This window comes from Lactuca serriola, chromosome 1, assembly GCF_051521515.1.
Source record: "Lactuca serriola cultivar US96UC23 chromosome 1, Lser_US96UC23_V15, whole genome shotgun sequence".
Classification (NCBI taxonomy): domain Eukaryota; kingdom Viridiplantae; phylum Streptophyta; class Magnoliopsida; order Asterales; family Asteraceae; genus Lactuca; species Lactuca serriola.
Window position 1 is genome coordinate 143,315,636 of NC_136408.1, and position 72,089 is coordinate 143,387,724.

General features: G+C 41.0%; 1 protein-coding gene and 1 non-coding gene across 2 annotated transcripts; both read right to left on the reverse strand.

Annotated features, from left to right (window-relative positions):
* Positions 1–29,820: 29,820 nt before the first annotated feature.
* Positions 29,821–31,800, reverse strand: LOC145099520 (Cytochrome b561/ferric reductase transmembrane protein family). Its single transcript, XM_079037089.1, has 4 exons — positions 31,489–31,800; positions 31,225–31,389; positions 30,441–30,589; positions 29,821–30,351 (listed from the first exon to the last, which is right to left on the reverse strand). The coding sequence occupies exons 1-4, from the start codon at positions 31,633–31,635 to the stop codon at positions 29,976–29,978; spliced, it is 837 nt and encodes a 278-aa protein (XP_078893215.1). The 5' UTR covers positions 31,636–31,800; the 3' UTR covers positions 29,821–29,975.
* Positions 31,801–41,717: 9,917 nt separating this feature from the next.
* Positions 41,718–41,824, reverse strand: LOC145080648 (small nucleolar RNA R71). The gene has a single exon (XR_013695242.1). It is a non-coding gene; the product is annotated as a small nucleolar RNA R71 (small nucleolar RNA).
* Positions 41,825–72,089: the final 30,265 nt, after the last annotated feature.

The window sequence follows — 72,089 nt, forward strand, 5'->3', positions numbered from 1 at the left end:
ATTTAATTACCTGTTTGAGATCTAATCGATCTTCATAGATTAAAGTTTTAATCTCATCAATTGGTATCAGAGCAGGAGGCTGTGTAATCGATACACATCTTTTCTGTGAAAAGATTTCAATTAGGGTTTTTCCGCAACTACCGATATTTATTGAGCCGTCATCTCATTATTGACGTATCTTGATATTTATTGTTTTGCCCTAATCTGCTTTATTACAAGTCTGATCTTTGAACAGGTTTTTCGATCATAATGGATGAGTCGCAATCAAATCCTATCAATATTTCCAACAGCATCGGTTCAACCACGAAGATTCCAATCCTATATACCCATGACTATGAAGTCTGGGCGCATCACTTCGAAGACTACGTGATAGGATCTGAGGATAATGGATACCTCATATGGGAAGCTATCATTAATGGACCTTTTTCTCATTCTGCAACGTCCAGGATTATTAAAACTCAGAAGGAGTACAATGATCTGCTGAAGGATGTTAAAGATATTGCGCAAGATGAAAAGGATAAATTCCAGTGCAATATCAAGGCGTTAAGATTGATAAGATTCGCCCTTCAGTCCGACACCTTCAGGTTGGTCAGCTCATGCACGACGGCAAAGGAAGTTTGGGATAGACTTCGTGAACTGTACTCTACAGACGAGGATCTTGAACATTCTATCCAAACCTTGCTCTTATCTGAGTTTGGAGAATTCAGGCAAGGAGCCGAAGAAACAGTGACCCAAACGTTCGATCGCTTCAATCATCTTCTCAGCAGGATGATCAAACATGACATCGAAAGGAAGCTTATCGAGCAGAAGGTTACGTTCTTAAATGGTCTAAGGTCTGAATGGAGAGCAGTGGTGTCTACAGTCAAAGCCCATGAGCAGTTTAAATCATACTCTTTGGCGAAACTGGTGGGTATTCTCAAGTCCCAGGAGAAGATTGTGCTGCAGGAGAAGAACGTTGTTTCAAGCCTTGGTTCGCTGGCCCTCCTGTCAAAAAGTAAAGCAGTGATGGAGGATGAAGACCTCAACTTGGAGGAGTATGACCTCACGTCTGAGGATTATGCTATGATGGTGTCTAACCCCAAGAGGTTCATAAAGAAGAGATTCCCCAGCAACAAAAACCAAAACTGGCAGGGGAGTTATAGTTCAGAAAAGGTTAACAATGAACCGAAGGCTGAAGAGTCCAAGAAGGAACCGAAGGCGGATGGTGATTCTGGAGTAAGCTGTTACTACTGTGGTGGGAAAAACCACTATGCTAAAGATTGTGTCCTTAAAAAGATGGCTGAAAAGGATGATGAAAAGGATGAGGAAGCTGTGCTGCAGAAAAGGCTCGATGAGATGAGAAAGAAGAAGTCTACCGCTAACCCTTCCATGAATGCTCTTATTGTGCAGGGTTCGGTTGCTGATGACGAGTTCGGTAGCGTGGAAGTTTGGTCTACCGACTCAGAAGACGATGAAGTGAGGAAGCCTACTCATGGAAAGGCTTATGTGGTAAAGGAGGAGAGCAGTGGAGGAAGATGCTTCATGGTGTCTGATGTATCTCAGATGAGGGGATACAACACTGATGGTGGAAGCAATGAACCGAAGGGGCAGGAGGACATGTGCTTTACGGCCAAACCACTCAGCCAGCAGTTCAATGAGCTTGATGAACTGATAAAGAAGGTACAATCGGTTTTCATTTCTTTTAAAGTACCTCAATCCTCATATGAGAAAGAACTAAAAAATGTTAATACAAGAATTTCTCATCTAGATAGTAGCTTAACTCAAACTCGAGTCACCAATTCTAACCTAACTGATCAATTAAGCAGCGTGTCTTCGAAGAGTGAGGAGCGGCGCATGTGGATCGAGTTGAAGGAGTCTGAATTAGTTAAAATTAAAGACGAAAACATTTATTTACAAAGAGACAATTTAAAGTTGTTAAAACAGCGGAATGTTTTTTGTTTAATTGCAAAATGTCTTTATTCTAATATTACTCAGCTTCACTTGGACTGTGAAATAGGCCAAAAGATCCATCGCATGATTTTGCCCTTCCTTGAGTTTAAGGAAGATGAAATTGATGCCGAACCTTATAACTGTGAGAGTGTGATATCATCTGACGATGTCAATCCGACCTACATGTATGGACTGGACAAAATTGAGTCCTTCATTAAATCCAAGGACCACAAGGACATGCTTAAAAACCTTTTGGATGAAAATGATAGACTTAAACTAAGAACCGAAACCATACAAAAATTTGACTCTTTAAATGCCAACGTAAGCTCAGAAAACAAAATTGATGTTGAAAATGCATCTGAGCTTAACGAGGACGACAACATGAGTGAAATTTCTGTAGAGGACACGGTTGACTGCTCAGAATTTGTAAAAAGTGAACCTGAAAACCACAAGAATCTAATTTCTGAAAATTCAGTGGAGTTCGCTCGATTGTCCCAACAAAAGTCCCCGATCTTAGCAGAGAAAGCAGTTGTGTATCAAAAGGTCAGGACCACTCCAAATCAAGTATACAAGGTCACTGGAGTAACCGAACATCAGACGGCTGAACTCACAGCTATTGTAAACAAAGATAATGCTGATGGCTGTGATGAGTACTTCTGGTCAGCTCCAATAGATAATGCAAACGAAATGGTAGGCTTATCAGAAAGAACCTCTTGGATGAGTAAAGGTAGATACATACCTGAACCCTTGAACAAGCCAGATAATTTCGATGAGCCAAGCACCAGTGGTACGCAAGACATTCCTCAGGAGAATGAAAGTTCGGCAAAAGAAGACGTTCCCTCTACTTCCTCAGTTCAAAGTGAAACTCCTACAGTTCAAAATGAACCAGCCAAGGAGAAACCAAAAATGAAAGCTAATATTCATCATCAACCGAAGCAGATGAGGAATAAGAAACGTGAAAGGAACCAAAGATACAGGAAGAATCTCTCTGAAAGGAGGCAATTCTGGCAATCCCAGAATGCATACTTCTCACATCAAGACAAGAATCTGAAGTATGAAAACAATCCTGTCGGAAAGCCTGAGAGCCACAACAACCGAAAGCCAAGGTTCGGTTCACAAGAGAATACCAACCGAAAGCAAAGGTTCGGTTCTGAGAATGACTTCAACCGAAAGCAAAGGTTCGGTTCAAAGAATGATTCCAACCGAAAGCAAATGTTCAGTTCTGAAGTCAAAAGAGATCAAAACTCTAAGGTCAGTCCCTCCAATGATCAAAAGCAAAAGGGTCACCTAGAGTCTCCAGCCAAGAAGTCCTCTCAATCTAAACCCACTCCTTCTAGTTCATCTAATTCTTCTACTTCTACCAATTCATCTCCATCTTGCTCTAAAGCTCATTCTGTTCATTCTCAAAAATCTCATTCATCGACTGAACAAAAGGGCAAACAGAAGGTTTCTACATCCACACCAGAGTCTAAACCGACCGCACCCAATCCTAATAAAATAAAAGTTTTTACCATTAAAAAGAAAGATGAAACAACACTTATAAAACGAACATATCTTGTTGACATCTCTCTTACTGTTCCTGTTCCCATGAAAAGCTCACGAGGACCCAAGAAACTTTGGGTTCCTAAATCTGCTTAATTTTTGCAGGTTATAAGTGACGAATAGTTTGACGAAGAATGGTACATCGATAGTGGCTGCTCGCGTCACATGACAGGAAGGAAAGAAGAGCTCAGGGAATACAGGTCTCTCTCAAATGGTGGCAACGTCAAGTTTGGAAACAATTCTTTCGGCACCATAAAGGGATACGGAATGATAACTAATGGTGATTTCACTATAAGGAAGGTGGCTTATGTGGAAGGACTCCAACACAACCTCATAAGTGTATCTCAGCTTGTTGGAGGTACAGGTCTCAAAGTCTCATTCGATGATGAAGGTTCTAAAATTATTGAGAAAAAGACAAAGAAAGTAATTCTCAAGTCGGAGCGAAAGGGTGAAATGTTTCCTCTAAACATTAAACCCATCAAAGGAAACCCAGCTATATGCTTGTTATCAAAAGCTCAATCTGACGAAAGCTAGTTGTGGCACCGAAGACACTTTTATCTCAACTTTAAAGATATCAACCGACTTGACTCTGGAGGTCATGTTAGGGGTCTTCCATTGCTCAAGTTCGATAGAGATCATTTGTGTGCTGCATGCGAAATGGGGAAGCAGAGTCGTCAAAGTCATCCATCAGTAATTAACACAAAAGTTGTTGAACCACTCGAATTACTTCATATTGATTTGTGTGGTCCTTCATCCATCGAAAGCATCGGTGGTAGCAAGTATATTCTTGTTATTGTTGATGACTTTTCACGATTTACATGGGTGTTCTTTCTAAAGCTCAAATCTGAAGCGACTCATAAGCTGAAAGTGTTCATCAAGCAGATTGAAGTACATCTAAGAAGGTCGTTCGCAACATCAGGAGCGACAATGGTTTGGAATTCAAGAACAGGGAATTTGAAGAATTTCTAGCAGAAAAGGGAATAAGTCACAACTTCTCAGCTCCCTACACACCTCAACAGAACGGAATTGTCAAAAGACAAAACCGATCTTTGTGTGAAGCTGCCCGAACTATGCTAAGTTTCGCTTCCTTACCTCTTTATTTTTGGGCTGATGCTATTTCTGCTGCTTGTTTTACACAGAACAGGTCTTATCTCAACAAACGATTCACGCTCACACCATACGAGATTCTAAACAACAGAAAGCCCAATGTGAAATTTTTCCATGTGTTCGGCTCACGGTGTTTCATCTTTAACTCTAAAGAACACCGCAACAAGTTCGATGCCAAAGCCGATGAGGGAATCTTTCTATGCTACTCTCTCACATCCAAAGCATACAGAGTCCTAAACAAGCGTTCGAGAAAAATTGAAGAGACATATTACGTGACCTTTGGCGATAGCTTTGTCAAAAAGCTACAAGCCAAAGAAGACACCGCTGGGGAAATTTTTCCTCAAACTGGCCAAGTCACAGTCTCGATCGCTAATCTATACGAGAAAATTCTGGAGCTCTTTGACGAACCAGAGAAAGCTTCTCTCTCAGAAGCAGGTGCAGCAGACAACAAGGTAGACCACATGAAGCAAATTGTCGAAGAAGCTGCCAGGAGAATGAATGAAGGAGGATCGACTTCTGATGAACCTCCATCCAACGATGCTTCAGTCGAGGGGGAGCCAAGCTCACAAGTCGAGGGGGAGCCAAGCTCACATGTCGAGGGGGAGCCAAGTTCTACAACTGCAACCGAAAGTGCTTCTCCAGCCGAAAGTGCTTCTCCAACCAAAAGTGCTTCTCCAACCGAAGGTGCATCAACGCCTGCAAGTCCAGCATCACAAGAAACCTCTGAACCTCAAGTTTCTCAAAGCTCATCAATCGAGGGGGAGCATGATGATATGACGCTTGACTACGATAGCCAATCCGAGCCAGAAGAAATGATCAATGCTGAACTAGACCCAACCTTTGATCCAAATTATCCTCCTCTTACCAAATGGACCAGAGATCATCCTATCTCTCAAGTGGTTGGTGATGTCTCTGAAAAGGTTCTGACCCGATCACAACTGAAGGCAAAACAAACATCCTTATTTTCAAAGGTTGAGTTTTGTATGTTTAACTCATTCGTATCAAAAGTTGAACCGAAGACAGTTAACACTGCCCTCGATCACTCTGATTAGGTTCAAGCAATGCAAGACGAACTGAACGAATTTGAAAGGAACAAAGTCTGGCGCCTCATTCCAACTCCTCCAGATGCTTCGGTTGTTGGTCTCAAATGGGTCTTTAGGAACAAAATGGACAAGGAAGGGAATGTTATAAGGAACAAAGCTCGTCTGGTAGTAAAGGGATACTGTCAGGAGGAAGGGATTGATTATGAAGAGACTTTCGCTCCTGTGGCTAGGCTGGAATCTGTAAGAATATTTCTTGCTTATGCTGCCCACAAAAACTTTGAAGTTTTCCAAATGGACGTCAAGTGTGCATTTCTTAATGGAGAACTCGAAGAAACCGTGTATGTGGAGCAACCTCCTGGGTTCGTGAACAAAAAGTATCCAAATCATTGCTATATTCTGGATAAAGCTGTGTATGGCCTCAAACAAGCTCCGAGAGCCTGGTATGAAACGCTAACTAAATTCTTAAAGATGTCTAAATTCAAACAAGGTTCGGTTGACCCAACCTTCTTTCGCAAAAAGGAAGGTAACCACCTTATGATAGTTCAAATTTATGTCGATGACATCATCTTTGGCTCAACGAATCCCAGCCTAACAGCTGAATTCAGAAAGCTGATGGAGACTAAATTTGAAATGAGCTCAATGGGTCCTATTAACTTTTTCCTTGGTTTAAATATTAGACAGGGACCCGAAGGCATCTTTATCAATCAGGAAGCTTACACGAAGACTCTCCTAGCAAAGTTTGGTATGATGGGAGACTCCAAAGTCAAAGTCCCAATGGCATTCGGCACCAAGCTAACTCCATCCCTAGACAAACCGGCTGTCGATATCACGCTCTATCGTCAAATGATAGGCTCACTAATGTATCTTACTGCTAGCAGGCCTGACATCATGTTTTCTGTGTGTTATTGTGCTCGATTTCAGGCAAACCCACGCGAACCTCACATGCTTGCAGTGAAGAACATTTTACGCTATCTCAAGCGAACCACCTCCTTAGGTCTATAGTATCCTTCCAACTCAGGCTTCTTCGTTCAAGCCTATTCTGATGCTGACCTTGGAGGATGTGGACTCGACAGAAAAAGCACCACTGGTGGCTGTCAATTCCTTGACGGGAAGTTGGTCAGCTGGCAATCCAAGAAACAAACGTGCGTGTTGTTGTCTACTGCCGAAGCGGAATACATAGCCGCTGCATCCTGCACCTCTCAAGTGATTTGGATCCAGAGTCAACTTCGAGACTATGGACTCAATATGAAGAAGATCCCACTATATTGTGACTCAAAAAGTGCAACTAGGATCTGTCATAACCCAGTGCAACACTCCAAAACCAAACACATAGCACTGAGGTATCACTTCATCAAAGATCACGTGGAAGATGGAAACGTCGAAGTTCACTTCGTAAGAACCACTGATCAACTGGCTGACGTCTTTACCAAAGCTCTTCCTGAAGCATCATTCAACAGAATACTGCAAGGGCTAGGTATGATGGAATCAGGGTCAGTACCTCACACTACCTCTCAACCTCAAACGTAAGAAGCGAAATTGACCGAACGCTCAGGTTCGGTTAAATAATCTGACTCGCTCATCACCACAAAGGTAGTTTTTCTTGGTTGTATATTTCTTGTACAAAATTGTTTTTCTTAGTGTTGAAAATATTTTCCAATTGCATGTCTAAACTCCTTGGTTTCTTAAAATTTTCCAAAACCGAAACCTACCGAAGGTTCGGGTTCGGTTTCTTAAAATTTTCCAAAACCGAAACCTACCGAAGGTTCGGGTTCGGGTTCGGTTTCTTAAAATTTTCCAAAACTGAAACCTACCGAAGGTTCGGGTTCGGTTTCTCAAAATTTTCCAAAACCGAAACCTACCGAAGGTTCGGGTTCGGTTTTTCAAAATTTTGTTGAACCGAAACCAACCGAACGCTCGGGTTCGGTTTTTCAAAATTTTCAGGAACCGAAACCAACCGAACGCTCGGGTTCGGTTTTTCAAAATTTTCTGGAACCGAAACCAACCGAACGCTCGGGTTCGGTTTTTCAAAATTTTCTGGAACCGAAACCAACCGAACGCTCGGGTTCGGTTTTTCAAAATTTTTCCCAACCGAAACCAACCGAACGTTCGGGTTCGGTTTTTCAAATTTTTTCCAAAGTTTTTTTTTACTCTTTCTTAGTCTTATTTTTTTCTTACATATTTTTTTTATTATTTTTCATTTTTTTTAATATATCAAAAAAAAAAAAAAAAAAAAACCTCCAAAAATATTTTTCTCTTTTATTTTTTTTGTGTGTTCGTTCGTTTATGGGTGTATAATTGTTGGATTACTTAAGTCTCCCTAGAAGCATGTTGTTGTATGTGTCCCAAGCCTCATAAGATTTTGAATAATAGCCTTCATGACTTGGTATAAACAAACCTTGTCTTCCCAATAAGGCTACCACATTTATTCTAATCGTGAGCTACCTCACTCTCTTCTCACATGAGTTAAGAGTTTTCTGCTTGGTCCTTCTTTTCGCAGCAGAGGTACTTTAATTTCTTACACCATCTCCATTACATTTCTCCATTACATTCGTTTCATCAACGTAACCCTTGAGACTCAGAAATTCCCACTGAGGTTTATGGTTACACAACATCTGTGTTTATGATCTTAGTTTCGTGTCACTACGAGCTGAGTGAAACCCAAAATTCAACACCAAATCTGAATTGACGGTGATCAATTAATTTGCTCAAGTTTTCACCAAAGAATTGACGGATGTACCTTCATGCAATCTCAAATTTTATTTTGTGTGATTCCTATGAAATTGTTAAACACCATAACATTTCTTCCCTTGGGATCCAGTTTTTATTTTTTTTGAGATTTTATATTTTCCTAGCCAATTTAATATTAATTCCCACCTACTTGTTCAACAGACTACACTGGTCTCACAAGTACTTTATTCACTTTCTTTCTTATTTCAAGATTAGAATTGTTGAATCAAAGCGAAACCACCCTTAAGTAGCCTAATTAAAAGAAGCCTTTCAACATTTATTAATAAGTGTTTGATCGTTATTCAACGGGAATCCACATTAACACTTTAAGGTCTCTCTTGACCTTGAAGGAAGAGATTCGTGCCCGGGATCATTTGTTTCGTGTCATTATTGACATCACAGTCAATCCTAAAAAGAGTTGCTTTATTTCTTTTCTTTTTACACTCTTTGCACGAAAATCTTTGATTTTCCAAAATTCCATTACTAATTAATTTCAGGCTGATTTATTGCATTGGTGGTTAATAATTAAGACGTGGTCAACAATCCTCCACGTGGGCAGTTTATTCAAAAGATGCGATTCAAAACGATAAGACGAAGGGTTGTTGACTCAGGCGGGAAATTAAAAGGATTGAATTTCAACCGGTAGTAAAAAGGGGCGCATGTGAATTTGAAACGTCCACTCTTTTACTGACAAAGTGGACGCGTGTGTGAAATCCAAGCGACATCCCTCTGGCACTTAAAGGCGCGTGAGGATTTGAAACGGTTTTCTTCTGAAACGGCGCTTGTTGGGCGGCGTGATCCTAGGAATCTGACACTCTCTCTCCTACGTGATCATCGCACGCCTCAACTGTCACGCATCTGTCATTCAGGAAACCTTTTCGTATTTCCATAGAAGATTTGAAACGATTTTTCTCTCTCCTTTCACCCATTATAAAAGGCAGTCTTCACCACGATTTACCTCTTTACTGCTTCAAAATTTACAAGAGAGCAAAAACTCGAAAAAGCTTCACTGTTCATCTTCTTCTTCCTACCTTCAACAATGGCAGAATCATCTTCCGTCCATGCTACCTCACACATCCATCCTATTCGTCCACAACAATGTCTGGTGATCGACCTAAACCCTCTGGCGTACGACTCTTACATGTCGCCGATCATCGAGTGCCTGAAGTACTCCCAAATCGCTCCAGCTCTCTCCAGGATTGAGTCTGTGCCAATGGTGGTTCTCTCGCAGGTGTATGCGACTGCCTATTACGACAAAGCAGTCGAGCGGGTGTTCTTCGAGGTTGCTGATCACAAGACCTCTATTTCTCGACAGCGTTTTGGTACTTTGATTGGTTTGGCTGCTGACCCATCGAGAATTAATCCGGAGACGATTTCGATTGGGCATCTTTACAACATGTTCTATAACATGGGGTACACGGAGGCGCTCGTCTCCGTCGTAAAGTTCAAGAAGTCCTGCTTGCCGCCGCAGTGGAACGGCATGTTCACAGTCCTCTTCAAGGGCTTGTCTGAACGGAGCTCAGGATCTGATGGTGCTAGTCGACTTTTCTTGTCGATTATGTACGCAGTTTACAACGGCGTCAACCTCGACTTTGGGTTGGTCCTCTGGCAACAGCTCATCCAGAGCCTTTCTTCTTCATCACGACATTCTGAGGTGTCGTTTGCCCGGTTCTGGATTCTTATCACCAAATGGGCGATGGATAAGCTGGATATACCTACTGCTGCTGGTGCAGTGATGTCTTCGGTCGGTACTTTTCATACCACCAAGATAATCGTCTCTGATGCATCCAGGTTCTCCTTCATTGGCTCCATTCCGGAGACCATGTATGGCGACGTCCCATCCGACAACAGGATCATCCGGACGATCAAAGAGTTCAAGGCATCTGGTCCTAGGGAACTAACACCGGAAATGCTAAAGTCCATCCATGATGCTGACAAACCGGTGCCCAGGGGCAAAAAGGCGGACAAAGGGAAGCAAGCGACCAAAGCTCCTAAGGGTCCTTCTCCCAAAAAGAGGAAACAGACAAAAGCTGCACAGTCCCCACAGCCGAAAAGGAGGAAGACTCAACCGAAGCGCAAGCTTGTTATTCCCTCTTCTTCGAGTGACTCTGAAGGCGAGAGTTCGGACTCGGACGGCTCTCAAAGAGGCGAAACCCCTCCAAGAGGCAACACCCCACCCCGATCTCCTACCCTAGATATGGAAATCCACAACTCACCCATTCCTTCACCCACTCAAACCATTCCTACTTCCATTCCCACCATAAACCCCACTACCACTATTCCTCCAACCTCTTTCCCTATACCACCACCCATTTTCACAACTGCAACCGAAACACCACCTGTAACCGAAACCCCACCCATAACCAAACCACCTCACACCGAAACCCATACAACCGAACCTACCCAAACTCAACCACCACCCGAAACTACCCCACCCCACACTCAACCTGAATCCACAAAACCCACAACACCCCCAGCTTCACCACCCCAACCATCTCCAGATCACGCCTCTGATGGAGATAACCCGTTCCTTGGCGGTGATAACATGACCTTCGATTCGGTCTATTTTAGTCCGTTTCAGGTTCAGAGTGATGAAGAGGATGATGCTCCAGTGACAAAGAAGCATCTTAAGGAGCTCAACGAAAAGGTTGACTTACTTCTCGCCTCATCTTCCAACCAACAGTCCTCTCTATCTGAAGCTGCACTTCAGAAGATTGTTGATGCCTTCTCCAGGGCTCAGCATGATTCGGTAGCCTCAGCCACTGCCGCCATAGACGCCTCTACCAAAGCCTGTGAGGCTGCGACCGCAAAAGTCGATAAACTATTCTCAGACGCCTCTTCTCTGTTGAAGTCATTACAGGAGAGTGTGGATTCTACCAAGACAACTTTGGAACCGATTGTTCAGCAATTGGCAAAGTTCGTCTCAACGGAGTTGACCTCGTTCGCCAACCTTCGCCAATCAATAAGCGACGACAACTCGGCCCTTCGTGCCTCCATTGATGAGCGCCTCGCTAAGCTTCAGGAGGATCTCGCAGCTGAGAACTCATTGATGGACGTTCTGGCAAGCAAAACCACCGCCCTCAAGGTCAAGAGCACTCAGCTATCAAACTCTCAACAACAGCTTGAAGCTCTTCGATCCGAAAGGGAGGTCATCAAGACATGTGTTTCGGATGTACACGCTGCCTTATCAAACATCCTAGAAGCACACGATCCAATTCTAAACCATTCAGTGAGGCGAACCCTTGCTGAAAAGCTTTCTCCTGCCATGGACCTTCTCAGCAAAATCGAAGGCTTACCTAGTTTCGTGTCCACTCCGAAACAAGGGGGAGAAGAGAAGAAGACCGGATCGAAACCACCTCCTTCCTCCAAAGCTACTCACACAACCGAACCACCTCCGACTGGTCAAGCTTCGGGTTCGGGTGTGAAGGACAAAGGGAAAAACATAGCTGAGGAAGAAGATGAAGATGAAGATAAAGAAACCATTGCTGACATGTTGAAACGAAAGAACAGTCGCAATGCTGATGAAGATGTTAATCGTGTGGCGCGAGAGGCTGAAGAAGCCGAACGCAAGCAGAAGGAAGCCAACGATCTACTCGAGAGCAGGAAGACTCTCTTCCCTGCCTGGACTCGGGAGCGAATGATCAAAGAGGCCATAGATACTCCCAGCATCTTATGGATCGAGCCGGTGATTTCGTTCGACTGCAATAATTCTGTCGATTCGCAGTTCGACATGCCGTTGACTCGAAAGGCGTTTATCTTCCATGCCTTCTCAAATATTTATGAAGTCCCTCATCCGAACCCTGAGGTTGATAGGGAGCTCATCGACTTCTATCTGAAGGCTGCTCGTCCTCAGTATCTAACTTGGAGCGCCCAGAAGATAGTGAACGTCCAGGTACTGAAGCCTTACACTGAAGGTAGATTCATTAATGTTCGGTTCAAGGTGATTCGAGGATCTGCAAGAACTGCACATCATATCTCCCTGGCAGATCTACCGAACTTAAATCCTCATGATTGGATTGTTTTGCATAACATCCTCTTGACAAATGAAGCTGAATATGGTCCGATCATAGACCATCTCAAGAGGATGATTGTCTGTTATATCATGGAGGTAGCCCTTATGGATCAGGAGGTAGCCACTATCTTCAAGAAGAAACCGAAGATAGCTCCTGTGGGATCGGCAAGTGATCTCAATCAGATGAAAATGGGCAAGATCGACCCGAGACGCAATTCGGTTATGTTCACTAGAGCAGAAGGACAGAAATGTCTCTTTGCTTTAGCTGACAAACATCTTTACACCACTACTTGTCTAGAGCACGTGTTGTCGATCGTTCGAAGGTGTAAAGAGAATGCAGCAGATGATGTTAAGTACTTCAATGACATGATCCAGTGGTACATCAGGTTTAGGCAGACGATTCTGGCTCTTATCTCTCGTCTGTTTAACATCGTGAAGAAGAAGGTACCTGCCTCCGCTGCTGGCCCAAGTAACAAGTGAAGATCTCGCTCCAATTGACGCAAAGGGGGAGATTGTTGGGTTGAAGATTCGTTCAAGGGTTGCGTCTTTGGGCTCGGCTATTTGTTTATTTAATTTATATTCCGGTTTGGGCCTGTCCAACCGAGAGCCCATTATGTTTATTATATAAGTATATGCTTGCATGCATATTAGGTTAACGATTGATCTAGAGTATAACGATAGTATTACAGATTTCTTTGATCGTTCTTGTAAACCTACTAATCCTCTACAGTTGATGTTCTTAATCGAGCTCTTCTGAGGGTTTTGTTTTAATCATTCGACACGTTTGATTCACTCTTGCCTTGTTCTTATTTTCGTGTTCTTGCTGTTTTATATTTAATTACCTGTTTGAGATCTAATCGATCTTCATAGATTAAAGTTTTAATCTCATCATAGGGCATTGTGTCAGACTTTTGGGGTTGTTGATGCCTTTGTGCTTTTCCCAGGTTGTATCTGACGTTTTATTGATTAAGGCGTATGCAAACTTGGTTTGTTTTGATATATTGCTTATTATTTCATCTTTACTTCTGTTATTCGTCTTTGATTATTGGTAGATCTATTTTTCGGGTCTTACAATTGGTATCAAAGCTTTAACCAGTGTCAAAGACGTCCTACAGTTGCGTGTATAGCCAAATCGATATTCACAGCGATAAAGAAGGTTTCATTCCAGTCGAATTTGAAGTTTCTCGAAGTTTACGGCCATAGTTTACGGCTGTAAACTCGTATTCACGGCCTCGAGTTCTTTAAGCTTCATTCCCCGCAAACTCGAGCCTTTGATATTAAGTTTTAATTATCACATTTAATTGAGATTATTCTCAAATAAAAATCCAATACCTAAGTTTAATTTTCATTAACCGTAAACTCGTGAGATTGATTTTTTTTGTTAACCGATAATTGCACCGTCGTTTTTCTGAGTAAATATTAAAGATTGTCCTTGGACCGTAAACAAGAGTTTACGGCCTAAAGATTTACGGTGGTTTAAACAATTAATAATCAATAAATTTTTTTTCGAATCGGAATACAAATTTTTCCTTGACCGCAAACTAGTGTTTACGGCCTAAGAATTATCTCTTATCAGTTTACGGAAAATTATGTTTTTAATTTTTCTTTGACCGTAAACTGGAGTTTACAGCCCAAATTTTTGTTTACGACGACTTAAGTTTTTAATTAAAATTTTATTTTAATTAAATTTTATCCTTAAAATGGAAACACAAAATTCAAATCAATACCAAGAACTTGATGCTGTGATAGGAACAACTACGCGCATTCCTCGACTTATGTCTGCTGATGGATTCCCCGAGTGGAAGTACAGAATCGAGAAATATATAAAGATGAAGAACTTCAAGATTTGGAAATGTGTTATAAAGGATCCAGTCAGAATCACCACTACAGTTAGGGGGCAGGTGGTCAACAAGAAAATTGAAAACTACACTGATGAAGATTTTGAGAGTGTAGAAGAACAAGAAAAGGCATTGGCTATTTTGACTATGGACTTATCACTAGACATTGCACAAGGTTTCAGAGAATACACTTCTGCCAAAGCATTATGGGAGGCGCTGATTGAAGTATATGAAGGAAACGAGGATATGCGAGAAAGTCGCCAAGACATGTTAAGGCAATGATTTAACATGTTCAATTATGTGCCCGGCGAGACTCTTGAAGCCCAGTTGCAGCGGTTTACAACTCTTAATACCGAAATGACTGTAGCGGGGATTTTTTATACAAAGTCTGAGATCAACAATAAGCTACTAAATGCTCTTCCAAAATCTTGGGACATGAATGTGGCTGTGATTAAGAAGACCAAAGATCTCAATCGCCTAACCCTAGCTGAAGTGATGGCTATCATCAAAGCATGTGACATTGATGACAAGCAAAGAGAGATAAACCATGTTAACTCATACTCGACTGCAAACCTTGGCATTTCAACTAACAATGCTCTGTCTTCATTTTCCTATTCATCTACAGGCTTGCCTTTCAATGCACCTCCTCAGACTCAGATACTCTCTCATCCATCGGCTCCTATTGTCTCAGCCATGCCCCAGCCACAGAATCAATCTTTCTTGACAGCACCTTCAAATGTGGTTTCCTCTTCATCTTCAAAAGGAAAGGAGCTTGATGAGAACATTGTCTTTGCTGCAGGGCTAATCAATTGCTATAATGCTCTTGTAGCTCGGGAGCTTCCTCCTCAACTGTCGTTTGCAGATCTTGATCAAATCCATCCGGAGGACGTTGAGGAAATGGACATCACATGGCAAATTGCCATGGCTGTCTTTAGGGCAAAGCAATTTGCCAAGAAGACAGGAAAGAATAATTGGGGAATGAGCGCTGACAGGAAGGTTGGATTCAACAAAGGAAAGCTTCGATGTTTCAACTGCCACGAGCCAGGGCATTTTGCTCCTGAATGCCCACACCCTGATAGAAGGGTCAATAATGACAGAACAATGGTTGCAGTTGGGAACAACCGAAGCAGTGGTCAAGCAAATAATGAAAAGGCTATGGTTGCGCAATCTTTCGACTGGGATGATCAAATACAAGCTCTCAATTTATCTGGACCAGAAAATGCTCATCTAGCACAAGCAAGTGATGACACTCCAGCAGGAATTATAGCAGCTGAAGACAATGTGATGAAGCTACAATTTGGCTTGATGGTATCCTCTTCCCATGAACCTAATTTGTCCAAGGTAAGTCTTCCATCATGCTCTAAGGCTTGTATAGATTATGTGAAAACTTTACATGATAAAATTGAGACATTAAGAAATGAAGTAGAAAATATTAGGATTCTTCATGAACTCAATGAAAAATTAATAAGAGACATAGAAGACCTTAGATATGAAGGGTACCAACTTCGAAAAGGATAAAAACCACTTAAAGCTCAACTAGAATCAAAAATTAAAGACTTTAGGAAACTCCAGGAAGACTACAGCAACAAATGTGAAAACTATGATTATGTAGTCAAACAAAATGTTGAGCTAGTGGCTGAAGTTGAATCTTTGAAAGGAAAATTTGAGACCGCCAAACTTGATGTTAGAAAATATGATTTCTCAAGTGAGGTTGTTGCAAATATGATAGACCAAAGTATGTAGTTTAAAAGGAATCAATCAAAAGGTCTAGGGTATAATCATGTACCCCCTCCTTTCAATCATTCATATGTGTCCAAGCCTTTGTCCAAAGAAGAGATTCTCAATGAATCAGTTATGATTTATGGCAAGCCCTCCGGTTTTGTTTCGAGAGGATTTATTAATGTTGAAAATACTAACATTTCTACTTCTCCTGCAGATCAATCCTTGAATCAGTCAAAGCACAAAGTTGAAGGATGTGTTTCTGAAAATAAAATCGACCCCAAACCTGAAGCTTTCATTTTAAATAAAGACAATTCTTTTTCAAATGTTTTAAGTGACAATATTTCTTGTGGTGTTTTTAATTATTCTGATACAGTAGCTGCTACCTCTTATACAGTTTTGAGTGTTTCTAATATGTCTAATAAATTTTTGAACAATGTGATTGACAATTTGAATGCTTGTGATAAAAATGTTGAGACACCACTAGTTTCACAACCCTCAATAAGTATAGCACCCTCACTTGCCTCACAACCTAATAACATTGCATGTTTCTGTGAGACAAGCAAGGGTGTTTGTAGGGAAAACAAATCTGATACATGCAGCACAAGTTCTAACAATGACAAGCAGATTTGTTTTAATTGTGGTACTAGAGGTCATATTGCTAGAAATTGTCTTAATCGAATGTTTGTGAGTTATAATCTTCCAAGAGGGGAGAACGAGTTCAGAGGAAGGTCTTTAAACAGAAATTCCTCTAGAAGTCGCTCTCGAAATGATGATTGGGCAGCTGAACGAAATAGAAAAAGGGGTATTTTTCACAAACATAAAAAGGTTTTTAATCACCTTGTCCCAAGCAGTCTGCCAAAAAGAAGCATAGCCACGCCAAGGTCAAGCTCATCTCAAAGCAGTAGTGGATCTTCAACCAACTCTGGTAGAAGTAACACATGCTTTAAGCAGATTGTTAGACATAAAATGACAAAGTTGACTAAGTTTTTCAGAAAACCTAATTATAAATGGAGGCCCAAACCTGCTCCCAATACACCCAGGAAGATCATGACCTGGGTGCCCAAATCTAATTAAACCCGCACATTTTGTAGGGACAGTTGCAGGGAAATGTCGTCAGACCCTGGTTTGTCGACAGTGGCTGTTCCCGGCATATGACGGGAGATATCACCCAACTGCGCAACATTCAATCATTTAATGGGGGGTATGTCTCTTTTGCGGATGGAGATGGAGGAAAAATTACACAAAAGGGAACGGTGTCAAATGGAGGTCTAAGCTTTGAAAATGTGAATTTCGCTCCCGAGTTAAAACACAGTCTGTTAAGCGTCTCTCAGATCTGTGACAAGGGCTATTCTACGCATTTCACTGACAAGGAATGCATGATCTTGAAGCCAGGCTTTGTCATCCCGGATGAATGGATTCTCGTAAAGTCGAAAAGGAATGGAAATTCCTATATTATCGATATGAATAGCAATCTCCCAGAGCAAGTTACCTGTTTGTTCTCCAAGATCTCCGAGCAAACTGCAATGCTGTGGCACCGAAGATTAGGTCACGCTAACGCCAAGAACCTAAATCGTCTTGCAAAGAATGAGATAGTCCGTGTTTTGCCTGTCAAAGACTTATAACGTTTGAAAAATGTGTGTCATGTGCTCAAGGAAAGCATCATCGAAAGCCACATTTGCCGAAACAAGTTAACTCCATAAGTCAGGTTCTTCAACTACTTCACATGGATTTATTTGGTCCAGTGAACGTGCTAAGTATCAACAGAAGTTCTTACTGTTTAGTTGTGATTGATGATTTCTCTTGATTCACATGGGTTTTCTTTCTATCCAACAAAGTTGGCGTCACTGAATTGATCAAAAAGTTCATCATACTTGTTGAGAATCAGACCAATCAAAGGGTGAAGGTGCTTCGTACCGACAATGGAACAGAGTTTAAGAATTCTGTTCTCAATCACTTCTGTGCCGAAAAGGGTATCCTGCATCAATTTAGCTCAGCTCATACACCTCAACAGAATGGCGTTGCTGAAAGGCGAAACAGAACACTCAAAGACGCTGCAAGAATGATGTTGTGTGACTCCAAGCTACCTGTTTTCTTTTGGACAGAGGCAATAAATACTACTTGTTATATTCAGAATCGAGTGCTCATCAACAAAGCTCAAATGAAAACTCCGTATGAAATTTACTATGGTCACAAGCCATCGATCAGTCATTTTTGAGTATTTGGCTGTCCTTGCACCCTACTTCACCTAGATGCCAATCTGAAGTTCAATGCCAAAGCCGGTGACTGTTATTTTGTTGGGTATGCTGCACGTACCGCTTATAGGGTTTATAACAAGAAAACCAAACAGATTGTGGAATCCTATGACGTACGTTGGTTGGAAGAGAATGAGACAGACGCAAGAGTGGGTCCGGACTGGTTGTTTGATTACACATCACTCTTCAAATCCTTAAACGTGTATTCAAATGATGTATCTAGAACTGATCCGCATTGGAAGATTATCTCTAAAGATGAAGTCGAAGAAGTCGTATACAAGCATGTATCTAAACCTTCTAATTCATCGAAAGGAAAGTCTACAGCTTCACCCGAATGGGAGTCCTCTAACTCGCACAAGGGAGAATCGTCTGCTTCATCTGAGGGGGAGCCTTCTGCTGTGATTGAGGGGGAGTCTTCAAAAAAGTCCTCTGCTACCCCTCAAGGAAGGCCGTTCTTGGAACATGACAGTCCTCAATCAGATCACACTGATTCTTCTAATGCTGAATCGAGACCTCACATATCTTCAGAGAATGAGTTCGTTCCAAATGATGCTTCCGTTGTCTCTTCAACCCTGATGGAATTACTCTTTCCTGACCTTATTGCAGATGAGTACGTTGCAGAACCATCTGGTTCTATTCAACAAGCAAATGAAGGAGGTCTTAACATTCACACTCTACCTGTCTCGATCAATGACATCAGCCAAGAAATACCCTCTAGGGTTCAACGGGATCATCCGATCGAGAACGTTATCGGCCAGCTAGATAGTGGTGTTAAAACTAGAAGTCAAAGTGGAGACGTGAATACATGTCTGTATTCTTGCTTTATCTCCGAAATTGAGCCCAAGAATGTAGAAATGGCTCTAAACGAACCTAGCTGGGTGGATGCAATGCATGAAGAACTGCATCAATTTGAAAAACTCGGTGTTTGGAAATTGGTTGAATTACCGAAGGGAAAGAAGTCTCTTGACACACGATGGGTCTATCGCAACAAACATGACAAATCAAGGGTTATTGTGCGAAACAAAGCCAGACTAGTTGTACGTGGGTTTCGACAAGTCGAGGGTCTTGACTACACCGAGGTTTATGCTCCAGTAGCTCGCTTGGAGGCTCTTCGTATCTTCTTAGCGTATGCTTCGTATATGAACTTTACTGTCTTTCAAATGGATGTCAAGACTGCCTTCTTGTATGGCAAGGTGAAGGAAGAAATCTACGTTGATCAACCTCCAGGGTTCGTCGACTCGAAGTATCCTAATCATGTCTACAAGCTGGACAACGCGTTGTATGGACTGCATCAAGCTCCTAGAGCATGGTATGCAACTTTAACAAAGCATTTGCTCGAACATGGTTACACTCGCGGTACTATCGATCAAACATTGTTCATAAAGCATGTCGACAAGGACCAGATACTTGTTCAAATATACGTCGATGACATAATCTTTGGATCAACCAGCCAACAGCTTTGCAAGAAGTTCGAAAGTGTAATGAAGAAAAGCTTTGAAATGAGTTCGTTGGGAGAAATGACCATGTTTTTGGGGCTTTAGGTTAAACAAAATTCAACCGGAATCTTACTACATCAGGCCAAGTATGTGGAAGATATTCTTGAGAAGTTTGCACTTCACGATGCTAAATCTGCTTCTACACCAATGGCTGAACGACCTCTCCTGAATCCAGATCCAGAAGGCGAACCCGTAGATCAAACTCTCTATCGATCGATGAACGGATCCCTGATGTATCTTACTACAAGTCGATCAGACATTATGTTTGCAGTTTGTCAATGCGCACGTTATCAGGCTAATCCTAAACTCTCTCATCTTATTGTTGTTAAAAGAATTTTTCGGTATATCAAAGGAAGCCCTAAATTGGGTCTTTGGTATCCAAAGAATTCTAAATTTAATCTTTATGCTTTCACTGACAGCAATTATGGAGGTTGTGAGCTTGACAAGAAATCAACTTCAGGAGGATGTCAATACCTGGGTGACAGATTAGTTTCATGGCAATGCAAGAAGCAGCACACTGTCTCGACTTCGACAGCAGAGGCGGAATATGTAGCTAAATCAGCTTGTTGTTCTCAAGTTATCTGGATCCAACATCAGCTGTTGGACTACGGTTTGAATTACTTAGAAACCCCCATCTATTGTGATAATGAAGTTGCCATACAAATTGCTAAGAACCCAGTCCAACATTCTAAAACCAAGCACATCGATATTAAAATTCACTTTATCAGAGATTGTTATGAACGCTCTTTAATTCGAATAGAACAGGTCCACACCGAAAATAATGTGGCGGACTTGTTCACAAAACCTTTTAACAAAGCTCGCTTCGATGTGCTTGTGAGATTTCTGAAAATGATACGTTTTGAGGATTAAGTTTTTATTTTAATTTTTATTTTTATTTTCTCTTTCCTCTATTTTTTTATTTTTTTATTTAATTTTTTTTTTCATTTTTTTAGTTTTAATTAGTCTATACTTTGAATTTTGTTAGCTTTGTTTAAATTTGCGCATTGTTTTGTTTCGTATTCTCACCCATGCACAAATTTAGGGGGAGAAATAAAATCCAAAAATAGTGTCATTTATGTTCAGCATTTTACAATTTATTGTTGACAACCTCGGTTGTAAGTATTGTGATGGGAAAAGAAATTAAAAATGATAAAGGGCAACCTGAATCGGCGTAACGTACCTAAGTTGAATCATCTGTGCTCTGTACTCGATGTGCTGGTAGGCACGAAAATTTTAAAATGGACTTGACTAGGAAAGTTGAACCTAATGAATTTGAGGACTCGACAAACTTTGACCTAGTTAGATCCGTTTAACCTGATGTCACGACGCTCGGATAGGTTGAGCAGGGAGATAAACATGAGAATCTACTCGTCACATTAATTGAACCCGTACTTGGAACCGTGACTAACTTTTCCTCGATGTGCAGATTCTGTCCTTAATTCTGGTTGGATGGGGCGACTGGTAAATTCCGATAAACTAGGTCTGTAGAAAATCATTTTCTTTCTTTCCATCTGTTAGTCATATGTTGCACCCTTTGCGTGATTGGAAGAGATCCGACCTGGATTGCAACATATGCAACTCTATTTCTCTACATGTTATATCTATGAAATTCCTCCTATCTGTTAGCCATATGCTGACTCCTTTGCGTGACCTCAAATCCGACCTGGTACACAGCATATGCAACTTTCTACTTCTCAATCCCTCTAAAGTAATAAGTTAGTGAATTCTGAATCTATCTTATCTTTGAATGATTGTCTGCTCACCTGGTGTAAGGAGTACCCTGGAAGTTCTTGAAGGCTGGAGCATGTCAGGAAGTGGGAAACATGTTCCGGTACACTTAAAATTGAACACATACAGATTGTCTGTAGATCTCGCTGCTCGATTTAGGTGGACAACAATATCCCTGGTTGTAGTCAGTTAAATGGTCATAAGGTGAATTTATTTATGATTTGGAAGTTATCATAATTACAGAAATTTACAATTAGGTATATGTCTGAATCATGTCATTGGTAAAAGGTCCAAAAATGTCACAAATCTTTCGTGCTTAAGTGGACCACAATACTGGCAATCGGTCAGACGAATATGTGAAGATAAGGGTACCGACAAGCGGAATAAGGCCGTCTAATAACTTTGATCCAAGCATCACAAAAGAAGTTAAAGTTTATTTTATTTTATTTTTATTTTATTCTTAATTTTAATTTTATTAGTAATTTTATTTTATTCCAATTTTTGGTGTGCAATTTCATATTTTATTTTATTTTTTTAATTTTTACTGTTTTGTTTTAATTCAATTTTAAAATTTTTATTTTTATTTTTATTTTTATTTTTTATTTTTGTTTTTGTTTTAGTTTAGTTTATTTTCGAAATTAAATTAATCCTCAAAAAGTTTTTTTAATTTAATTGAATTGGTGGAAGTTGATATACTGGGTTGTTATCAGGTAAGAAGGTAAGAGAAGGTAAAAAGGTAAAAAAGGAGTTCACTGTCGGAAACTCCTCATTCATGAGTTTCCAGCAGCAAATACACTCCCAACCCCCGAAAAAAAATTCGATTTTCCGAAAAACGAATACATCATCTTAAAGGTAATGTCTTGTAGATCACAAATATGTATTTTGTTTCATATTTCACCGTATCATTGTGTGTAAAAATTAGAAAAACCGATTCGACGGTGTTTACGGCCGTAATCATAGACCGTAAACTCCAAAACTTGAAGTTTTCAACTTGATTTTATTTTATTGAGGTGCGACTTGTCGTTACATTCACTAATATATAAATATTAGTTGTCAACTCGAAGCAAATAGTCGGCTTTTGGAATTTAATCGAAGTTTATATTCATAGGCCGTAAAATCCATGTTTACGGCCCATGAATTCACACGTTTGTTGCCCCTATGTGATTGAGATAATTCAGGAATCATCGTGTATCAAGTTTTTTTTTTCATCGTGTATCAATTTTTAAAAAGGATCTTCAGGCCGTAAACTCCAGTTTACGGCCCAAGAACAAAGTTTTGGATCTACTTTGAGGATTTCTTGTATCACGATTTTTTGATTGATAGCAGTAACCGCTCAAATGTGTTGATAAATAAATCTTATTTTGATCATAGTTTTATATTTTTTTATTATTATTTTTTATCAAAATATTTTTGGTTTGGCTTCTTACACTTGTGTTTGAGTGCAAACTATGGCGAATCTCAAATTTGCGGAAATGCATAACCTGGCAATTGATCTTGCGGATCCACCGGTCATACATTCAGACATGCGATCAATGATTCACAGACTACGTGAATGTTGTATAGCGTCGGCAATAACCATCAACCCGGTGATTTATCATAATCTTATACGTGAATTTTGGGCGACTACCAGGTCGCATATGGATGACGACAGCAATTTTACAGTTACAGCAAAGGTGCAAGGTCGAGACATTATGATCGATGAAAGCTTTGTTCGTGAGGCACTATTAATTGACGATCAACCTAACTATCCGACGGAAATTGGTATCGAAGATGTTCAAAGGAAACTACGAAGGATGAGTTACGAGGGAACATATCCTCCGACTTTGAAAAAGCTGCTCCATCCATATTGGAGATTCTTGGCTCATGTATTCGTAAGCTGCAACTCAGGTAGAAGATCTGGAGCAGATGAAATCTCTCAACGCACAACTGGTGCGTTGGTGTCACTGGCTGCGGGAATTCATTTCAATTTCTCAAAGTTTATTCTTGAGGAATTTGTAATAAACATCAGAGCTTCTACAAGGGATACTTTTCTGCAATATCCCCGTTTCATACAGATGTTCATCAACATACAGTTTCCGGAGGTGAGAAAGACGGGTGATACATTGGATATGAAGTCTTTGGGTCCACACACAGTGGGACTCATCAAACAAAACAGAAGAGGAAAATTCTTTTTCCAAGGACTTTATCCATTAGAAAATTTTGGCAAGTTTACGGAATTAGATGAGACGCCAGTGTCGTATGGATCGACTGAACAGTCTTCTTCTGAGAAGACATCTACTGAAGGGTCAACTCCATCAAATATAGTAATAGATGTGTCTGAAGAAGAGGAATCGGAAAAGGAAGCCCAAAATGCTTCTGATCGTGAACAAGAGTCGAGTGAGAAACAAGCTGAAGGTGAAATGATTACTGGTGATGAGAGAAATAATTCCTTTGATGATCTTGACTTGACAGGTTTTGATAATGATGATATTGCGGCTTCCCTGGCCAGTAGTACCAACATTGTGTCTAATGAAAATCTTGACACAATCTTTCAAAATGTCGATGATGTTGTTTTGCCAACAACTGAGATAGGGAAATCAAGCAAAAATCTTGAGACGCGAACTCCAACTTCTGAACAGATGGTGTCAACTTCGATTCCTATGGAGATAGTTGTGGGATGTTCCCCTCCCGTGTCTATTACTCCTACTACAGAACCATTTGTACGTGTGTTTCTTCCATAAGCTGACCAACCTCAGTCAAAGAGACGAAGACTTGAAACAAGACAGTCCGAACGAATTACTAGTTTGGTTAGTGGTCTTCCTACCCTACCAATTACTGCTACCACTACACGACTTTCTGCCACGAAAATATTTACAACTGGACCTAGTTCAGTTTTTGATGTCGCCGGTTCTTCAGCACCGCCTGGTTTTTCAGTTCCACGATTTAATAAGGATACTGCTTCTGAGAGGCTGGCCTTACACATGGCGGAAGAACTTCTTTCTCCCAGTCCTCGAGGAAAGGGTATTTCTATAGATGTAGGGGTGCTCAAGATGAAAATCCTTCACTTGCTAGCTTACAAAAGGAAGTTTCAGTGCTCAGCCAGAAGAACATCGAACTTGATATACAAGTAGCTGAGCTTCGTGCTCAGAATATTGATCTTCGTATTCAAGTTTCCGAGCTTCAATCTGATAAAACTTATCTTAGTGGACAACTAACTGAGATTAAAAAGGATAAGAAGTTGAAGAGTAAGCAGATATCAGATCTGCAGGAACATTTCAATGTGTTGACCTCTAGTTATTTTGAACTGAAAAGGAAATCGGAGGCAGATTTTGGCGATAAATATAAGGCAACTGCAGAAGAACAAAGAATTGATCTACACTTGCAGGCGTTTCCAGTAGACGTACCGATCGGTCAGTCTTCTGGCACTGCTGAACGTATTGCAGTTGATCCTCCTGTAGCACCTCATATTCAAGAAATAATTCGAAAAGGTCAAGAAGATGATTCTGAAAGAGGGCAATTGTTGTTCAAAAGGAATGCTACTCGGAGTGCTTCTAAGGGTGAACCTGTGATAACTGTAACTGATCTTGAGCTTGTTCGATTCCGAGACACGTTTGGAGATCGATCCAGTGTGGCTGCTTGGGGATTTCACGATGTTCTTCAACTTTGGATTATCATTTGTAAAAGTGGTAATTCAGAATTGTATAAAGATATTCATGCCTTTAGTTCTTTGACGAAAGTTGATTTTGCGGAGTTATCACATGCTCCGTTTATCAATCTTCTGAATAATTCTCAAGTTTCACAATTCAAGTTCTTTTTGGATGAACAAGTCAAGAAGGGTTTTCCGACAATGCCAACTGCTGAATCAGTTATCTTGGAGCATCCAGATGTTTTTGAAGCGTCTTCCGATAAACCTCTGCAGGTAGTCATGTGGCCACCCGCAAAGCAAGTGAAACAGTTTCCTATTGCTCAAGGTTATCAAGATGGATCACTCAGTTCACTGGAATGTTGGGTTTATGATGAGAGTACTTCTGGTGCGGTCATTAAACTTAAGAATGGTTGTATCCGGTTGTATGATCGTAGAGACCTGTTGCAGTTTCGAAAGTGGGATATTCATTATCTAAGCAACTTTCAAATCAAAGTTGTTGATGATGTTTATGAGGAGGGAGCCAAGGCGTATACAAGAATGGTTGCTGAGATTTTGAGCAAGAAGATGTGGAACGGCGCGATGGGCCAGATGGATGTTATGCTAGTGAAGAAAGGAATGGGTCCGAGCTAGTCCAAACCAAGGGGGAGATTGAAAGACTCTGAATAATGGTTTGGTCTAGGCATATTGGTTAGTGATAGTGGTATGTAGGAAGATTGTTTTAGTCTTGAGTTTACGGTTAATATGTGTTTACGGCCGTAAACTCCTTACGGCCGTAAACTCTTTGCGGTTGTAAGTCTTGGCTATAAATAGGGCATTGTGTTAGACTTTTAGGGTTGTTGATGCCTTTGTACTTTTCCCAAGTTGTATCTGACATTTTATTGATTAAGGCGTATGCAAGCTTGGTTTGTTTTGATATATTGCTTATTATTTCATCTTTACTTCTGTTATTCGTCTTTGATTATTGGTAGATCTATTTTTCGGTCCGTACACACAAACATGCCTTAGGGTTTTCTAGACTTTAAGAGAGGGTAAAGAGGCTGGGGAGAGGGTATAATGTCCTTTAAATAGGGCTCATCCTCCGAAATTAGGGTTTTCTCCACTCAGCACCAACTCACCGAGTCCAGCCGCCGACTCGCCGAGTTGGCCACTTAACACGCGACCAGAGTCGCAACCCTACTCGCCGAGTCCACCCATGGACTCGCCGAGTTGCCCTTTCACATTTACACTTTGAACCCTGAACTTGTACTCCTGAACTCGGGATGTTACAGTAAAGCAGTTAATTTCCCATACAACCTTTTAGCAGTGTTACAATAAATGTTTTGTTGTTTATGCAAATCTTTATTTATAGATCTGATATTGTCCCGGTCACACATTACATGAGTCAATTGTAAATCTAATTGATCTATCATGGTTTTCTTGGTCTCCAAAATCCTCTGAGTTTCTAGTAGTTGTGTGTTGAACTTTTTGGCATCACTACTAGTAGAAATAAGCAGATTATTAACGTAAGTAATAGCTTCATCAAACTCAGATAAAATCGAATTATATGCATTAAAAGGAATATTAAATGATTGAAGAAGAGAACGTACCTGCAAAGTCATGGGATACTTTTGAGTAGATGTCGAAACAAAACACTTCCCAATGACTTTCTCCTCATCCTTTTCCTCGAAACTCACAAACATCGCTCCGTGAGTAGGGTTTCGCATCTCATCGTCATCTGAACCTGATGACCATACCTGATATGTCCCATCTTCATCAGTCATTCCCTTCGTAACTAAGGACATTCCCTTCACCTTTGTTCTCACCCTCTCAACGTAATAGGCTTCGTCCTTAACTTTATTCTTCTTCTCATCCATCTTCTTAAGCATACAATCAATTTCCATGTGATTCGCTCCATTACAGTAATTGCAGTCGAATCCTGAACCACCTTTAAGTTTTTTCTCCATCTTCGCATCTTCAACCTTGACATCCTTCTTCTCCAATTTCTTTTCCTCACCCACAGTCTTTCCAAAAAAACTTCCTTTCGCTTCAGTTTCTCGTGGCTTCGCGTTAAAAAGCATTTTGAAGAATTTCTTCACTCGATTATTTGAGTGAAAAGCCACAGCCTCGTCATCAGAATTGACGATCAAGCCTTCATCTTCCGAATTCTCCTTCTCAACAATTTCTTTCTCAACGTCTCTTCCAACAACCTTCGACACAAGAGCAAGAGGACCACCCAGACTGATCCTTGCTTCCTCAGCAATCTCATTCACTTCAGATTCATGTGCTTTTAACACGTTCATTCAGTGAAAAATTGTCGAAACTTTTTTGTGTTTTTATCATAAGGCTAACATTTCTCCATTCTTTGTGAAGTCCCATCATAAATGTTAGATTGAACTCCATGGTAAACCTTGTAACTCCATATCTATTACATTTGAATATGAGTTCATTCAGACGGTCATAGTATAGCTCAATGGATTCTCCTTCCTTCTACTTAAACTCTCCTAACTCCAACAGACACTGTTTGACTGAGTTAATCTTTGTTTTCTCACTACCTTGATACTTCTCCTCTAGTGTATCCCAAATTTCCTTAGAGGTTTTACAGTTGTGCACGTAATTGTGTACAACTGGAGGAAGAGCACCAAAGACTTCACGCATACATTTATTTTCATTTTTTTTTTGTAATTTCTCAGTACATTCAACAACATCTGGATAATTAGCAGCATTTCCAACACTTTGTACAACAATAGGAGGACGAACATCACCAATGATGCATTTCCACAGATCCTCAGCTATTCTATTCAAATAGTTATGCATTCGATCAGCCCATTAATGGTAGAACTCAAGAATCAACATAGGAATTTTAGTGGATGAACCAAGAAGATGAGAGTATGAAGTCATGGTGTTCATGTTAAAGTCCGCCATTGTTGTACAGACGAAATTTGTGAAAAGCTTCATAAACTGAGATTTAATTGACAAAACTTCCAGAAAACTGACACAAAATACACGATCTAACAAACCGTAAACAGAATCGAACCAAACAGATGATCTGTGATGATTTTCAGAATCAAACGAGCGGAATATTTTGAATCTAGAACGAGACTCAAAACCTTTGAAAACTTAAGAAAATCATATCAAAACTGAATGAATCCTACTTGGATACCAAATGTAGTTACGATTTAATCGGGTATGCAATACGAGATAAGAGTCAAGAAAGAATTAAGAACACAAGATCTAAATATAATCTGGTTGGCTCGATTACGCTTTCTGGAAAATACAGAGAAATATCAGAGAGTACAAGTCGAATGCAAAAGCGACTCTCTAACTCTAGTATTCATCCCATATATATAGGGATAAGGAAAGCGTACAAAAAAATATAAGGGACTAAAACTCTTTAGCTTCGATACAAAATGCCCTTATAATAAACAAACATACAAACATACTTTGACGCTAAGAAAGACCTAGATAGACTTTGACACCTCACAATATATTTCGACCTCAACACATTTCCTCCACCCCCGATTGATTTTGGGCTGCTTTTTTTGTGCTAAAAGAAGTTGTTATTTACGTTTAAAAAAAACTATTTTTTAGGTAACAAATAATTATTTATAGCAGAATTTTACATGTTAAAAATAAAAAAAGTTATAACATCTTAAAAACATTATACTAACAACTTAAAACATGTTTTTTAATGAATTTTGGAAGCTCAAAATCATATTATTGTTTATTATATGTATATAATTAATATATGTAAATATATGTGTAATTTATTAACGGGGTCCCCATGAAGGTTTCGGGACGGGATTGCCTACCCCCGCCCTCGCCCCCGAAATTAAAACAGGGGTCCCGCCCCCGTCCTCGCTCCCAACTTTTTTAAAAAATTTCCCCAAACAGAACGAGATTCCCATGAAAACGGGGTCACGTGACTTTTTGACATCCCGCCCTGCAAAGCCAAGGGGATAACTCAATATTATGGCGTAGACTATAAACAAGAAAGGTGGATATATCAATCCCTTTTTTGGTGGGCACTCTACGATTAGAGGAGAAAAAAAAATAAAGGACCCCAAAGTTTCAATACTTAATCGTTTGTTTTTTTTTTTTTCTTTTCAATTTCAGTTTATTTTTTAATAGTTTCAACTTTTATTGTTTTCAATTTTTAAAGGCTCAATATTTTCGATCTTGTTTTATTGTTTAATTTTTAAAGGCTTCAATTGTATATTGGTATATGAATCAATAGTTTACTTTAATTTGTACAATAGGTAATTACCTTTAATTCTTATTCGCGTGTGCTTCAGTTGTTTTTTTTATTGTTTGATCGTTTCCAACATTTCCGGCTTTATTCGGTACTTAGAAACTTAAAACTTTTTTAGATAGATTGTACAATATATTGGTTTAGTTGGTCTTGCGGTATAAAGTTCATATATAACATACTATAATAGCAGTTAACAATTCACAGGGAGATGTGAATATGATTGTTAGTAATGAATCTGAATACATTCAGTTGTAAGGCTCCATGGCAATATTGACGCACATGGTTAAAAGTGAGTAGTCAAAACGAATTGAAGATATCTCATTCTGAGAAAAGATCTATTCATCAGAAACGATCATGATATATCTACAATAAAATGGATTAAGCAACTAATAATTACTAATACGTCGATGATAAAAAAAAAGTGTGTTACATTGTTTCTTAAACTATTATGCAAAACATTGGTGTTTTGTTTTGTAGTCACATGGTATAAACGGGGATTATTGTGTTGTAGTCGCGTTTTTTCCAGTAGTGACTATAATACGCACATACAATCTTAGCAATTCAAATCATATGACAAGAAATAAGTTGGTCTTACTAGTTTTATCTCTATTCTCTAAAATGTACAAGCACAAATTGTTACCAAATAACACATTATCACCATTCGAATTAGTGCAGCTGTGCAAGCATGGAATGACATACACAAAACCAAAAATCGCCAATACGTATTTACGTTACTTGAAATAACTTCTTTAAAGCATTGTTTTTGGCAAAGTAATTCCCTAATGAGTTACTCTTCCTGGATGGCTGAGGTGGTAATACCTCTTTTTGATTCTCCACTTGATGAGAAGGTATCACTATGACCGGTTCATCACCTGATTTTACTCCTTGTTTCTGCATGTAACCCCATTTTTCTTGAAATAGGTAGAAGAAAGCCATGAAAGAGACCTCAACAGTGAAGAGTATGCTCCAAACCCTTGCATTCATTGATGTTCTCTTGTGATACGCTTTTAGACCTGTGTAGGTGTTGACGATCCCAACTAGTGAGATTGTTGTCCCTAATATCCAGTGGAAAACGTACCATAAGGTCCTTCCTTTAGTCCCCCTACCAAGCAGCAGTTATTTGTTATTATTTAATTACCATTGTTGCGACGAAAGATAGTTTTTTCTTGTAATTAAGAACGTAATCGCTACCTCTTAGGCCTTCGAAACCCTGCAAGGGTTTGCACCACGATGGCAGCATAAAGTGCAAGACCTATTCTCTGGTGATTGTTGTTGAATGAGTTTTCAAAGCTCGTTATAGACATGATTGCTCCAGCGAATGCAAGAAGCACTGCAAGTATCTTGTCACACACATTCAAAATAATAAAGATCAATCATCAATATCGATTTGATTTACACTTTCTTTAGTGGGGAAATTAATTTTATCATGATGCTATAAGTTGATTTCTGTGAATTTTCAACAAGTTTATTGTCAAAAAGTTTCACAAGCTCCGAAGATTAGTGTTGTATTTGAATGGGAAAGCCATAAAGTTAGTCATTTGCGAGTGGGAAGTCACGAACACAGCCTTTTTGCAAAGAGAAAGAAATAAAGAACGTTAAATAATTCCTCACCAAACATCGCAATATAACGGACCTAGGTGCATGGGGATTACCCCTACTTTTTACATTATAAGCCTAAAGAAAGATTAAGGCAATATGGATTATATAGATTAAAGGTAATCTGGTTGATGTGATAGACCACCTAAACTTGTGGTCACAGCAATCATCATCACTCGTCTTTCTCTAATTAATATTCAAATGCATGATTAAAGTGAAGCAATGATGGCAAAGGCAAAAGAGATCAAACCCCTAAATGATAAAGGCATGTGACTTTGAACAAACAAAACACAATTTTATTCCCCTAAAGTGAAAAAGATTATGGGAATTAAGAAATCTGATCTTGAATGCTGTAATAAAAACAAAAAGATTAGATCACCTGAAGAATAACATGAATGTATATGACAGCTTTAAGCTTTCTGGGGCTGCAATCTTCTTTGTTAAACATTCTTACTATGAGTACACCAAGAGGCATCAAGAACCCCATGGAAGCCCACAACAGAATCCCATGAATCTTTATTTCAAATATCAAACGTGGACTCATCTGCATCATCGATCATGCAGTAAGCCTAATCAGTGCAAACAGACACCAGAAAAAACGAAAATGAAAAAACAACATTGAGAGGCATGACTTGTTACTTACCTTGTGGTTATCGGAATCCTGTTTGATGTATTTGTGAGGAATGATGAGATGGTTTTCGTTGGATGAAGATACAACAAAGGGTAGAAGATCAAGTGCAAGAAGAATTGCAGACATAGTTGATAGAACCAGTTTCTTGAATCCATGCATTATTGTTATCACTAGCTCTAGCTCCACGACTGTTTTATACTTCTACATATGCCTAAGATTTCACATAAGATATCTATCCTTCTCTCTCTAGATATGTGACTTTATACCATCATTGATCAAACATCTTGATGAGCTAACGACTTTTGAATGAGGTAAAAGCAAAAAGAGGAAATATTATAATCATGTGAGTTGTCAAAGAGCGCATAAGAAGAAAGGTCGGTTTTGTTCATTTAAATTTTTAATATCTTCTTTCACAAGATAATCTATAAATCTTGAAATCAATTCCAAATCTTGAGCATTATTTAATAAAGGATTAAATATTACTTGAGATATATCAAATAACATATGACAAAAGTTCTCACAATTAATAGAATGGTGGCATAGTTCAGTGCAAGCTAGTGAATGTAGTGTCGATGAGGGCCATGTCTTTCTGACAATCACCAACCGTCACCCCAATTTTGTCTACGCATTATAGACACCATGAAAATACTTGTGCCCATGATGATTTTGCTTTATCCGATATAACATACCTATCACGCTCAAGTCCATCACACAAGTATAACCAAAGTTAAAAGAGTTTACCCTTTTAAGTGTCGATGGAGCTTTTACTTTGTGCTGTAAAGGACCCATGAGGTTCCAATTTAAATGTTTAGTAAGTATTTTTTTTTTTTTAGATATCCTACAGGTCACTAATAGTTCTTAAAACAACATTAAGTTCTAGAGAAACATCTCATGTCTCTACAACTCTATTTTTAATTAATTATTATTGAACCAAAGCTTTCTAGCTCACCGGTATCAAGTGTTGATATGGTGTCCTTCAGCCCAAAATGATTGAGGGTTCAAGTTTCGTCGATCTGCAATCATGGTGTAACGTCCGATTTTCGAAACAAAATATTTTCATTTTTATTAAATTAAAACATCCCAATTATAAAACCATTTTAAGAAAACAATTTATTCCTAATTAAATTATTGAAAATCAGAATATTATAATGAACGCAAAATCTTCAATGTTGTTGATAAGTATGTACAGTCCCGCCTTCGTCTTCCCATGATCACGTTGATACCTGAAAAACAACAACAACTGAGTAAGCATAAAGCTTAGTGAGTTTCCTCCATAATACCCCACACAATAAATATATAAGCATGCATAACGGCCCACAACCTCCCGGTTGGAATGCCTAGGCCCAACCAGTCATCGAACTGAGATGCCAACATGCAACGGGTCCAATCAGCCATCTGGCTGGAATACCCAGGGTTTGTTGGCCTACTGCCTCAACCTAACCGCTCTTCCCGAGCATTCGTGCCTAGGGCTTATAGCCAGCACACATCGGATATTTTGGCCTACAACACAAAGCAGAACACATCAACCCACTATTACCAAATGTCGACATATAAACAAACATGGATCAAGTAGGCACATAATATAGGAAACCAGTAATCACACAGCTCACTGCCACCTACTAGTCCTCACACAGCACACTGTCCTGTTACCAACTAACTTCCATGAAATGTGTAACCATAAGTAACCATAGGTGAGATAGTCAACCGAACAAATGATCCTAATCTAAAGCCACAACCAAACAAGGAATGAGCAAGAAAGCCTAGATCAAGAGTTCTTAGGCTATCCTACATGACAACATATAGTGTAACGACCCAAAAAAATTTGTTTAAATAGTACTAAAAGTTACCAATCATCTATAATATAATGAAACCGTACGTCAAAATCCCAAAAGTTATAATAGATGTGTCATAACAAAAAGAAATGTATCAACATATCATAGTATCTGAAATAAACTCCCATGATAAAAAGCTGAAGTTGTGGTGTGTGCGATGCCATCATCCCGAGCTCTTCCCTTTGCTAGCGGAAGTACCTGAAACCAAAACTGAAAACTGCAAACACAAAGCTTAGTGAGCTCCCCAAAACTACCACATACCATACAATAACATATAAAGCACATACTGGGCCTTGCCCACTGCATCAGACCGAAATCCAGAAACTAACCAGGGCCTTGCCCTCTGCATCGGACCGAAGTCCGGAAACTGCATCGGACTGAAGTCCGGAAACTAACCAGGGCCTTGCCCACTGCATCGGACCGAAGTCTGGAAACTGCATCGGACCAAAGTCCGGAACTAACTGGGACCTTGTCCCCTGTATCGGGCCAAAGTTCGGAATTAAGTGCATCGGACCGAAGTCCGGAACTGACTGAACATAACATAGCATACACATATCAACTAGCATGAACACATATACTGCATACTGCATTGGACCAGGGTCCGAAACACATAACACAAACATGCGTGAATCACAAAGACATCAAGCACACTGCTACTGCATCGGACCAAAGTCCGAAACTATTACTAACTAACGGGTCGGCATTGTGGCTGTAGACCCGTTGCTACTGGAAGGAAACTCACCTCGTAATGCTAGCTGCTGAGATGCTAACTTTAAAAGTGATTGACTGCTGCTCTGGAACTGTCCGGCTACAAATCCCAAAAACACTAGATCAAGTACTTATAAATGCCCTCAGGGTAAAATGACTATTTTACCCCTGGTCAAAGTCAACTCTTTGGTCAAAGTCAACTTTCAATTGACCGGACTCGCCAAGTCAGGGCGTAGACTCGTCGAGTCCCTCCATTACTAACTCTGACTTTAGCTCACCGAGTCCCTTCCCCAGTAACTGATTCACCCTGAACTCACAAATCGAAGAAAGACGGGGGACTCGCGACTCGACTCGTCGAGTCCTAACATGCAGATTCCATACGGTCAATTCTAATCCATTTCAGAGCATCTAACTCGTAGATCTAAGCTCTTGGGACCATCTGAACACGTAAAGTTGCTAACTTTACGTGTAACTAAGAAGAAATGAAGCTATTTCACTCAAACTCTACTTTATAGGGACAATTCATCTGACTCGCCGAGTTGTTCATACAACTCGTCGAGTCTAAGGCAATCTTCATCGGACTCGCTGCGTTGCTCATCCAACTCGTCGAGTCCACGGCTATCTTCATATGACTCGCCGAGTCAACCTTGCGACTCGTCGAGTCCATTCAGTCCTTTTTCCATACATACTTGTTTTGAGCCTTGCAGCGGCTTAAAACCACAGATCCAAGCTTCTAGGGCATGCTTATCACGTAAAGTTGCAAACTTTACATGCATGCATGGCTTTAAAGGCTTCAAATGTCAAATCTAAGCTCTTAATGGGGTTCCAAGCTCAAGTGGGACCTCAATCACGACCAAAATTGTAACTTTACAATTCTAAAATGAAGTTAGGGTCCATATCTGAAGGATAACTCGATCATAAGGCTTTATCACAAAGGATTTGGGGTTTTTGGGCTTAATATCAACAATTTGGGGGCAAACAAGATCTACTAGATCAATAAGCAAGATGGAGACTTTATTACCAGAAAAGATGACCACAAAGGAGTGTGTTTTGGATCTACTTCTTCTTCCTTGAACTCTTCAACCTTCTCCTTCTTCTACTTGCTCCAAAAGTTCCTTCACAAAGTAACAATCACTCACACACTCTTTAAGGGGGCTAGGGTTTGGTAAGAGATGCTCTGAGGGTGATGGAGGCGAGGTTGGGGTGCATAAATACGTTTAAATAGGGTGCAGGCCCTTAAAATTAGGGTTTCATCCAGATAGGCGAACTTGCCGAGTCCCGGCGTATGGACTCGTCGAGTAGCCAACTCAATTTGCGAGATCATCCCGTCTCTAATCGACGAGTCGGGCTACAGAATCATCGAGTACCCCTTAAGAAATGAAAATACTTTATTTAAATCACATACCAGAAATGGGGCGTTACAACTCTCCCCCACTTATCTTAGACTTCGTCCTCGAAGTCTGCTGCTACTATTGTATCTGAAAATAACTCTGGATAATGCTCCCTCATCCCCCCCCCTCAGACTCCCACGTCCACTCCGAACCCTTTCGGTGTTGCCACTGCACCTTCACCAACTGAACTTCCTTGTTCCTCAAGGTCTTCGTCTTTCGATCTAATATCACAACTGGTCTCTCGATATAATTGCGGCTACTATCAGCCTGAATATCCTCCAAGGGTACAACTGCTGACTCGTCCACCAAACACTTTTTCAACGGAGAAACATGGAAAGTGTTATGGATCTGGCTAAGCTCTACCGGAAGATCCAACCGATAAGCAACCCGACCCACCCGGGCCAAAACCCAAAAAGGACCAATGAACCTGGGGCCCAGCTTGCCCCTCTTCCGAAACCTGATAATACCCTTCCAGGGTGATACCTTCAGGAGGACCATATTGCGCACCTGAAACTCCAAGTCCAAACGTCTCCTGTCGGCTTAACTCTTATGCCGATTTTGCACAGTCTGCAGTCTGCTATGAACCTTCTGGATCAACTCTGTGGTCTTAAGCACCACTTCGGTGCTCCTGATGACTCGCTGACCGACCTCGCCCCAACAAATCAGGGTCATGCACTTCCTTCTTTAGAGAATCTCGAAAGGAGGGCGTTCAATGCTAGCGTTGTAACTGTTGTTATACGAAAATTCCGCTAGTGGAAGATACGTATCCCAACTACCACAAAAGTCTAGAACACGTGCCCGGAGCATGTCCTCGAGAGTCTGAATCGTCCTCTCGCTCTGCCCGTCCGTCTGAGGGTGTAAAGCGGTGCTAAAATGAAGATGAGTCCCCAACTCGTCATGAAACCGCTTCCAAAATCTGGAAGTGAAACGGACGTCTCGATTTGATACTACTGATACAGGCACTCCATGTCGTGCTACTACCTTGCGCACATAAATATCGGCTAGCTTCTCAGCCGATATACTCTCCTAGATCGGTATGAAATGTGCGCTCTTGGTCTACCGATCTACTATGACCCAAATCGAATCAACTCCCTGTGCGGTCCTGGGAAGCTTTGTGATGAAGTCCACGGTGATATCCTTCCATTTCCACACAGGAATGTCTAATGGCTACATCTTGCCGTGGGGTCTCTGGTGCTTCACCTTGACCTTCCTACAGGTTAGGCACCTCTCTACGTACCAAGCCACGTCCTGCTTCATGCAGGGCCACCAATAATCAGGTCGAAGATCTCTATACATCTTCCTCACCCCTGAATGGATGGAGAACTTAGAGTTAGGGGCCTCGTCCATCAACACTTGTTGTACTCCGCCCCAGTACGGTACCCAAACTTTCCCATGAAGGGTCAACAATCCCCGACTGTCATAATCAAAAGAAGCTACTCGGCCCACGACCCTCTCACACTTCTGTCTCTCCTTCTTGAGGCCCTCGACCCATGCCTCCCTGATCTGCTCCAACAATGGAGTAATCACTGTCATCCTCAGGCATATATCCCGGATCGGGGCCGCTTCCGCCTTATGGCTCAGGGCGTTGGCCACTACGTTGGCCTTCCCCAGGTGATAAAGGATCTCACAATCGTAATCCTTCACCACATCTAACCACCGACGCTGCCTCATGTTAAGATTCGGTTGGTCCATGAAGTACCTTAGACTCTTGTGATCCGTGTAGATGGTACAACGGACCCCATAGAGGTAGTGTCTCCAAATCTTGAGGGCAAACACCACTGCCCCCAACTCCAAATCGTGCGTCGGATAGTTAGCCTCGTGAGGCTTCAACTATCTAAAGGCGTAAGCTATCACATGGCCTCGCTGCATCAACACTACTCCCATACCTGTGATCGAAGCATCACAATAGAACACAAACTCATCCACTCCCTCTGGTAGGGTAAGAATTGGTGTCACGCGAAATCGCTGTCTGAGGATCTCAAATGCCGCCTGCTGCTCAGGCCCCCAACGAAACACTACCTACTTCTTGGTCAGTCGGGTGAGTGGAACCACTATCTTAGAGAAATCCTGGATGAATCTCCTCTAACACCCTGCCAATCCCAGGAAGCTCCGAATCTCTAATGGAGACCTCGCGACTTCCCACTGCATCACGGCCTCAATCTTGGCCGGGACTACTATAATACCCTTCTGGTTGACGAGGTAACCAAGGAATTGCACCTCGCGCAACCAGAACTCGCACTTGGAGAACTTCGCAAAAAGTCGCTCTCTCCTCAGTGTCTCTAGCACCTCCCTCAGTTGCTTCTCATGTTGCTCCTGAGTCTTAGAGTAAACCAAGATGTCGTCAATGAATACTATCACAGACTGATCTAACATCGGCCTGCACACGCGGTTCATGAGATCCATGAACACGACTGGAGCGTTGGTGAGCCCAAACGGCATCACCACAAACTAATAGTGACCATAACGGGTCCTAAAAGTTGTCTTCTGAACATCCCCACCCCTGACCTGCATCTGATGATAACCAAAGCACAAATCAATCTTGGAAAACCAAGATGCTCCCTGAAGCTGATCAAACAAGTCATATATCCTCGGGAGTGGGTAACGGTTCTTCACCATTACCTTGTTCAACTCCCGGTAATCTATGCACATATGGTGCGACCCATCCTTCTTTTTCACAAACAGGATCGGGGCTCCCCATGGTGAACTACTCGGTCTGATAAAACCCTTGTCTAGCAGCTCCTGCAGCTGGGTAGATAACTCCTGCATCTCTGGATGAGCCAACCGATACGGTGCCTTGGCTATCGGAGCCGCACCAGGTACCAGATCAATCCTGAACTCAACCTGTCTCTCCGTAGGTATCTCAGGTAAAACCTCCCGGAATACGTCCGGGTAGTCTCGCACTACCGGTACATTGTCGACTAACGCCTTTCCCTTCTCATGGGCATCTAAAATGTAGGCAACGAACCCTACGCAACCCTACTGAAAGTAGCGCCTCGCTCTCACCACTGAACAAAGAATCGGTCCGCGTTGTGGCCTCTCTCCCTAAATCACTAACTCACCCCCGCTGGGAGTGCGAACCCTCACTAGCTACAGCTCACAATCAATCACCGCCCCATTGGGGCTCAGCCAATCCATGCCTACTATGACCTTGTTCCCTCACAAAGGAATAGGGACCATGTCTACTGAAAACTGCTCATCGAATAACTGCAGCGAGCATACCTTATGCACTCTCGCGACCTTGACGGTCCTATCATCAGCTATCTCCACCTCGAATGGACAATCCAGCTCCTCTGGAGCTCTGCTAAACCTCTTGCTAAGCGCAAGAGAGACAAACGATCGGGTGGCCCCCGAATCAAATAACATTGTAGCTAAAATGTCATTCACTAAGAACGACCCTATATACAAACATATAACATTAGAAACAATCAATAATAAATGCAGAGATAAAAGGAAAATACATACCCGTCACCACGTCAGGAGTCACTCGTGCCTCCTCTGCTGTCATCTGAAAGGCTCTACTCTTCGCCACTGGGGCCTCGGCCTGGCCCTGACGACCGTCTGTAATCCTCAATGTAGCAGGGGAAGGTGCCGACACCTTCCCCACTGCAGCTAAGCTCGGGCACTGGGACTTTTTATGTCCCCTCTGATTGCAATGGAAGCAAATCAGATCTAATGTTGCGGTGGCGGTGGTAAAAGTTGTACAATCTCTTCTCATATGCCCAGTCCGACCGCACTTGTAGCACTCAGAACTCCCTGCCTTGCACGCCCCATCGTGTAATCTCCCACATTTGCCACACTAACTGTGGCTCTGTTGACCTCTGGACCTAAGATCTGAAACCTTGGGCTTCTTGCCCGAGCTCCCTGTACCCGAAGCCACCTCCGGCTTCCTCTTCTTCTCCATCTCAATATTGATCTCTCTCTCTCTCTCTCTTTCTCTCTCTCTCTCTCTCTCTTTCTCTCTCGCCCTCACAATCATATCATCCAGCATCTTACAGCTGGATCGGCTCACAAACTGGCGGATATCACTCCGCAGCATCTCATGGTAACGGGCCTTTTTCATTCCCTCATCAGCTGTGATATTGCCATATTTGTACCTATTTTTAGGCAATATTTAAGTACATTTTTATTAATAAGTTGATAATATGTTTAGAATAATGATACTTATGACTTTGAATTGTTATTTTCAGTCAATTAGAAGTATTTTCGAAGAGAGGGACCAGAAGTGACAACATATAGAACATTGGAGACCTGAAACACAAGAGATGAAGAAATCCACGGAAATTGCTAAAACCACGACGTGGCATGAGTATTCTAGAAGATAAAGATCGCATGAAGAGGAGTCCTTGCCCGATAATGATAACTTGGGGATCACAACATGGCAGAGATAGCCACGACGTGGGGCGAGATTTTTAAGGATATTTAAGCACTCTTGGTCATTACGAAGGGGAGAGAATTTTGGCTAGAAAAAGAGGTTCCAGAAGGCGATTTTAGCAGAAGAAAGGTTCTGGAAAGAGGGTTTCAACACCAAAAGAGTGAAGGTCCATAATTTAGTTTACTTATTTGTTACCTAGGAACATGTTTCATTATACTTTGATTTGTGTTAGTGTGTTAGTTGCTATTATGAGCAGTTGAATCTAGCTACTCTTGTTTAGCTAGATGAAGCTTCCAACTTATGAATAGCTTAATTTTGTATGGATTTCTTTAGTTGATAAATTGCTTGTGTTTGATTTATAGTTACCTAGCATGCTTGTGTTTGTTTCTTTAGTTGCTTAATTTCATGTTCTGTGTAGTTTAGTGACCATTAACTACATGAACTTGTTTACCTAATGATTTAGTGAACATTAAATTGTTAGAGCTAGGATTGACCAATCTTAGTTAGTAATTAAAGTAAATAAACTTAGCTGTGCTAGAGAACGTAGATTATGACTATAAATGTGTTTACATAATAAATCTTACATAGCATATTCATATTCATAATTGGTTCTATGTTTAATTGTGTGTGACCATACATAGTTTTACATGAATTAATTAATTATTGGTAAAGTTAGACTTAAATTACTAATACAACTAAAACCAACTTGATAATCCATAATTATTAGCTAGCCATAAGGACGAAGTGGATTCGAACTAGACAATAGTGTTTTTACTTATTGATTGAATTTGAGTTAAGTTCGTCTGATCTTCTAAAATCAGATAAAACCCTTTCTAAACTTGTTAATAATTAGGTTAATTTGATAGCAAGTAGATTAATTAGTAACATTGTTCCCTGTGATCAACACCCGACTTACCCAAGCTATACTGTAATCTGACTAGGTACACTGCCTATAAGTGCATAGTTAGTTTAAGTTTGTTAGGTTATAAATATTAAAATTAGTGGGTACTTTCGTCAACATCAAGTTTTTGGCGCCGTTGCCGGGGAACGACTTAGTTTATTAGCTTATTTATTTGCATTACGTTAATCGATCCTTTTTGTGGGGTAAAACCCGCAAAAGGTTAATTTTTCAGCAAGGTTTAAATTTTTAGTCACAGAGTCCACGACGTGGCCTGATAAGTGCCACGACGTGGTTTCTGAAAAGTTTAGTTTTTTAGTTTTTAGTTTAGTCTTCTATTTTATTTCAGTTTTACGGTTTTTTTTAGTTTGCAGGAGTTCATGACCAGAGGTTCTACCACACCTTTGGTGCCACCGATTGAAGATCCACAAGCTCCACTTCACAAAAATACTGATAAGAAGACGCCATTGCAAGAGCTAAAGTCAGCATTTTCAAGGAAGTCGAGAAAGAAGACAGGAGAGTCAAGTTCATCCTCAAGGAACAAGAGCAATTTTGAACACTTGGATCAAATACCCGTCCAAACCGAATCTGAATACGATACCGAGCCTGAATTTGAAGAACATACGAGCGAACCCGAGAACGAGCCAAGGAACGAGATTGCAGACATTGAAGAGATGTCCATGCGAGCTTACAAGAAGCGGATCCGAGAATATGTGGGTCCCGGTTTAGTCCAACCCGCAATACCTGCCACTGCCACATGCGAGCTGAAGGGGCACATCTTGACTGCACTAAAGGATATCCCATTTTATGGGAAAGATCATGAGGATGCTTTTAAGCATCTAGATGAAGTCAATGACATTGCGAATTACATCAATGTCCCAAATGTCAACAGAAACACCATACTGCTCAGGATGCTCCCCATTACTTTCAAGGGAGCTGCTAAAGAGTGGTTAAAATCACTTCCACCGGGTACAATCACCACTTGGGCTCAAATGCGTGAGCAATTTCTGGACCAGTTTTGCCCACCATCCAAGATAGCTAAACTCAAGAAGGCAATAGCCAACTTTGAGCAACAGTCGGGGGAGTCATTATACGAAGCATGGGAGCGGTACAAGGGCTTGCTCAGAAATTGCCCTCAGCATGATCTAAATGTGCAACAAGAGATGTCGATTTTCTATGATGGGGTCAACGTTATGACAAGACAAGATCTACTAGATCAATAAGCAAGATGGAGATTTTATTACCAGAGAATATGATCACAAAGGAGTATGTTTTGGATCTACGTCTTCTTCCTTGAACTCTTCAACCTTCTCCTTCTTCTACTTGCTCCAAAAGTTCCTTCATAAAGTAACAATCACTCACACACACTCTTTAAGGGGGCTAGGGTTTGGTAAGAGGTGCTCTGAGGGTGATGGAGGCGAGGTTGGGGCGCATAAATGCGTTTAAATAGGTTGCAATCCCTTAAAATTAGGGCTTCATCCAGACAGGCAGGCTCACCGAGTCACGGCGTATGGACTCGTTGAGTATCCAACTCAATTTACATGATCATCTCGTCTCTACTCGATGAGTCGGGCTACAGACTCGTCGAGTACCCCTTAAGAAATGAAAACACTTTATTTAAATCACATACCAGAAATGGGGCGTTATATATAGCCCCTAGGGCACTCCACTAGATGACAACCAGTAAGTACAGGTAGTCAGATCCATAGATCACTACCACAAAGGAACATCCTATATACTAGGATACAGATCTAACATATCATTACAGCATAGCAGCATCCTATCGGGCCAACATTGGTATATTCAACCCACAAGTACAATGAGGAAAACTCACATCAATATACTTGTAGGCCTCCACAGTAGTAATGAATAATTCCGCTAACTTCAACCCACTTCCTTTCACCTAAAGGAAAACACTTGAGTAAATACACGATCCCCAGTCATAGTCACTCACAGCAGTGACTTCCTCACATAAAATAATAACTTTGGTTTCACATAAACTGACGATTAGGGTTAAGTGAGGACATTTAAACCGTGCATGACTAAACCCGCTAAGGGCGTCACCAGTTAGAGTTTAACCTAATCAATATCGGGTTACAATAATAATCCAAAAAATAGTCCAAATATGCACCCTGATTTTGTATCCCAAAGAAGGTCTCCCAAATCAAGGGTTGTATGGTTCCAAGGGATGATTAGGGTTCCCTAAAACAAACACCACCCTGTGCCACTTTGGGCAAAGGCGGTTAACGGCGGTCCGCGGCGGCATGAGGCAGCAACCACCACTTTTTAGTGGTGATGGTGATGATTTTAAGCTGAAAAATACCACAAAGCAATTCCAGGGCACAAAAAACATCAAACCAACACACACATACACACACAGCCACCCAAGGTGGTGGCTAGTAGCGGCAAAACGGCAACAGCCACCATAGTCGGCTGTCATGGTGGGCTTTCTTTATTTTCCGGCCAAAGAACACATGCACCACAAGCCCAAAACAATAGCACACATACACACCCACGTAACACACACATAACCGTAGCCACCATCTCGGTAGTAGAGGACGGCTGGAGATAACTTCAAAGGTGATGGCCGCATGGGCAACGGTGGCGGTGGTCGTCATACATGGGCTGCGGTGTAACAACAGAAAAAAATGGAGAAGAAGGGAGTGTTGCGCCTTTACCAAAGAATGTCAGGTGCGACCACGAGCTTTTGGTTCTTTCCGACATCTCCAATAGTCACGACGTCCTCTCCCGTCGGTCCTCATCCTCGCCGGTAGTCAGTACAACGATGTTTGAAGTAGCTAGAAAAGTAATGGTGGTGGCTAGTAAATTTTAGGGTTAGGGTTTGATGTGTGTCATTTACCGAGAGGAAAAGGGGGCGGCATCGGGTTTTAGTCCATGCCTCTCTCTCAAACTTATAATTCAGTTAACAAGTTTAGCCCCTACCCCCAAGAACCCATTTTAGTTTAAGTCCAATATTTAAGATATAGCCCATGCTTCCATAAATCTTTACATATCTAGTGTAAATGTTACAAATCACCCCCCATTGTCTACAAATTATAAACTTTAACTTCTTATGGAGAACACTCTGTTAAATTATTACAACTTTAGGGCTAAAATAAAAAGATAAGTAAATACATCCTGGGTTTCAGGTTTTATTTTGAAACAGGATGTTACAACTCTCCCCCACTTGAATCAAATTTCGTCCTTGAAATTCGTCTTTAAAAATCTTTCATAAACACGTACCCATCCCCCTAAAGGTTTCTGGAACCTAAATCTCTTCCACATATGTCGCCAATCGAAGAATTGACTGAGATCCTCAAGCATAAAGTATCTACATCACTGGCGCACGATTTAATTTCGATCAAAATTCCCAACATCAGATTCCCTTTATCGTAACACCGAATCATCACAACCACACTAACCATCATAAGGCCCATTTCCGATTTAACATGGCGAAAATTGCGAAACTCTTTGCCGACCGACATCAATATAACATCGCATATGAATGCACCAATGTAACAAAAACTAAGCGGTCACATGCCTAACTAGACCACGTGTGACAACCTGAAAATTTTTGCCTTATAAGCAAGCCAATCAACCTTAAGTCAGACTCGCTCCTGCTATCTTTTAGCACTGTTTAGAGTCTGTTTAAGTGTTTTAAGCCTAGTACATCCAAGGAATGAGTAATAGAAAGAATCTACTAAAGTTCGTGGAGTTGCAGTCGAGAAAAAAACCCCATCACAAGGAGTTCACGGCCATAAGATAGAGTTTACGGCCGTAAACTCTACATGGGCCGTAAACTCCTTCCCATAAGTATCCTTTCATTTTCCTTCATTTCTTCCACTTTCAAGTCAATAACATCCATTCTCTCTCAAGTATCATCGATTTCTTCATCCTACATCTTCAAGATCATCAACTTTCACCAAGAACACACACTTGTTCTTGGTGGCCGAAAACTCCTCAAAGGCCCTCAAAAGTGTGAGTATTCCATCTATCATCTAGTTAGGCATGTTAAACACTAGATCATAGTCTTGAAACAACCACTTCACCATAAACATCATAAGTTTACGGCCATGGAATCTCCCTTGGTCGTAAACCCATAATTGGGACACATTTTGGCCGCAAACCCTTCTCATATCCAAGCATTAGATCATGAACCCTTAATGGATAATAGATAGGACCTTAAACCACTCTCTTTTGCATAATATCCATGAGTTTACAACCGTACACTCCTTTCCTGGCCGTAAACTCATCTATTGTGTCCGTAAACACCAAGTGTGTGGTCGTGAACCCTCTTTCATGCAATCACATGTGATTCAACACTTTATTTCAAGTGTTTCCTAGTCCCTAAGGTTGTTTCCTTCATATTAGTTGTTTAAAACACTAAATTCATTCCCTTATATACCATTATATGTCATTAGGACTCGTTTGTGTCTCGGGAATACATTCGTGCAACTTCTCATCCTTACGCAACCCTTCAATTGAATCACCCACATAAGGTGAGTTCATACTCCTATAATCAATCTTTTAAACTGTTTTAAATGCTTTTAAGGGGGGGGGGGGGGAATACAAGTTAGACACAATGATAATTGTGTAAATGTTTTGTTATAAACATCTTTTAAAGGATTGCTTATGTATTTATAAGTAATTAAAACATTTGAAAAACTCTTTTAAAGTTATGTTACTTTATAGTTTGCAAAACTCTGTTTTCAATGTGCAATAATAACTAAGTAGATAAATGAGTCTTTTATTCAAGTCAGTAACAGCTCAAAACAAACATACTAGTAAACAATAATAGGTATAGTTTATGGGTGTAAAACATACTATAATGAGAAATAGGGAGGAACATACTACATACTAGAATAGAAGGAACATACTAAAACAAGAACAAGATAACATTTATGTGAGACTACTTCATGCCTTAGCAAATTACATTGTTGGGTTGCGTTTTGTAACCAGAGTCTCCTGGAGGGAGAGCATGAGTTTGTGTATAGATCTATACGGGATTGACACCCCGCGCCTTGCTGCTAGCTACAGTAGGACTTCACGTCCAAGGGTGACAAATACCACATTTCGGGTTGACGCCTTAGGCCGTCAGGTTCATCACGTGTCATATCAGTATGGATACAACCACATCACATCTTAACCTTAATTAACAAACTGATTTTTAAGGTAGTCAGTACTTCGGTAGTCACTTTAAAATACTACTATATACTTTTATTATTACAAAAGACAAACATTTCAGTCGAGTCTTAGTTCATTCGCTTAGAAAGGGGCCTATAATGCTAACTTTATGATTCCTTAGTAGATACATCAGGGATATATATTAATCAGGATCTGACAGACAGTAGAATGCGTGTTTTCCGCTTCATTTCTTGTTCCTTGTTTGGTTGTGGGCTTAGAGCAGATGCACCCAGTCCACTATCTATCCGATTTCAGAGATATATATATATATATATATATATATATATATATATATATATATATATATATATATATATATATATATATATATGATACACCAAGTAATCATAAGGAGTACTAGGTATGGGTCAGGTCATAGTATACAAAGTCAATACAATCGTTTTCTAGTACAAAAACATACTTTTCAATTAGAACATTTGGTAGACAAAACTAGAAACTTACCAGTAAAGGGTTTAATCCATTTTATTAAACCAATATAACTTAAAGGACCTTAGGTGGTTAATTCTATGATACCTTGGTCTATACATCAGGGTTATATATAATTAATACCCGATAGGTAGTTGGATGTATGCTTTCCTCCTTACTTCATGTTCCTTGTTTGGTTGTGGGCTTAGAGCAGATTTACACAACTAACTATCTATTCGATATTAGATTATATATAGCTAGTATAAACCAAGTGATTATAGAAGGAACCATTGTGGTTACCATTTTTACTAAAGGAAATAAGGGTTTTCCTTAAAGAATGTTTTCATCAAATATAAAGGAACTATTACAATTAACTCCATGAGTACCAAGTGAATACACCAGGGTTATATAAAATGGAGATCTAACAAGCAATGGAATGTGTGAATTCCTCCTCATTTCATGTTCCTTGTTTGGTTGTGGGCTTAAGGAAAATTCACACAATCAATTGTTAGTTTGATCTGGATTCTATATAACTTGTATCCATTTAGCATTCACAGAAAGGATTATAGAGCCATTTTACTTGTCTTTCATCATATCAGAAGATATGGGATCTTCTGGAGGAACAGACAAACTTTTCTAAAAAGGATATACAAGTTACTTAACATCACTGAAATACTTATGAACTCACCAGCTTAAATATTGATAAACTCTTTCAAAATAGCTTGTATTCTTAGGAAACTAGTAGACAGGTACGCGTACTGGGATACTGAAGATGGAGCATAGTAGCTTCATGTCTTGTTTTGTTATTTACCTTTGGATTCAATCTTTTGTCAATCACTACTTGTAAACACTTTAATATTAATACAATGGTTACTTGTTACTATGATTGCTATTATACATGTGCTGTGATACTAAACATGACGTACTCCGCCCCCGAACGTTTCTGTCGTTCCGGTTTGGGGGTGTGACCGATTGGTATCAGAGCATTGCTTATAGTGAACTAAGTATATCAACCAACAAAAGATATACAACTATAAATACAATAGGGCTTAAGTGCTCTGAATAATAATATATTTTAAAGGATATAACAATATGTTATAAAAATATGCCTACTTGATTATACATATATACATACTAGAACAAGTATCACAAGAAGAACAAAAAATAAGTATTTAATGGTTGAACACTGCGGTCAAACTTGGACAGGTATGTAATAATATATGGGATCAATATAGCCTGATCAACTATATTCGTTTGAGATATGACCGACATGTGTTTTGGAGTGATGTGGTGTTGCAACAGTCTTAAAACTTACCAAACACTATTCAAGGGATTTCTAGATCAGAACAAGAGGTTAAAATACTATGGGAGTATTTTATGATACTACAAGACAACAACAAGTTTAAAACATACTAATTTCATTACATTAAAAATACTATAGGAGTATTTTAGGCACCATAAATAACTTATGTGAGAACATAAAAGACCCTTCTGGTAGATCTATGATTTCGAAGGGTATACTTCCAAGGTTCTATATAATTGAGGTTTTATAGACTTAGAATTTGTGATCTATGCTTCACTACATGTTCCTTTTTTGGTTGTGTTTATGAAGTAGGATCACTTATTTGAAGGTCTATTTAATCTTAAATTTTATACAACTTGTATACTTTGTTCAAATATAGGAGGACCCAGTAAGGATCACCCCCATAAGGTTACCCTTAACCTCATAGATTCTTTAGACACTTCCATTCTCATACGACAAACCCGAATAGATGTAACCACTCCATCATGGCAGACAGCAGAGGAGTCAAGGAGGGACCTCTTTGACTAGCTTCAGGGAGCATCTTGATTCTCCAAGATCGATCTGCGTTCGAGTTACCATTAGATGAGGGTCCGAGAGGAGGATGTGCAGACAACTATGTTTCGGACACGATATGGTCATTATGATTTTGTGGTGATGCCTTTTGGGCTCACCAATGCTCTTGCTGCGTTCATGGATCACATGAACCGTGTGTGTAGACCGATGTTGGATCGGCCTGTGATAGTTTTCATTCATGACATCTTGGTCTATTCAAAGACTCGGGAGCAGCATGAGAAGCACTTGTGGGAGGTATTGGATATTCTTAAGAGGGAGAGCTTGTACACCAAGTTCTCCAAGTGTGAGTTCTAGTTGCGCGAAGGGTAGTTTCTTGGGCACCTTGTCAACCAGGACGAGATTTTAGTCGATCCGGCCAAAATGGAGGTCGTGATGAGGTGGGAGGTCCCGAAGTCTCCATCTAAGATTCGGAGCTTCCTGGGATTGGCAGGTTATTATCGGATATTCATTCAGGACTTCTCCAAGATAGTCGTGCCCTTGACCTGGTTGACAAGGAAATTCGTTTTCTTTTGTTGGAAGTCAGAGCAGCAGGCTGCATTCGAGACTCTGAGACAGAGATTGTGCGAGGCGCCAATCTTAGTCCTGCCAGAGGGCATGGATGATTTTATGGTGTATTGTGATGCATCCATCTCGGGGTTGGGTGCGGTATTAATGCAGAGAGAGGATGTTATCGCCTACGCTTCGAGGCAGCTGAAGCCTCATGAGGCGAACTATCCGACGCATGACTTGGAGCTGGGGACAGTTTTTTTCGCCCTCAAGATTTGCATCATTACCTCTATAGGGTTTGTTGTACTATTTTCACGGACCATAAGAGTTTGAGGTACCTCATGGATCAGCCGAATCTAAACATGAGGCAGTGTCGGTGACTTGATGCGGTGAAGGATTACGATTGTGAGATCCTCTACCACCCGGGGAAGGCCAATGTCGTGGCTGATGCACTTAGCCGAAAGGAAGTGCCGATCAGAGACATCAACATGAGGATGACCGTGGTAACTCTGCTATTGGAGAAGATTCGAGAGGCCCAGCAGGAGGCTATGAAGTAGGAACATCGTAAAAGTGAACGTATTGTGGGCCAGGTTTCCTCCTTCGATTATGATAGCCATGGATTGGTGACTCTACACCATAGAGTATGGATCCCATATCATGGAGGCATGTGCCAAGTATTGATGGGGGAGGCGCATAAATCTAGGTTTTCTATCCATCTTGGGGAGACGAAAATGTATAGGGATCTTCGTCTTGATATTGGTGGCCCTACATGAAGAGTGATGTAGCTTGGTTCGTTGAGAGATGCCTGACCTTCAGGAAGGTCAAGGCCGAGCACCAGAGGCCTCATGGCAAGTCCCAGCCGTTGGATATTCCGTTGTGGAAATGGGAAGATATCACTATGGATTTCATCACAAAGCTTCCCAGGACTGCACACGGATTGGATTCGATTTGGGTCATCGTGGATCGGTTGACCAAGAGTGCCCATTTCATACCGATCTAGGAGAGCATATTGGCCGAGAAGTTGGCCGATATCTACATCCGAGATGTAGTATCTCGGCATGGAGTGACAATCTCAGTGATTTCGGACCGAGATGTGCGGTTTACTTCCAGATTCTGGAAGAAGTTTCACGACGAGTTGGGTACTCGTCTGCACTTCACCACTGCTTTTCACCCGCATACGGATGGTCAGAGTGAGCGAACCATCCAGACTCTGTATGATATGTTGCGGTCGTGTGTTTTAGACTTCGGAGGTAGTTGGGATACTTACCTTCCGTTAGCTGAGTTTTCCTACAATAACAGTTATCATGCAAGTATTGACCGTCCTCCCTTTGAGATGTTGTACGGGAGGAATTGCAGGACCCCGATATGTTAGGGTGAGGTTGGCCAGAGGTTCATGGGGAGTACCGAAGTGGTACTCAAGACTACAGAGAGGATCCAACAGGTGCGAAGTAGGCTTCAGACCGCTCAGAGTTGGCAGACGAGTTATGCCGACAGGCCACGTTCGGACCTGGAGTTCTAGGTCGGGGATATGGTGCTCCTGAAGATGTCGCCTTGGAAGGGCGTCATTCAGTTCAGAAAGCGGGGCAAGTTGGGCCCCAAGTACATTGGACCTTTCAGGGTTGCAACCCGGGTGGGCAAGGTGGCGTATAGGCTGGACCTGCCAGCCGAACTCAGTCAGATTCATAGAACTTTTCACATCTTCCAGTTATAAAAGTGTCTAGTGGACAATTCGGCAGTGATGCCTTTTGAGGAAATTCAGGTGGGTGACAGCCTGAATTACATCGAGCGACCAGTAGCTATCCTCGACAGGAAGTCGAAGGATCTGAGGAACAAGAGGGTCAAATTGGTGAAGGTGCAATGGCAGCACCGTAAGGGCTTGAAATGCACATGGGAGCTGGAGGACGAGATGATGGAGCACTACCCTGAGCTTTTTCTGGGCTCAGCAGCAGACTTCGAGGACAAAGTCTATAATAAGTGGGGGAGATTTGTAATACCTGGTTCCTGTTACGTATTTAAATTCAATTAATGTTGTAATTTACTCTGGGAGTCGGCGGGTTAGAGGCCCAACTCGTCGAGTAGACTCGACATTATGTGGGGGTTTTAATGATCTACTCGACGAGTCGGGAGACCGACTCGGCGAGTAGGAGTTGTCTGGACAAAACTCTAATGTTTAGGGTTTGCACTCTATTTAAACACTTTATCTCGTCCCAAACTAGCCTCCATTACCCTCCCAACTCAGAGAAACCCTAGATCGAAACCCTAACCCTTATTGAGTGTTCTTGAGCCTTTTGGTGCTTATTATGTGTGTTTAAAATTGGAGAAGAAGGAGGAAGCTTGGAAGTTCAACTAGAAGCAAGGAGATCTAGTAGTTTTACTTCATTCTCAGCTTATTCAAGGTAAAAAGTTGGAACTTGACCATCTATCTCTTAGATTTTGGTTTGGAGCTTTCTCTACCCTTTTATGAGTATAGAGAAGTAAAAATCGGATTTTGTGGGTGTGCTTAGAGTTGCACTTCGGATTTGAGGCTATTAGGGGTCTTCATGGCATAAAGGTGCCAACTTTGTTGCCATAAAAACCCCATGCATCTTGTAGACCTCCTTTTATGGCTTTTTAAGCCAATGGCCCCATGCATGTACATCAAGTTTGTAGCTTTACGTATAAAATGGATCCTAGGAGGCCAGATCTATGGTTTTGATGCGTTAAGACCCATTATAATCAACTGTACAGTTTTTGACAAAAAGGGATTCGGTGATTCGTTCATGGGACTCAGCGATTCAGGGTGTATTTTCCACCAAATCCCTTCTGTGTATGGACCAGATATTAAGATTGAACGTTCCCCAGTTGTTTAGGTTCACTAGGGACCTGGAAATCATTGGACTCGACGAGTGGATGAATAGACTCGGCGATTTCAAGGCAATGTCCCAACCACATGAAGACGGATTTGGCGAGTTCAAGGGGAACTCGGCGAGTCATAGACTGATCACCTTCTTATGGATGAAGATGAACTCGGCGAGTTCAAGGACGAACTCAATGAGTCGGTTGAAGATAGTATGATGTGTTATTGAAGGCGAACCCGCCGAGATCTTGCTAGACTTGACAAGTAGGGACGGAATTATGGCATTTTATGGATATGGGGACTCGACGAGTTGACGGGCCAACTCGGCAAGTCGAGCCAACAAATGTTGACTTTGACCAAAAGTTAGCTTTGACCAAGGATTTGACTTTGACTTTGACTTGGATTTAAGTGACTCTTGTAAGGGTTATGAGTATGAGTTGATAACTTAGAAAATTTGTCGTGTAGGGATTGAGGAGTCAGGGAGAGTCGATTTTCACACCGAGGATAGTGTAGACACCACACGGTGTTGAGGTGAGTTGCCCTTCAGTAAAAGTGGGTCTAAGGCACCAAGGTCGACCCACTAGTAGTTGATTACAGTTGAGATTATTGTCTTTGTGATAATTGTCTGGTTTGCTATTACTTGATGAGTTATATGTGCTATATATGTTCTATGTGATAGAGGTAGTAGAAGGTGAATAGTCCCCTGATTCGGTCATTAGGACCGAAGGGTAGGTCGGACACCCCAGAGATGTCTCACAGCTTGTTTATGATATGTTATTATATGATAGTAGTAGGGGTGAAATAGTCCCCATGACCGAATGAGATAGACCAGAGGGTAGGTAGGCACCCCAGAATGGCCTGACATGGTTAGGTCAACACCTAGAATGGCTTGACATGGGTAGGTCAGCACCCCAGAATGGCTTGACATGGGTAGGTCGGGCACCCCAGAATTGCCCAGCAGTATGTATTACTGTATGGTATATGGTATGATGGGGGAAATCACTAAGCTTTGTTCTTATAGTTTTTAGTTTTGGTCTCAGGTACCTGTTCGGCTAAAGGGAAGGAGTCGGCAAGGTAGCAGTGCATCGCACATATATGATTTCCTCTTGGAGAACCCTGGGATTGTACTCTGATATTTTACTATTTGATGATATGGTTTTTGCGACTTTTGATTTGGGACTTGATGTTTGAAATGACAACGATGATGTTTTCCGTAAACTATTTTCATAAGTAATATAATTAAGAAAAAAATTTGGGGTCACGATTTTGGGATGTTACACAAATCAACTTCTGCTCTAATTCAAAGTCAAAAGTAAAGATCAACGGCTCGAGTTGACCTAACACGCCAAGTTGTCCTTCAACTCGTCGTGTTTCTCCATGAACTGCCAAGTCAGGAAAAACCGAGCCAACTCACCGAGTTTATCAATAAACTCGTCGAGTTCTCCAGAAACCCAACATCTTAATACGTTAAGCTAACATTAACGAATCTAAGAGCCTCAACACTCGGGTCTCAACTAAAATGGCATCTAGAAGGGTAAAGTTTCCAGCTTTACCCCTAGGAACCATCAAAATAGGTCCAAAACCCAAACTCTAGGCTTAAAAGGGTGAGTGCTTAATCATTAAACATTTAATCATCAAAGACACAGTCCCAAAATGCAGATCTAGTCCCTTAAAGCTGAATGGCCACGTAAAGTTTCCAACTTTATGTTCATGCATGACTAGGAGAGGCTCTAAAGTTCAAAAGAGGCTAAAAGAAGGACTTAATTAATGCATGAAGCCCTTAAGACCATAAAGTTGGCACCTTTATGCCAAAAGAGTTCATATAGATCTTAGATTTGAAAGAATAAGGCTTTTGGGATGTCCTAATCTCAATATTCATCTAACCCATGACTAATCATAACAATTTAACCCAAAAGAGAGATCTAAGCATCTAGCAATTAAAGTAAGAACTTGATACATCAAGCTCCTTGAAAAATGGTTAGTGGTTCTGGATCCAATACTTCCTTCTCCAAGGTAGAAAGTTCAAGATCTTCTAGCTCCTTCACAAAGCAAAAAATCAACACCCAAATTTCTTCCAAGGTTTAAATACTTGACAATGGGGGCTACAACTCGATTTAGCGTTTTGATTACAATGGAGGTTGATAGGGAGGCCAGCCAACGAAACTTAAGGCCTTTAAATAGGGTGCAACACCTTAAAAGGTAGGGTTTCCAACCCAGGTGCCAACTCTTCGATTTGAGGCACCTTAACTCGCCGAGTTGGTTCATTAAACTCTTCGGCCAATAACATCTCGACACACCAAGGTAAGGCTCCAACTCGCCGAGTTCCAAGGAGAACACTTAAACAACCTAGAATCAACTTTATATCAGATATCAAGCATTACAATTCTCCCCCACTTAAATTAGATTTCATCCTTGAAATTATTCCTTACCAATCCCAGACATGCCAAACAGCCTGAACAACACAACCTCAAATCTGATCACACAACGACCTTTCCAAATCTACTGAAACCACTCATAGCATAGCTCTTCAAACCAGATGATGAACAAATCCTTAATCCCTTCCAGAAAACCAGTCCTACCTCACCTGAAACCCGAAACTTGAAGTCTCAAATGGTCTGACTCCCTGAAAGACATCTCACACTGAACTGCTACCAAGTCAATCTCATAGAATTTTATACCAAACAAAATTCTTCCAACCCTTGATTATCTTGTTGCTTTAATGGGAACAAGGTCTCTAAAAATAAACAGTAGTAGGATACTTATACTTGACAGGAGGCTCAGGTAATCCTTTGGGTAGAAGATTCATCCCTGCAATGGTTAGACTCAGACAAGAGTTACGCAACAGAGTCAAATCAATTATTCTGAGATTATTCAAACCCACTGCAAGTGACTTAGCATTTCCCGACCAACAAGCTACCCCACACATAGGAATACCAGAGCATTACCACTGCTTCAAATATCATGCTACCTCCTAGCTACTTAAGCAACTGAGACCTCCCTGGTCCTAACTTGTCTACCATCTATCTGCAATACCGGATTCCTTCCTAGAGACTGAGTCAAAATATACCCACACAATCGCCTCATGCAACTTCTGAACGAAATCCTCGACTGGAAGTAAATACCCGAACCATAACACCACCAAATCTACTACTAAAGGAATGCTCCAGAACGAAATGTAGTATCATATCATACCCGGTCTCCAACGACCTACCAATTCCTAATTCCAAACATGATGTGGCTCTCCCACATATAGAACCATCCCAAGACACAACATACTAACTCAATTGCTATCAAAACGAAACCCATTCATTACCCTTGAACCCTACGATTGATTCCCTTGGCATTTAGATACCCCAATTCTTATTCCATTGAAACAAAATCCTACACAAAACACACGCGATACCCGACTCGAGATCATACCAAAAATCAATTCAATACTCCACTCACAACCCGAGATTCACGAATATTCACTTGCATTTCAAACCACAACCTTCCGATTCCTGATGAACCCTCACCTAACCGAAAAATAGTTACCCCTAAACCATTTCTAAGAGTACCAGTCTCGCACCTGGTCTAACCACCAGGTTCCCAAGAGTCCAAACAGCAAGGCAACCCAGCCTAAAAACCCCTCTGCGCCATACACTGATCCCCCACATGATCTTGCAACTCAAGATCCGATACCTTGACCCAAAGGTCTCTACCAGGACCTACCTAATCTATCATAATCACATGGGCCTCGCCCATGGTTCGTATTATAACGCCCGTAGATCCAGGCTAGTCAATTTAGAGATAATAGGGGTCGAAAATGATTTTTCAACAAAATATTATTTAGAATAAATAATCTTAACCAAGCTATAGAATATGTCTCAAGGGTTCTGTACATATAAAGAACGCTGAAATCCGAGTTATAATGAATAACTTATGGTCCGTCGAAGTTTTACGACTAAACGGGCACAACACTAGGAGACGTAAATAGTAAATCTACGATGGAGGAATTTTTAGCCTTAGAAATCTAAACAAAAGTTGTAGTATATGTTAAACCAAGAACATACAAAAAAAAAAAGAACCCCCAAATCCGACTTCGTATGAGGAAGTTATGAATTTTCTAACATTTGGCTTAGTAGTGCACATCCCGAAACTCGAATTTTAGATCTAGAGGTTTTTGGCCTACACGACCTAAATGAGGATTGAAGATCTCATTAATAGGAATCCAACTGTAAAAATACAGACAAAAACAGAGTCCGTATGTAGAAGTTATGAATTTTGCGCGGACATTTAACAGTATAATCTCCTCGTACTATTACATTTAATATCAGTTGAGAATTAGCCAATAGAGTCAAAATGAAAGTTGTAGATCTTATTTTTACCTACGCATGGATATAAAGAACGTCAAAAACGGAGCTCGTATGTGAAAGTTATGGATTTTAGAAGTCGGAAGTGTAATGTGCGAAAATGGGTGATGTGGCACAATCTTGGCCATTGCTTTCTCCCCAAGTCTTGCCACTAGATGGTGACATATGGCACCAAGTTCATCCATTTCCCACCCTATGAATAGAATCTCTCTCACCCTCATTTTCTTCACACCTTTCCCATTATTTCTTCTCTTTACTCTCTCTAGCCCCGAAACCCCCCGAAAAGCCTAGGGAACCTCCCTAGCACGAGGCGGAAGCCCCGTAATGCTCGAAGGCTCTGAGAAGAAGAGCTTTTTGGCTCGGGAACGCTGCTCCAAGCAAAGCCCGGTTTTCTATAAAACACTCTGTAAGTGAGCTACGCCTACGCTATTTTTAATATAGCTTTTATTTAATTATAGTAATGTTATTAGGAACTTATAATAAGTACTTAGGCTATTATTATGGGTTGTATAAGTATTGTTTAACGCTTATATAATAGTAATAATAGCTAAACCATTAATTAGTCTCGGCGAATAATAGACTAAACTCTAGTGGTAATAATACTAGGTTTCGTCGAAGGAAATTATTTTTTTAAGAAGCGAAGCGCTGTCTGAGTTCGGAATCACCACATTTTCAGGTAAGTGCATGGTTCCTTTCATCTTACACATAGATATGAAGTATTTAGTATAAATTACATGCTATGTGTGCATATTGTCTGAATACTTTCTGTCTATGCTGGGTGAAATATTTTTATACACGTTTTATATGATTTAAACTGTATATGTATTTTATATCTACAAAACGTGTTGGGTAAAACATGGGTAGATGTAATAGTTGTTGTGTGACCAAATAAAATAATGAAAGGCCTTGATATAGATGTTATTGATGATCCAGTCATCTAGTGGAGTATAGATGACGACCACGGACTATTCTAGACAGTCCAGTGGAACACTAGCAGGCTCGCAACCTGTAGGTGCTTATTTGAATTGTGAGCTCACCAGCAGTACTCCATCCCCCACATGGTTGCCTTATTTGACATGAATTGCTGAGGAACTCCCAAAGCATGTGTTGTCACCCCGATGAAAGTCCTTAGACTAGGTCCCTTGTGTTAGATGTTTTAGGGACGTAAAGTGAGGATAACGGGAACAGGTAATCGGGTTTGTTTGGTTAGATAAAGTTAATAAACTTATTTATTGTGGGTTGAAAACCCTGTGTACTCACCAGGTTTCCCAACCTGACCCACTCAGTTTATTTATATCACAAGTGTTGATATGAAGTCACATTACCCTGAGAGATTAAGGAGATATAAATCACTAGTGATAATGAATGTAAGTTCTGTTTATGTTTAAGTTTATGTTTATGTATTGACAATGACATCCCAAATTTTTTTAAAATGAATAAAAATACTTTTCTTTGGAAATGCTTTGATAACATATTTATCATGTTTTACTGGGAACAAATTCCGCAACATTTTTATTAAAAGTGGTACTCTGATTTTTATAAAGTATAAACAAAATCGGTCTTTTCTGGCCGTGAAAATGGGGATGTCACACCTACTCATCTAAAGCTATACAGGCCCGACTCTGACCCAGAACCCAATGGTCCTCGGCCCAAAACAGAGAATACTCATTGACAACCCTGACCGACGTGCCCAAGCCACGAACTAATTCCCCATCACACTCGACCGTTTCTAATAATAGTTTACCTCGAACTGGCGATTGCTATGATCCCATCGCAGTCTTACATCACCTCCAACCAACCATGGTTACCAATTATGGTCTTACAATACTCAAACCAACACAATACCATGCATCCTGAGATGAATCCTGTAACTAATCAGGTGTTCGGGTCACACATTCGAATCCTAGAGCCTAAAATGAATAACAATGGTGATGTTGACCTGCACTTGGGAGTTTCCTAAACTCCCACCAACATAACCTCCATTTGAACAGCCACTTAATTCTCCCCCACTTGGTCACGACGAAGGTTTCCCACCTTTCAATCCTTATGGATTTCCGATCCATCTTTTCTTAACTGGCGTGAACCGTCCATACCCTACGCTGAGCAATACTAGTGTTCAATTACTAGCCAAATTCATTGATCACCCGATTCCCAAAACCCTGACGAATACCATTGAAATCTTAACCTACCTAATAATCCAGATCACCTCCCACGATACTATACCAACACCCTGATCTCTTACCGCTGGCGACTAAAACTATAACCCTTGCCTTAAACCGACGGATCTTATCCCACTTCCAATACCAAAGAATTGTTGGATTCTAATTTACTATAACTGTCACACCCCGAAACCCAAGGCGGAATCGTTCCGGGGCGGAGGTGACTTCATGTTGAATATCATAACCAATGTACATAGTAAGCAAAGTAAACAACCATTACATTACATATGAAAGTTTACATTTGTTTGAAAGTAAAGTTGTACAAGTGTGATACATATGTATATATATGAACAAAAGTAAGACATGTCTTCTACGCACTCCGTCTTCGCCAAAAGGATCATCGGGTAACTGTCTAATGCGGGCCTGAGAATACAAGCAGTTTGAAAATTAGCATAAAGCTGGTGAGTTCATAAGCGGTTTTGTTTTCTGAAAATTTACAAGTTTCCTTTCGGTTTCTGAAAAAGTTACACACCAAGAAAATCCCATATTTTCTTAAAAGTTGGTTACTAATCCGAAATGTAATGTAAAAGATGTATACTGAAAACGTGAATACCCCTGTGAATTTTAAAGTTTAGTTATCTGGTTTATTACACAAATATGGTTAGGTACAAATGTTCCCTAGGAAAATCCCATATTTTCCTAAAAGTTGGTTACCAATCCGAATTGTAATGTAAAAGATGTATACCGAAAACCTGGTTATCCTTGTGAAATGTATTAGTTTTAACACGTATATAAAACTAATATGTACTAAGTAAACTAGTTACTTTATTCATTATTACTATCAAGTAAATCTCTGTTATCCAAATTGCGAGTTCCATAACCATACGATAGACTAGATATGGCAATAAGTAGTCCAAATCACTTTATGACTTTCGTCACCCTTGAACCTTTCGGTTCAGCTGTAGCTAGCAGCCATGTGCGGGGTAGTCAGCCCCGTATCGATCTATACACTAAAGTCACGCTCCCTATCTAAGAGATTTTGGTTATGGGTGCGGTCCTCCACTCGCGTATCTCTGTGGAGTGTTCACCGAGGACGTGTCTCCAATTTATAGGAATAACAAATTTACTAGTAATAATACAGAAAGATCTTGTTACAAACAATGATCCTCCACTCGCCTATCTCTGTGGAGTGTTACCAAGGACAAAACAGTGTACTAAGTTTCATGTTCAAAGTTCAAATGTTATGCTTTTAACTGATATAATATGGAAAACCATTTGTGAAAATATAAAATACAACATTTTATAACGTGTTTCACAAATGATACAGTAATGTGTTCTACAAGTTCAAAAGGTTCTCGGTTATGATTGTCAACGTTAAAAGCATATGTAATATGAATCACAACACATGTAAAAGAAGTTTTGAGTACAAGTATTCCTTGTACTTTGCTTGTATTCCCCCCCTGAAAACAGTGAAAAACATTGAAAAAGGGTAGGGGTATGAACTCACCAGGCGAGAAAACGTGACAGTTTGGATGCTAAGTGTCGGTTCGGGGATTGATAACGTGCAAGGTTCCTATGTTCTATGAAATGATATACAAATGTATCTAATTAGACTTTAAATCACTAATTAGATATGATTATACACTCCAATACAAGAAAACACTTCAAATCAAGTGTTTGGAGTGACCCGGGTGACATCTACGGACGTATAGGGCTCGGATAATGTGTTTACTCTTCAAGAGTAAACTCCTCATGGAGTTTTTGGCCCTAAGACCAACTCCACATGAGTTCACGGCCGTGAACTCATGGATGAGGGGTTTTATGATGCCAAATGGTCAAATAACACTTGGGGAAAGTTGCTATGATTCAATCTAAGGCTTAGGAATGGATCTAATCATCAAGAACATTACCAAATGGAGTTTACGGCTATAAACTAGGAGTTTACGGCCATAAGCTCCTATGTGACCATTCCTTACATGATTTTGTGGCCCTAGATCTATCACATGTGATTCAAACCAATTATACAAGCCTTAGAATGAATTTAGGGTATCATTTGACTTGTATATATGAGTTTACGGCCCAGGAACCCATTCTTAGGGGGTTTACAGCCGTGAACTCTTAAAGGGATGGTTTTCATCATGTTTAAGGCCCCGAAATCGATTGTGGTTGATTCTAGACTTTAATCCACGGCTATTGGTGTGTTTAAGTGGAATTTAAACACTTGAAAATGAGTTTACTCTCCATGATAATGAGTTTACGGCCCAAGCATGTTCTTGGGTAGTAAACTCAAGTTTACTCCCCAAAAGTTAAGTTCAAGGTGTTCTAAGTCCGTTCCATTAAGTCATTAATCCATATATATGCTCCAAAGGTGGTTTGGAAGGGTTTTAAGGCTCAAAAACCCCCTTTATGTGTGTTCACGGCCCAAGAGAGTTCTAGGGCCGTAAACACATGAATATGGTCCTTTTTCAAAGATTAAGCACGAATTTGAAGGTTAAGGATGCTAATCTATGAGTTAGGGGAGTTACCTTGATGAATTGGAGCCTTAATTTGATGATTTTGGACCTAAATCTTGTGTTTGAGGAGAGAGGTTAGAGAGAGAGAGAGTGTGCAAAAGCTTCAAATTGAAGTCTTTTGGGCTTTAAATAGGATCCAAGTTCGGGACACAGTGGAATTCTACCCGATACTGACGTTAGACGTGGCTTTTGGTCGCACCCGATCAAGTTGTCGTAACCCGATATGGTCAATTCTAAAATTTTCCCAATTACAAGAATGGGGTGTTATTGTGAGTTCCAAACGCGTTAGGACACCCATTAAGTCATAATAGCAATCTCAAATTAGTGACTTAATTTAATGACATAAACGGAAATGAAATTGAGAACGACGAATGGATTAACGAAAAGGGTTACAAATGATGGAACGAACTTTGGGTTGTCACAATAACCCAGGCGAATATAAAGCCCCTCTGACACTTTCGAAGACCAAACAAGCCATGTGACAACCCGAAATTTCCATTCGTACAAACCCTACAGTCAAGCACTTCAATTAAAAGCCAAACACATTTCTGCTAATTTTGAGTCGGTTTAAAGTCCGTTTGGTGTTTTTCATATTAATTCTTCAAACAAACGAATAAAAGGAAGTATTTTCAAGGATAATGGTGTAACAACAAATCAAATAACACCTTGAATTGGTGTTCACGGCCAAACATTTGGAGTTTTGGCCATGAACTCCTTATGGCCGTAAACTCATGCTTAAAGCATGAGTTTACTCTTCATTTCTTCACTTCTCACTTCCTAGCTCAAGAACTCCCATAATTCTCTCTCAAGTATCATAACCCTTCTTCCAATCTTCCAAAAATGTAAGTGTTTCTTCCCTTGATTTGTTGTTATAACCTTTTATCTAGTTGTTATACACCATTTCATCCATGAAATCTTCACTTTTACATAGATCTTCAAGTGTTCTTCAAAACACCAAGAACACACACTAGTGTTCTTGGACCTTAAACACCCAAACAAGCGTCTAAATTGTAAGTACTCTTGTCGTAGCTTTTATATACTAGAATGAACTTTTTTATGCCTTAGAAACATCAATAAATCTAGAAAGGAATGGAGTTTACGGCCAGGGTATCTCCCAAGGCCGTAAACTCTATAAAAGGGTGCAATGATGCCCTAAACTCCTTCCTAATGCTTAGAACTTGGACTAGAACCATTCACCATTGAACTAAGGACCTTAAACTACAAGTTTGTGGAGTTTTCCATAGGTTTACGGTCGTAAACCCACTAGGGCCGTAAACCCTAGGCCGTAAACTCCATGGAGAGTGGTCCTTGGGCCGTGAACTCCGATGCAATGCTTTACACCCCTTTGATGCAACCCAATGGCCTTCTAACATTTAAACCAAAGTGTTTTCCACACTTTAGGTTGTTATACTTACTTAATTAGTGTTATAATCACTAATTAGATGCATACATATGTCTTTATATGTTAATAGGATCATTGTGTGTGTTCAAGTCTTCACTTGACACCTAGCACCTTGTCCAACACTTCCATACAATCCACTCACTACAGGTGAGTTCATACCCCTTAATTATCCTTTTAAATGTTTTTAAATGATTTTATGGGGGGAATACAAGTTGAATCATACTAGTTATTATATCAATCACATGTGATTAATAACTAGCACACCAATGGATTTACTATATTTTAACAGTTTTTGTCATCAAAACTACTTGAAAATGCTTATCAAACACTTTTACATGTTAAACTCTTTATAAAACTTAGTTTTAGTTTCCAAATCCTTACTTTCAAATTCTTTAAACTTATATATTGTCAAATCATGTCCAATACATATATAGTTATATAAGTAAGGTTTGAAGGACTTAGGACTGATAATACTCTCTATTTCTTATTCCTTGTTTAGTTGTGGACTTAGAGTACCCTATTGTTTGTCCAAGTGTTATTTGATCCTTAGTTATATATCATGTATATATGTATAGATATAAAAGCTTGTGTCTTATTTCAATACACTCAGTTATACGAACAACATTTCTAGTAAACTACAATAGGTATAGTTTAGAGGTATACTACTAACTATTTTCTAGTACAATGAAACATATAAAGAGTCAGTTCATACATGAGTCAATACATACTATAAACAATACATACACTACAGTATACAACTAAACATACTATAACGAGAGTCAGAGGGAACATACTACTCACTAGACAAAGAGAACATACACTAGTACATACTATTCATACACAGTATATACTATACTAGAGAACTTACTATGATGAGAATCAGGGAAGACATGCACTACACTAGTACATACTCTTCATACACACTATATACTATACTAGAGAACTTACTATGATGAGAATTAGGGAAGACATACACTACACTAGTACATACACTACATACACACTATATCATAAATGTGAGGCACTACTTCGGGGCATGGCATCGCTGTCATGGCTCGTCTTGTATCCAGAGTCTCCTGAAGGGAGAGCATGCATTCGTGTATAGATCTATACTAGACTGACCATCATACACCTTGTTGCTAGCTACAGTGGGACCTGCAGGTCTTTGGGTGATGAATGTCATAACATCTCGACGTCTTCGAGCGTTGTATTTCACTAGGTCGATCAAGTATGGTTACAATTACATCACATTACACCTTAATTAACAATTGGTTTAAGGTAGTTAGTACATCAATAGTTATAATATCATTATACTACACTACTTCATTATTTTCCCATTACATCTAGCTTGTGATCTCCTCACAAAAAGGGTAATGTAAAACTATATTTTACTAACGATAGTCACGTTTGGGAAAAATACTCACATTTACAATGTACAGACATACAGTACACTTGATGCCTTGGTAGAAGGTTGCCTTTATACTAATAGAAAATATAGGATTTTCTAGGTGATACAAACTTTTACATTCAAGCACTTACAATCATTTTTATACAAATTACGACACTAAATACTTATGAACTCACCAGCTTTAATGTTGATAAAATATTTCTAAATAACTTGTATTCTCAAGTCATCAGTAGACAGGTACCAAGGCCAACTTTTGAGAAGATGGAGCATATACAAGACCCATCTTTTATTTTGATTCATATTTTGGTGTCTTATAAACCACAGAACACACTTATATTAAATTTATATTATTAATGCAATGGATGATGTTGTTTACTTGTTTACTATTATTCTATGTTGTGATACTATACATGACGTCCTCTACCCTAGAACGTTTCCGCCGTTCTTGGATTTAGGGTGTGATAACCCATACCCCTGGAATGACAACTTCATCATGCAATTTTCCGCACATACTGCACTGACCCTGGCCCTGTTGGCCTCTCAAATGCTGATCAGAAGTCTTGGGTCTCTTCCCGACACCCTCTGCTACATGCACCTGATCTGATCCCCACTTTCTGAGGTCCTCCAAATCGATCTCCCGCTCTTGGGCTCTAGAAACTATATCATTCAGGGTCTCGTACCCCGAAATACTCACAAAACTCCGATGTCATCCCATGGCACAGCATCAACAATGACATCACCCATCTCACTACCAACTTTTTCCCACCAATTTTGAGCCCTGTCCTTCAATAGACAAGAAGCATATCTGACATTCGCCTTCTTGAGGCAGTGAATCGTCCTGGGGGCGTTAGCCACATTCACTAACCACCTCCTATTGACAAAGGGGTCCCTCCCTCATGGAACACAAGAGCTCCACAAACACGGAACTATCGGAAAGAAAGATTACAAGTTCTGAAGACAACCATAACCTCAGCACAAAACGCACCCAAGCGCTCACCCAAGATCTCCAATATCCCCCTTCCTTGACCGAACCAAATATCACAGGAGTCAGCTCCAAAATACCGTGGGTAATCTCCGACGAGATGTACTCCCGTATCTGCTTGCTAATCGGCTCATTACCTACACCTGAGCCGGAACCAAAAGCTCCTCCCTGAGTGCTCATCACCAAACTGTATACAACATGCAAATCATCAGAACATATTCATGAATCCTCCTCCTACAAGCTCTTTAGATTCTCCAAGACTCTTCCCGATTCGAGTATGGATCTTGTGCTTTTAGTAGTACGGGCCCAATACTACCCTCCACACCTATCCATACTTTTCTCAAGAATCATCCCGAATCCTCTAAGTCACATTCTAAACTGATGCACAAAAACTCGCTAAACAACGCGACTACACCTGCTGCAGCTGTAACAACGTAATTTTCAAAACAAATTTTTCATTTTTCAACAACCAAAATTACATTTAAAAACATTCTCAAAAGAGTATTTCACAATTGTTATTACTCAAAACATATTCCCAAGATCATTGACAAATATCCACTCTATGTGTACGGTTCACGCCGGCGCCTTCCCATGGTCCTCGCTAGTACCTGAAACGCATAACACAACAACTGTAAGCATAAATGCTTAGTCAGTTCCCCAAAATACCGCATACAACACATACGCCACTCGAGGCTATAGCACGACCCTCTGGTCGAGGTGTCTCAGCGGGACCCTCCAGTCTCGTAGCTTGTTAGACCCTCTGGTCCGGTCATAGCTCGTTGGGCCCTCTAGCCCGGTCTGAATCGTTGGACCCTCTGGTCCGGTCTGTATCATTGGACCCTTCGGTCCGGTCTGTATCGTTGGACCCTCCGGCCCGGTCTATACAATCATATAACATACATATATCACATAGCACATAAACTCTTTCATAGCACATAATCTCATACATAGAACATAAGACCCTCCGGTCAACACATAATACCACTCTAGGTAACGTATAGTGAGAAGACTCACCTCGGATGTCTCGGTAAATCTCTGACTCAGTAGAAATATGGTCTAGCCTCTGCCTAATCACATAAAGTAAATACTCTCATAAATATAATCCTTGAGACTAGACTCAACCCTCTCTTGGCACCCTCAAAAGGGTAAAAGACCATTTTACCCCTCTCTTGACACAAAGGCCCCATTGTTGACCAAACCCTAAAAGTCAACAAAAGTCAACGGTCAAACTTTGACCCGACTTGTTGAGTTCATACGAGTGACTCAGCGAGTCCATGCAGGTTCTCTGAATCCTTTTAAACCTCTTAGACATGGCGAGTTCCCTCTTCACTCGTCGAGTTACCCGACAATGAATCGTTGGGCAACCCCGACTCGACTCGTCGAGTCTACTTATGGACTCGGCGAGTTGCTCCCATGACAACATTCATCTGACCTTCTGAAGTTAGATATGCTCCTCCAATCCATAGATCTAGCTTCCCTATAGATCATAATCTCGTAAAGGTCGAATCTTTGGCACTCATGCAAGGTTCTCTATGCTCATTTGAGCGAAAACCCTCATTTCATGACAACCCTAGTTCATTACTCCAAGGGGAAAGCATAAAGCCAAATGGAAGGGACCCTCTGGACCTCTTAGGGTCCAGATCTATGTATCATTTCACCATGGGACCTCTCTTTCTCTAGATCCAAGCTAAATAAAGCATGGAGAAACCCTAAATTCAACTATAACAACAAAATACGAGAATGGACTCGAGTTTATACCTCAAAGATGAAGATTCAAGCTGAAAGCTCTCCAGAATGAAGTTTTCTTGCCCCCTTCTTGCTGGAAACCCTTTCTTCCTTAGCTAATTCACCCCAAAAATGAACAAAGGAGCTCTAATTCTCTAACAACACGCTCAAGATCGAAAGGGATACTCTCTCTGGACAGGTGGCCGCAAATTGAGGCTATAAAGCCCTCTAAATAGGGCTCAGACCAGGGGAATTAGGGCTTCATTAAACAGCACGGACTCACCGAGTCACTAGTCGACTCGCCGAGTCCGGTCATTAACCCAGATGGAAAATCGCGACTCTACTCGGCGAGTCTAAGCATCAACTCGCCGAGTCCCTCTTAAAATCTCCAAAATAAATGAATAAATGATGTACCTGGAAATCCGGATGTTATAATTCTCCCCCACTTGAAATAGATTTCGTCCTCGAAGTCGCTCCTTACCAACACATAGACTGATACCAACAAATCGCGAAACACTACCGAAGGTCCTCATGCCATGCACAATCACTTCTCTACAACACTCGTCCCTACCAGGGATTCTCATTCAAGAAGGGGCAGACCCAGCTGCCACTGTGGTACTCGATCTGACTCATCAGAACTGGAATCCTAACGGTCTATCTCCTTGCCAGACCACCCTCGGAAAAACATCTTGCTAATCTCTCATCGATTAACAGATTCTAAGAACTCACTATCCACCCTGATTCTTCAATCGATTCCGGTTGAACTCAAGAGAAATTGCAAGATCAAAACCTATCGATGATCCACCGCCTGAATAACTACCAGAACTTATCGGAAGGAATGAATCTAAAAAATCTGACCTCCAACACAAGAAGACCACGCTCCCTTGTTAGTGTCCTCTGACTTCCGTAAACATAAGCCCCGACTTCCTCTCAGATTTCCCTCCCAATATCGAGCACCAGGTCAACTCCCAACCTAAAAGATGAACCTCCAAGGTTACTTATTGCAAACCAACACGTCTCATCGACTCGCTTCTCACGATGACTATCTCGGCTTATTGCGACACACAGTCACGAAGTTCACTTTATCCCAAGCGAGTGATGCAACCTATCTAGAATCGTCTCGCGTCCAACCCTTGGTCATCGTCCACCCTCCGGTTTCATGCGCCCTGCGAGAATCCCCATACCAACGATACTAACCCACTCTGGTCAATGAATCAGATGAAGATAAATATTCTTCAAACTGAAACCCATAAAGATGAAACCTCATCTTGCCTACTCAATAGACGGACGAATCCAGACTCAAACTCGAGAGGCTGATTCAACAGCAGGCTTGGAACCACTCAATTCCAACCTGGCACTCAACTCATGACCCAAGATTCGCGAATTTAAGCACACACCTTCTCCCAATTCCTTCTGATTAAAAAAATCCCCACCCAACCAAGGATATATCAATTCCCAACTGACACGGAGACCTCCATCTTGCCCCTGGTTCGGCAACCAGGCTCCAGAAGACTCAAATAGTAAGGTTACCGAAACCTAAATACTCCTCTGCGCCACACTCTGATTAGCGAGTGCTACGACTCCCCGCAACATCGCAACACCTTCTCGATGACTAGTGAGTACTACGGCTCCCCGTAGCAACACAACACCCTCTTGCTGACTAGTGAGCACTACGGCTCCCCGTAGCATCACAGCACCCTCTCGCTGACTAGTGAGTACTACGGCTCCCTGTAGCATCACAACACCCTCTTGCTGACTAGTGAGTACTACGGCTCCCCGTAGCATCACAACACTTTCTTGTTGACTAGTGAGTACTACGGCTCCCCGTAGCATCACAACACCCTCTCGCTGACTAGTGAATACTACGGCTCCCCGTAGCATCACAACACCCTCTTGCTAACTAGTGAGTACTATGGCTCCCCGTAGCATCATAACACCCTCTTGCTAACTAGTGAGTACTACGGCTCCCCGTAGCATCACAACACCCTCTCGCTGACTAGTGAGTACTACGGCTCCCTGTAGCATCACAACACCCTCTCACTAACTAGTGAGTACTACGACTCCCCATAGCATCACAACACCCTCTCGCTGACTAGTGAGTACTACGGCTCCTCGTAGTGAGTACTACGGCTCCCCGTAGCATCACAACACCCTCTCGCTAACTAGTGAGTACTACGGCTCCCCGTAGCATCACAGCACCCTCTCACTAACTAGTGAGTACTACGGCTCCCCGTAGCATCACAGCACCCTCTCGACATAATTCAGACTCGCGTCCACCTAGATATCCTCCAGGGGTACCACTACCGACTCATCGGCTATACACTTCCTCAGTCGTGACACGTTGAATGTATCATGAATCTGGTCCGACTCCGCAGGTAGCTCCAAGTGATACGCTACCCTGCCCACCCTCATGATCACTCTAAGCGTCCCAATATACCGAGGCCCCAGCTTGCCCCTCTTCCTGATTCGGATCACTCCTTTCCAAGGAGATACCTTCAGAAGCATGAAATCACTGACCTGGAATCCGAGATCGGATCGTCGCCTGTCCACATAACTCTTCTAGTGACTCTGAGTGGTCAACAACCTCTGCCTGACCTGTTGTATCTGCTCTGTCGTCTGAAGCACTATCTCTGTACTACCCATCACACGTTTCCCTACCTCACCCCAGAAAATGGGGGTCCGAAACCTCCTCCCATACAACAGCTAAAAGGGTGGCATATTAATGCTAGAGTGATGGTTGTTGTTAAAGGAAAACTCAGCCATAAACACTAACCGTCACCAATAATGACTCTCAGACCGGGTGACCACCTCTCGATCTGCTGCAACTTATGGTACTCAACCATGACGTCACTTCTCAATCCGCTACTTATCACGGTACTCGAACCATGACATCGCTTCTCAATCTGCTACTTATCATGGTACTCGAACCATGACATCACTTCTCAATTTGGTACTTATCATGGTACTCAAAACATGACATCAATTCTCAATCTGCTACTTATCAGGGTACTCGAACCATGACGTCGCTTCTCAATCTGCTACTTATCATGCTACTCGAACCATGACATCCCTTCTCAATCGACTACTTATCACGGTACTTGAACCATGACGTCGCTTCTCAATCTGCTACTTATCATGGTACTCGAACCATGACATCACTTCTCAATCTGCTACTTATCATGGTACTCGAACCATGACATCACTTCTCAATCAACGTGTTCTCGATAGACCCAAACATCTCGTATATGACCTCACGTATGGTTGCGGCTACCTTATCACGAATCATCCTACGAATTTCGTCATCGCTAACTCCGTCGCTCTCTGGAGTATGACATGCACTCACCAAGATGTCTCTAAAATATAACAAAAAGATACCAGAGACTCGATCGAGCATGCTCGCACTTGATAATGCAACCCTACTCGTCCTCCATCATCCTAAGGATTCTTACTTGGACTGCTCATCGATCCGGTGTCTTCGGTAGTACGGGCCCTATACTACCGACCACACCGCATCCGCATTCACCCCAAGTCCTCCTCCTTGGATTCCGGATCGCAAGTACTCTACTCTCGCTATGCATTGGCTACCCTCTGGTAGACCTCTCATGAGCTCCTCACTGCTACCTACTCACTCTCAAGGCATCTCATAGCAGCAGTAATCTCCTAGCCTAAGGCATCACAAATCAGGCCACTCAAGTCCTAATATGAATACCTAGCCTACTCTAGCATGCATAACATAACATAGCATATCTCATAACACATAACGTAAGGGTATTTTGTGGATTCACCGTTCGGGCGCTAGCAGACCGTACACACTGCTTTGTTCTGGTTGTCTCAAAACTTCTTGCTCTTTTAGAAAATTTAGTTCTTATTGTTGAAAATTTCTCAAATCCTCAGTTTGAGTTCAGATACGCCCAAAGGTGCATCCGAGTCCCTCAAACCAAGGCTCTGATACCAACTAGTAACAACGTAATTTTCAAAACAAATTTTTCATTTTTCAACAACCAAAATTACATTTAAAAACATTCTCAAAAGAGTATTTCACAATTGTTATTACTCAAAACATATTCCCAAGATCATAGACAAATATCCACTTTGTGTGTACGGTTCACGCCGGCGCCTTCCCATGGTCCTTGCTAGCACCTGAAACACATAACACAACATAAATGCTTAGTGAGTTCCCCAAAATACAGCATACAACACATACGCCACTCGAGGCTATAGCACGACCCTCTAGTCGAGGTGTCTCAGCGGGACCCTCCATTCCAGTAGCTCGTTGGACCCTCTGGTCTGGTCATAGCTCGTTGGGCCCTCTGGACCGGTCTGAATCGTTGGACCCTCCGGTCCGGTCTGTATTGTTGGACCCTTCGGTCCGGTCTGTATCGTTGGACCCTCTGGCCCGGTCTCTACAATCATATAACATACATATATCACATAGCACATAAACTCTTTCATAGCACATAATCTCATACATAGCACATAAGACCCTCCGATCAACTCATAATACCACTCTAGGTAATGTATAGTGAGAAGACTCACCTCGGATGTCTCGGTAAATCTCTAACTCGGTAGAAATATGGTCTAGCCTCCGCCTAATCACATAACGTAAATACTCTCATAAATATAATCCTCGAGACCAGACTCAACCCTCTCTTGGCACCCTCAGAAGGGTAAAAGACCATTTTACCCCTCTCTTGACACAAAGGCCCCATTGTTGACCAAACCCTAAAAGTCAACAAAAGTCAACGGTCAAACTTTGACCCGACTCGTCGAGTTCATACGAGTGACTCGGCGAGTCCATGCGGGTTCTCTGAATCATTTTAAACCTCTCAGACACGACGAGTTCCCTCTTCACTCGTCGAGTTACTCGGCAACGAATCGCGGGGCAACCCCAACTCGACTCGTCGAGTCTACTTATGGACTCGACGAGTTGCTCCCATGACAACATTCATCTGACCTTCTAAGGTTAGATCTGCTCCTCCAATCCATAGATCATAATCTCGTAAAGGTCAAATCTTGGGCACTCATGTAAGGTTCTCTATGCTCATTTGAGTGAAATCCCTCATTTCATGACAACCCTAGTTCATTACTCCAAGGGGAAAGCATAAAGTCGAATGGAAAGGACCCTCTGGACCTCTTAGGGTCCAGATCTATGTATCATTTCACCATGGGACCTCTCTTTCTCTAGATCCAAGCTAAATAAAGCATGAAGAAACCCTAAATTCAACTATAACAACAAAATACGAGAATGGACTCGAGTTTATAACTCAAAGATGAAGATTCAAGCTGAAAGCTCTCCGGAATGAAGTCCTCTTGCCCCCTTCTTGCTGGAAACCCTTTCTTCCTTAGCTAATCCACCTCAAAAATGAACAAAGGAGCTCTAATTCTCTAACAACACGCTCAAGATCGAAAGGGGTACTCTCTCTGGACAGGTAGCCGCAAATGGAGGCTATAAAGCCCTTTAAATAGGGCTCAGACCCGGGGAATTAGGGCTTCATTAAACAGCGCGTACTCGCCAGTCCACTAGTCGACTCGCCGAGTCCGGTCATTAACCCGGATGGAAAATCGCGACTCTACTCGGCGAGTCTAAGCATAAACTCGCCGAGTCCCTCTCAAAATCTCCAAAATAAATGAATAAATAATGTACCTGGAAATCCGGATGTTACAGCAACACTTCCAAGGCTCTCCAATATTCCGTCCTCACCCTGCCATCAGTTGCTGAAGAACTCCCCATAATTCCAGTCACCCACCTCATGGATATCGATGTATTCACTTAGTGATTAACTCTCATCAGCTAAGAGTTCCACAAAGCGCAAAGCAAGCAGTATTCGTGCAGTAACACTCCTACCCATAGAACTGTCATATAACGTTCAACCCAAACACCATCACTTATGCTAGAAATTTCACTCTTACTTTCGGTTGCCTTATGCATGCAAGTTATACACAGAACAGGACCAAACAGACTGTCGAATAACAGACTCTACCCTAGAACCACAACCAGAAAAGGAACAAGAAATAATGCCAAATCAATTACTCTAAGGCTATAAGATCCTAACCGTGTACAAT

Coding starts and splice junctions, on each gene's coding strand:
- LOC145099520 (XM_079037089.1), bottom strand. CDS start 31,635: ATGCATGGATTCAAGAAACTGGTTCTATCAACTATGTCTGCAATTCTT. Junction 31,390..31,488: donor AGGATTCCGATAACCACAAG/GTAAGTAACAAG, acceptor TCGATGATGCAG/ATGAGTCCACGTTTGATATT. Junction 30,352..30,440: donor GGGTTTCGAAGGCCTAAGAG/GTAGCGATTACG, acceptor GCTGCTTGGTAG/GGGGACTAAAGGAAGGACCT.